General features: G+C 36.3%; 1 protein-coding gene and 1 long non-coding RNA gene across 3 annotated transcripts; both read left to right on the forward strand.

Annotated features, from left to right (window-relative positions):
* The first annotated feature begins 24,100 nt into the window (after nt 1–24,100).
* On the forward strand, nt 24,101–26,751 carry LOC127786469 (uncharacterized). Of its 2 annotated transcripts, XR_008019982.1 has the most exons (4): nt 24,101–24,288; nt 24,384–24,490; nt 24,795–25,339; nt 26,210–26,750. It is a non-coding gene; the product is annotated as an uncharacterized LOC127786469 (long non-coding RNA). The 2 variants fall into 2 exon arrangements; XR_008019977.1 differs by having other exon boundaries at nt 24,795–26,751.
* A 6,120-nt stretch (nt 26,752–32,871) lies between these two features.
* On the forward strand, nt 32,872–60,560 carry LOC127801613 (structural maintenance of chromosomes flexible hinge domain-containing protein GMI1). Its single transcript, XM_052336888.1, has 38 exons — nt 32,872–32,996; nt 33,243–33,623; nt 33,725–33,754; nt 34,092–34,178; nt 34,257–34,312; nt 35,996–36,079; nt 37,340–37,412; nt 38,181–38,236; nt 38,350–38,455; nt 38,546–38,614; nt 39,114–39,200; nt 39,720–39,770; nt 40,014–40,143; nt 40,311–40,372; nt 40,478–40,606; nt 41,711–41,801; nt 41,922–41,956; nt 42,557–42,632; nt 42,745–42,927; nt 43,105–43,263; nt 43,787–43,808; nt 43,900–44,014; nt 44,096–44,215; nt 44,545–44,868; nt 44,989–45,098; nt 50,338–50,515; nt 50,612–50,720; nt 50,844–50,938; nt 52,424–52,528; nt 54,558–54,624; nt 56,539–56,624; nt 56,739–57,020; nt 57,091–57,318; nt 57,719–57,833; nt 58,894–59,074; nt 59,158–59,349; nt 59,583–59,891; nt 60,205–60,560. Exons 2-38 carry the CDS (start codon nt 33,243–33,245, stop codon nt 60,452–60,454), a joined length of 4,833 nt encoding a protein of 1,610 aa, XP_052192848.1. The 5' UTR covers nt 32,872–32,996; the 3' UTR covers nt 60,455–60,560.
* Nucleotides 60,561–72,089: the final 11,529 nt, after the last annotated feature.

Raw genomic sequence — 72,089 nt, forward strand, 5'->3', positions numbered from 1 at the left:
TGGGTAGTTGTAGATAGATTGACCAAGAACGCCCTATTCATACCTGTAAACACCAGTTATATAGTACCTCAGTCCTTGACTTGATGGAAAACACAAGCCATTTCTTGAGAGAAAACTGTAAGAATTTTTTTATATGGGTTTTGGCTAAGGACCCTTTGGAGTTAATATATAGAACCACTACCCCACTTCCCTCCATCATAGAAGTGGGTAGTTTTCAAAGGCAGTGCAGTTAATTAACCCACAAATGAAAATGCACATGTTAAATATGTGGGCCACATATACTATATGGTTACATTCTCCCATTTGGTCCACATATTTAACGATTAACTTTATAGTGGGTACTAAATATGGCCACATACAAAAACTGCCAATAACCAACTTAAATAAAAATTCACAATACTTGAATCATGGCGATCATGCTCTATATCATCAAACACTTCCTTCCATCTATTACAAGTACGATCACTTCTAAAGAGTACAAAACTTTATGAATGAACTTCCTATAAGTCATTCCAGGTCCAAACTATAATAAGCACAATGGATATCCATTAAAAACTTGAGGTGCACTAATAACATTGTTTCATTACAAAAACAACAAACTTAAAAAAAAAAATGTCAAGAGTCGAGCCATGATTAAGCAACCAATCTCATGTCTTCTACGTGCTCTTTATAAACTTTAGTTGGCAAGCCTTTAGTCATGGGATCTGCAATCATAAGATCTGTCTTTATGTGCTTAATGACCATTTCATCTTTCTTTATATGATCTCTGACAACTAGATACTTTATGTCAATATGTTTGCTTCGGCTTCCACTTTTGTTATTTCTTGAAAATAAAATTGCAGCCAAATTATCACAATAAATCTTCAAAGGCCTTTCTATAGAATCGACAACTTTTAAGCCTTTGACAAAATTTCTCAACCATAATGCCTGTGTTGTGGCTTCATATCAACCAATGAATTCTACCTCCATAATAGATGATGCAATTATAGTTTGCTTACTGCTTCTCCAAGATATAACTCCTCCGACAAGAAGAAAGATGTATCCTGAAGTAGACTTCCTTGTGTCTGCACATCCAACAATAAGGGTGTTCAAAAAAATCTGCGCACCGTGGAAACCTACCAAACCGAACCGAACCAGACCGAATCGGTCGATCTTTTTTTTTGGCGATCGGAAACGGTTTGAAGGTTGTCCAAACCGCGTGATTTGCAGTTTGAACAGTGGGCGGTTCGGTTTAAAACTGAATCGCCTAGAAAATAATAAAAAAAGATATTATTATAAAAACCAACCCAACATCCCTCTCCCCCACCCGCGCTGTAATACCCAAGAATTTGGCAAAAGAATCAAGAGTAAATTATATTGGGGCAAGAAATGGAATTTACAGATAAATTGAGCTTATAGGGCAATTTCTTACCATTATGAATGACCGAATCGATTGTAGAGAGTGCCCTAGAGCCGAGATGTCCAAGGAAAATAAGATGGTGTTAACGAGCATTTTGAGGCATGATTTATGGCATCGAAATAAATTGGATTAAAAACAATTTTCAGTACAACTAAAATATAGCTATGATTTGGGCTGAAAAATCAAATTATCATAGGAGACTTTAGGGAAGTCAACGGAACCCCAAGGAGGTTCATATTTAGTATGTAGAACAACCCTTCAGTGGTTTTAGGAAGAAACAAAAAGGTTTACAACCAAAATGAAGATTCGGGCCTAAGTGCAATTTCCCAAAATTGCCAAAAAGGAGGTCGAAAGGACATCATTTCCAAATCTTCAGAGATGAAATGGAAGGTTTAGGACTTGAGGGTCGTAATGGAACTATTGGGAAGCTCAGGGGCTTCAAGAAAAGGACCAAAGTGCAAAATGAGAAAAGAAATGGGTCAAAGTGAAATTTTTCAAAAGTTGGAAATGGAGAAATCTGCCATGGCCGACCAAGCTTCCTCCACCACCTCCCATCACCGAATTCAATGGAGAAAGACTCGAGGAAAGTAGCCTAGGATGCTCTTGGGTCGAGCCCAGGCCGACATTGGCCACGAGTGACCAATTTTGCATGATTTTCTACCATTTCTTGGCCGAAATTTTGATGCGTTGAATCCGTGTTTGGTGACATTTTTGGACTAATTTGGGGTAGGTAGAAGCCTCAGGGAGGTTGGATTGACCAACCATGAGCATTTGAAAGCTCGAAATTGCATATAAATAAAGGTATTTGGAGATGGCCGAATGCAGAAGAAAATTAAACTCTCAGATCCGAGAGTTCGGGGAAAATTTGAGAGCAACGGATAAGGGCTTTTGTTCCCCATGTCTAGAGGATCATTCCTGTGAAATTTGGGCAATTTTTGTTGAGAAATGAGGGAGATATAAAGATTTGACGGAAAATCGAGCTTTGCCGGAAAACGGGTTTGAGCAGTCAGAAAATGGCTCCAATCAACCGATTTGAAGCTATAATCCTATAGGGGATGAAGAGAGGAAGGTGTAAGTTCAAATGAAAGGCAAAACAGAGTGCAAACGAAGGAGATATGGCCACAAAACCAAGCGAAACAAAGCTGTTTGGTGTGCTGAAGAAAGAAGACGACCGGCGCGTGCACTGCACACGCTAGCTGGGCCCCGCGAGTGGGGGCACGTCCGAGCTCAAAAAATTATGAAAAAAATTGTTAAATTCATGAAAAATCGAGATCTAGAAGCCTGTGCAAAAAGTTTTAGTTTTAAGCCTTCCCGGTTTCTCGGTTTCGGCAATGACCAACCTCGTTTTGCTTGCAAACGAAGCTTCAAGGTAAGTTTTGGAATTTTTTTTTTTTTTAAGTTCTTAGAATATTATGAATTATTGTGAAAAAATATTGGAGAAAATAGTTAAGAAGGTATTTATTTGGAATTTTAAAGGGAAAAATGGGAGAAAATGAAGGAAAATATGAAAAATTTGAAGTATTGATATTTTATGTGAATAAATATGATTTATAGGATTGTTGTGCTCGGGGATTAGTGATTGTGCAATTTTTGAGGTTTGGCACGAAAATCGAGGTCGGACACAAAAATTGAGGCAGTGCACGTTTTTGAGGTATTCCGAACTTCATGCTAAACGTGAGTGGTTTTTCCCCAAATGCTTATACATGTTGTATCTTGCCTATGTGGAGCATGATAGTCATGAAAGTGGCTAAGTTTTACGTATTATATGAGCATCCTATCATATTTATACATGTATTATTGCATAGATGGATTATGATTTTTGTATAGCACGATATTATTAGCATATTGATACTCGTGCATGGGATTGGGATGTCGCCCTGATAGTGTAGCCATAATTCCCCAAGGGCGAATTATGGAACAACGTTAAAATTATCCTGAAAGTAAGTCGGGATTCTGCCTAGGGTTCCGTGCCGGGCCGGTGGGTCAGGGAAGTTAGACTAGGGCATGTGATCGTTCATGTTATTGCATCATGTATTCATGTATCATATTATTAAACCCTCACTAGAATATTCATCTTCTAATTGGGTTATGCCCCTGGAACATTCAAACGTTCCAGTTAGGATTTGCAGTTATGGCAAGGGGATGATTGAGATGTGACAGCATGTGGTGACATGGGCGATGGGTTCGACGAGTTGTTTCGGTATATGCACATTCATGAGGATTCAGGATATGTTTTTAGTCATGTTTAGAAGATTATACTATATTGATGATCATGTATAATTGTTACGGTTTAATGTATTTTTGAAGCGTCATTAGATTGTATCTAAGGTGCTCAGTTGTTATCTCTTGATGATAAGTCTCCATGTATTTAAGTATTTGAGGATATGATGGTACAGATTCTTATGTTATGATTAAGTGAATTTAGTTATGTACCATATCAGGTTTCGATTTTAAGCTTCTGCATTTGTGATGATTACATGTCTTAGCTTATTGATTATTATTTTAGTATGCTGAGAAGGTAGAACGGGATTGTCGGGAAATGATTTATATTGAGTTTATGAAAAAAAATATATATATTCCCGAAATTCCTAAGCTATTTAATGCTCGGGAAAAGTGGGGTGTTACACGAGCAACCCTAATCGGCACCCCTGCAATTGCAAATCCGTCGGCACCTCAGCGGCCCAGCCCCTGCAATCGCACTCGACACCCCATCCCAACCCCTTTCGTCGATGCCGCACCTTTCCATCGTCTTTTCTTCTACTTCCAGGTAGGCATGTGTACAATCTCCAATAAGGAATGCCTAGTCCATCTCGAGTTAGAAATTCAGTTTCTGGAATCATTAATAGTAATTATATTAAGACACCCTCAATTCTCAGCTTTGCTGTTAACGTTAGGAGGGGGAAGGTGGGGGAGAACCGCATTATTGAAGCGCATTTGTTAAGGCTTTTGTACAATCGACACTTGCAATGGCGGTTTGTAAATGCTAGGACAGAAGCTGCCTTGTTGGTGCAGAAACATAATGTAGAGGTAAGGGATTTAGGAGTATGTTCTGTTTGTCTAAATATTTTTAATTTGGTTATCAATTCCCAATCTAAGACTCTCTGCTGTAGTTATATTCAATTACATGTACGTATATATATTTGGAAATAATTGTATGTTGCATATTCATTATATGATGACATACACTATTTGATGTTATGTCACTGGTAATCTTTATTTACCATTTTTAAGTAGCATTTTTAGTGGTTTTAAGGCACACTAGATTTTCAAACCGTAGTAAACCACACCAAACCAAACCCAAATGCAGTGCAGTTTGGCCACACCCAAACCAGACCACGGTCTGGTTTGGTCGAAAAACTGCACTAGCGGTTTGGCATGCTGAAAATGGTTCAGACTGGCCAAACCGCACCGCGCACACCCCTATCCAGCAAAATCTGAATCTGTATATCCAACAACTTCAAGATTTTCGGAATGCTTGTATGTGAATCTATAGTCTTTGGTTCCTTAAAGATAACTCATCACCTTTTTGGCAGCTTTCCAATGCTCTATACCGAATTACTTTGATATCTACCTAGTACACTGACAACAAAGGCAATATCAGGTCTAGTGCAGATTTGTGCATACATTAGGCTACTAACAACGAAAGCATAGGGTATAGATGCCATGTGCTCTCTTTCCAATTCATTTAATGGACACTGACTCTGACTAAATTTATCACCTTTAACAATGGGTGCTACACTCGATGCACAATCCTTCATCTTGAACCTTTCCAAAACCTTTTCAATGTAGGCCTTCTAAGACAATCCTAATGACCTTTGAGATCTATCTCTATGAATCTCTATGCCAATGACATAAGAGGCTTCACCCATATCCCTCATTTCAAAGTTTTGACTAAGGAATTATTTTGTGTCATGCAGCAAACCCAAATCATTGCTTGCAAGTAAAATGTCATCTACATATAAGACCAAGAAAATGTATTTGCTCCCAGTGACCTTAAAATATATGCATTGGTCAATGATGTTTTATGTAAAACCAAATGAAGTAACAACATTGTGAAACTTCAAATACCTTTGACGGGAAGCCTGTTTTAGCCCATGTATAGATTTCCTTAATTTGCATATCATGGGATTTCCTTTATCGCTACTAAATCCTTCACGGTGCTTCATGTATACTTCTTCTTCAAAATCCCCATTAAGAAATGTTGTTTTCACATCCATTTGATGTAACTCTAAGTCAAAATAAGTTACTAAAGCCAATATGATTCTGAATGAATCCTTCTTAGAGATAGGAGAAAACGTTTCATGATAATCGACACCTTCCTTTTGAGTGAAACACTTAGCTATAAGTCTAGCCTTATATCATTCTATAGTGCCTAACGCATTTCTTTTGGTCTTATAGACCCATTTACAACCTACAACCTACGGTTATATGTCCATCAGGCATTTCAACGAGATCCCAAACTTCATTTTTAGCCATAGATTCCATCTCTTCCTTCATGGCATCATACCAAAAACTTGAGTTTTTCTCCTTCAATGGCTTGTGAAAATGAGCTAGGATCATTGTCAAATCTAATATTTGTATTAGACTCTTGAAGATATGTAACATAATCACTAGAAATGGTTGGTTTCCTTACTCTTGAGGATCTCCTTATACCTAATACCTCACCTTCATTTTACATGTTTTGAGAAGTAGTAGGTCTTGTATATTCTTCATTGAGTGGTGATTCTCGTTCTGCGTTTTCCTCATGCAATAACGATTGTTCATGAGTTGGTTCATTTCCAGTTATACTTGAGTCCCTCATTTTGAAAGGAAACAATATACCTTGATTGGAAGATGATCCAACATTTTCCTTTATTTCCTGAAAATCAAATTTTCTAGGAAATTCACTGCCACTCACTTCATGATCCTTAATAAATTTGACATTTCTAGCTTTGACAATTCTTGGAGTGTGCGAAGGGCAATAGAATCTATATCCTTTAGAGTTCACTAGATAATGTATGAAGTACCCACTAACTGTCCTTGGGTCCAATTTCTTTATGTGAGGATTGTAAACCCTCACTTCAACTGGACAACCCCAGATATGTATATGTCTCAAACTTGGTTTCCATTCGTTCTAAATTTCGAAAGGTGTTTTAGGAACTACCTTAGATGGAACTCCATTTAAGATATACACAACAGTCTTTAAGGCTTCACTCCATAAGTTTAAAGGAAGATTCAAATTGCTTATCATACTTCTTACCATGTCCATTAATGTTCTGTTTCTTCATTCAGATACACCGTTTTGCTGTGGTGTGCCAGGAATTGTATATTGTGCCGTAATGCCTTGTTCTTCTAGAAACTTAGCAAATGGACCTGACATTTGTCCCTTATCCGTGTAACGCCCATAATATTCTCTACCCTTGTCCGACCTTACAATTTTGATTTTTCTATCCTTTTGTTTCTCTACTTTCGCTTTATAAATCTTAAAGGCATCTAGTGCCTCATCCTTGTGATTTAAAAGATAGAGATACATATATCTTGTATGGTCATCTATGTCACGACCTCGAATTTGGGAGGCCACAAATAAAAATACTTTCCATTTTCCTCACTATTCTTTTATGTTAAAGTATTCGAAAATAATGGATAAACAGCAAGGAGGCTTCAAGATCGCATGATAGATAAGAAGCTATGACCGAGATCAAGATAGAGATAGGTTGTTTCTTATTCTTTTATCTTTATTTCTATTTTTGTGTTTTATCTTCTTATTGTATTTAAATTGGTGTAATCTAGTCCTAAATAGAAGGCAGGTAATCTAGTCCTATAAAGTAGGAATGTAATCTAGTCCTAAAATATAGGAGAATTCTTAGGAATCTTCTTGTATAAATTATATTATTGACATCAATAAAATATAAGGAATAGCGGTTCCTTTTTCCCAACATGGTATCAAAGCTCGCCGATCCAAGCCTTTTCTTCCAGTAACTAGTGCCTTCATTACACAATCCTTGTTTCTTCATGCCTTCATTGCTCGTGCCTTCATAGCACCCGTTTTTTGGGTTCCAACCATTTAAACCATTCATCCTTCTGTTCTTCCTTCATGACCATGTTAGAAACATCAGCAAATCCGTCTTCTTCACCAACTATCATCACTGGAGAAACAGTTCCAGTTGATCAACCTTCTCTTGCCAGCGAATTACCAAGTGTTCACCAATCCTACCGACTAGATGGTAGGAATTTTCTTCAATGGTCGCAGCTGATCAAAACCCTTCTTAAGGGCCGAGGAAAGAGCACTCACCTAACTAGGAATCCTCCACTAGAAACTGACCCAAGCTTCAGTACATGGGATGTGGAAGACTCCCGCATCATGTTGTGACTACGGGGCACAATACAACCAGATACCAACAAGAACTTTATGTTCCTTAGTACTGCCCGAGAAGTTTGGGAGACAATTTATCAAACTTATTCAAAGGCCAAGGATGCATTCGTAATCTTTGATGTCAAAACAAAGATCAATGGTTCAAAACAACACCAATTAACAGTCACAGAGTACTATAATCTGATGTTAGGCCTATGGTTAGAGCTTGATCAATACCAAGCTATAAAGATGGTGTGCCAAGCAAATACTGTTACCCTCAATCTGATCCTTGAAAGAGATCGGATAGTAGAGTTCCTAGCAGGCCTAAATCCTAAGTTTGATCAAATAAGGGTTCAAATTCTCGGTAAGGATAAATTACCTAGCCTAAATGAGGTGTTTGCTATTGTTAGAAGTGAAGAAAATAGGAGAGGAGCCATGCTTGGTGGATCCAATATGGAAGGATCAGCACTCCTTTCCAGCAACAAACCACGGAAGCAGTCAACAAACCAGAACAAGTTCGAACGAGAAGGGCAGTGGTGCACCCTCTGCAATAAACCGAGGCACACTAAGGAGACCTGCTTAAAGCTGCATGGGAAGGAAGCAATCCTCAACCAACTTGGTGGATTCAAGAATATAAGGACTCATGGTCCTCCACAAAACTACCCTCAAAGCTACCTTTCAAACAAAGAACAAGAGGGAGAAGCAGAAAAGGGAGAAAGGCTAGGTGTTGGAATTGGTACTGGTGCTGGAATGGATTTCAACCAACTCAATAAAGAGGAGATTAATAAGCCGAAGGAGTTCCTAAAGACCATTCAAGATGGAGGAGCATCCTACTCTATGGCTCAACAAGGTAAACAAATATGTTTTACTCCTTTTTTAGCCTTCAAAATTGGTAGGAATAACACATGGATCTTGGATTCTGGGGCTACTAACCATATGACACCCAATTTTTAGTTTTTTGATACTTATGAGCCTTTTACATCATCCAAACAAATCACTATTTCCAATGGGACCACAATTCCCATTAAAGAAAAAGGCAAAGTTAGCTTTGGTCCAAATTTGTCAATAAATCCGGTACTTTATGTAGCAGATTTAATCCTCAGCCTTATCTCCATAAAACAACTAACTCAAGACCTCAATTGCAATGTTGTTTTCTCTCCATATGTATGTAAATTTCAGGACATGGACACGGGAAGGACGATTGGTGTGGCTAAAGAGCAACATGGGATGTATATCTTACAAGGCAGGAGCACTAAGCCTAAAGATCAGCTGCAAGCAGCCTACTCAACCCAGAAAACAACCTCTAACCGAGCTGCCATTTGGCTTCATCATCTTCGCCTAGGTCATCCTCCTTTTAGTTTAGTGCGGGAAATGTTTCCTACTTTGTTTAAAACTCTTGATCCTAGTATTTTTCAGTGTGATGTGTATGTTATGGCCAAACATCATAGAACCTCTTATTCAATTAGCAATAAACTATCATCTAGACCTTTTGCTTTGATCCATTCAGATGTTTGGGGTCCTTCAACAATTTCAAATCAGTCGGGGGCCAAGTGGTTCATCTCATTCATAGATGATTGCACTAGAACGTGTTGGGTTTGCTTATTAAATGATAAGGCTGGTATTGGGACTATTCTCCCCTATTTTTGCAAAATGATTCACACACAATTTGGAACTCAAATTCAAAAATTTAGGACAGATAATGCAAAGGATTATTTCAATGCTCACTTACATCTCTTCTTCCAAAACGAAGGAATTGTCCATGAATCGACACTCCACAACAAAATGGAGTGGCCGAGAGGAAGATGAGGCATCTTCTTAATGTCACTCGAACGCTTCTTCGTTATCATAATATTCCTAAATATCTATGGGGGGAGGCAGTCTTGACAGCTACTTATGTCATTAATAGGGTCCCATCCAAGATTCTTAACAATCAATGCCCTTTCCAAAGCAACAAACCATGGAAGCAGTCAACAAACCGGAACAAGTTCGGACAAGAAGGGGAAGTGTGTAGATTGAAGAAGGCATTATATGGACTTAAACAGTCTCCACAAGCATGGTTTGGGCAATTTTCTACAGCAATGCATAATATGGGATACTAGCAAAGCCGAGGGGACCACACCCTCTTCATCAAACACACAAAAGATAAGGTAACTACTCTATTAGTTTATGTTGATGACATTGTGGTAGGTTCCCAATTTAGAAAATTCAAACAAGCAGCAATTTTCAATAGCTATCAGGATTTCTAGCCAAGAACAAGAACACCCAGGGCATTTGAGAGGCCCTCTCTCTCCCAAATTCACTTACAGAAACCAGCATATCCCTCCTCTTTACCCCCTACACCTTACATATTCCTCACTCTACACCTTAACCAAATTCTGTTATGCAATAGCTGGGTTGTTACACCAGCGATTCCCCACTCTACCCTTTACTCACATGGCTGGCTGTTATGCCGGCCAGCTTATTTACACCTTTGCCCCTAATCTCTACCCCTTGGACCTTCTTCGATAAGTCAAGTGAACCAGGAACCTAACATTACTCCCTCCCCCAACTTTCACCTTGTCCTCAAGGTGGAAAAATGGAAATTGCTGTTGAATCACTGAGTAGGGCTCCCAAGTGGCTTCCAATGGTGGAAGCCCCTTCCATTGGATCAACACTTCTGCTTCTTACATATTCTTGCCAGCACCCGAACGCACTCCTAGCATTGCTGAGGGTTCCACCACCATTTCCAGGTCTTCATTAAGTTGTTGGGGCAGCTCTATAGTAGCCTTCACTGCACCCTTAGCCTCCCTTAGTTGGGACACATGAAATGTAGGGTGGATTTGGCAATGTGGTGGCAGTTTCAGTTTGTAAGCTACAGGACCTACCTCATTTTCAATCTCAAACAGGCCATAATAACGGGCAGGTAGCTTCTCATTTGCACGAGCAGCCAAAGACCTTCGTCGATACGGCCTTACTTTCAAATAAACTAAGTCTCCTACCTGGAACTTTACTTCTCTTCTTTCCCTATTTGCTCTCTTCTTCATTTCTACATGTGCCCTCAATAGTTGTGCCTTCAATTCATCTAGGATCACATCCCTTTCAATCATCTGCTGCTCCACCATCGAGAGAGTGGTAGTTCCTTTCTCAAATTGTACTAAGGGAGGCGGTTCCCTCCCATACACCACTTGAAAGGGAGTTAACTTAGCAGTTGTGTGATAGGAGGTATTGTACCATAATTCAGCCCAAGGTAACCAAGTAAACCATGCCTTTGGTTTGGAGGAAGCAAAACACCTTAAGTAGGTCTCCAAAGTCCGATTGAGTACCTCGGTTTGCCCATCCGTTTGTGGATGATAAGCTGTACTCCTTTTGAGTTTGGTGCCCTGTAGCCGAAAAATCTCCTCCCAAAATCTGTTCATAAAAATTTTGTCTCTATCCGACACAATGGACCTAGGAACTCCATGGAGCCTCACCACTTCTCTGATAAAAGCTCCAGCTACATCCCCAGCTATAAATGGATGTTTAAGGCCAATAAAATGCCCATACTTACTAAGTCGATCCACCAAGACGAAGATCGAGTCCACCTTGTTAGATTTTGGGAGTCCTTCAATAAAGTCCATGGCGATGTCGTCCCAAATCTGGTTAGGAATTGGTAGTGGCTGTAACAGTCTCCTGGGTGACAAGGTTATATATTTGTTTTGTTGACAAGTCGTACACTGACTTACATAGCGATGCACATCTTTCTTCATACCCGGCCAATAGACATTCGCCGACACTCTTTTGTAAGTTTTTAAGAACCCCGAATGACCTCCCACACTCCCATCATGCCCTTCCTGGAGTATCAACAGAATTAGTGCGGATCCCTTGGGTAAGTAAAGTCGGCCCTTGAAGACGAGATGCTTGTCCACCAGCTGAAAATTAGGATGGGACGAGGGGTCAGCTCGTAACTCTTGGATTATTTTTTGCATCAGCATCTATCTCACTTGCCACCTGCTCCAATTGGACCACCTTAGGCACTGTCAAAGCCATCAAGGCTGCTATGTGACAGATTCTGGACAGCCCATCAGTCGCCTCATTCTCCATCCCAGCTCGATAATGTATCTCAAATTGGCATCCCATCAACTTTACCATCCATTTCAAATATTCAGGACTTACCTCCCGCTGCTCCATCAAGTACTTGAGGCTTTTTTTATCCGTTCTAATAAAAAAAAAAATTGCCTAACAAGTAGTGCCTCCATTTTTGCACTGCAAACACTATGGCCATGAGCTCCCTTTCATAAACTGATTTCTTTCTCCCCAACTGACTGAACGCTTGGCTGAAATAAGCGATCGGCCTTTGTTCTTACATCAAAACTGCCCCCATTCCATGCCCCGAGGCATCAGCTTCAATGATGAAGGGCTTCTCAAAGTCAGGCAAGGCTAAAAAGGGTAAGGATACCATTTTAGCCTTGAGTTGTTGGAAGGCATGTTCAACAGCCACATCCCAAAAGAAGTTGTTCTTTTTTAATCTATTCATTAGAGGCCAAACCAGCTTACCATAGTCTCTCACAAAGCGTCTATAGTACCCCGTAAGCCCAAGAAACTCCCTCAATTCCTTTACCATTGTTGGAGTAAGCCAATCTATCATCGCTTGCACCTTGTTGCTATCAACTGAAACCCCCAAATAAGAAATAACATGGCCCAGATACTCAATTTCCAGCTACCCAAACACACACTTCTTGTTGTTGGCCACCAGTTGGTTGTCCGCTAACACCTTTAACACACATCGTGTTGTTCATGATGTTCCAAACTGCTGTTGTACACCAAGATATCATCGAAAAACACCAACACAAAATGCCTCAAATAATCTTTGAAAATTTCATTCATCAACGCTTGGAATGTAGCTGGAGCGTTCATCAATCCAAAAGGCATCACTAGGAACTCGTAATGCCCTTCATGAGTCCTGAATGCTGTCTTTGGAACATCCTCGGGCCTAACCCAAATCTGGTGGTAACCAGATTTTAAGTCAAGTTTGGAAAAGACCCTAGCCCCATGCAACTCATCTATCACCAGAATGGGAAATTTGTTTGGAACCATTACCTTGTTCAAGGCCCTATAATCAACACAAAAACGCCACCCTCTATCCTTCTTCTTAACCAATAATACTAGGCTAGAACTAGGTTGAATGATTCCCACGGCCAACATTTCACCCACTAACTTCTCAGTCTCATTCTTTTGTAAATAAGGATAACGATAGGGTCTTACACTCACCGGTGAGGATTCCGAAATTAGGTTTATGGCGTGGTCCCTTTCCCTGTTAGGTGGTAGCCCCTCCACAACAGTAAACACCCTTCCAAATTCAGCCAATGCACCTTTCAACAATTCTAGAACTACTCTCTGATCTTCTTCAAATTCAGCTGCCATTGCCCCTAATTCCAGCAACATCCTTTCCCCCTTCTCCTTGAATACTTTCGCTATAACTTTTAAAGATACCAATGTCTTGCTCAAGCTAGGATCCCCCTGCAAAGTTACAGCCATGCCTCCTACTTGAAACTTCATGGCGAGAGTTTTCCAATCCACATTCATCTTTCCCACCGCTGCTAGCCACTTCATTCCCAGAATAACATCCGAGCTTCCCAACTCCAAGGGCAAGAAATCTTCCACGATCTGCAAATTTTGGAGCTGAAGCTTCACTCCCTTGCAAATTCCAGCCCCTTGAACTGCCACTCCCGCTTTCGGCTAATGCACTGGTGGTCTTCTTCTTCCTCTACCCACTGTTCCTCCTCCTCTACTTCTTCATCATATATCATCATCACCTGCAGCTCTTTATTCTTACACTTGTGGCCTATTGTATACTTCTCGTCACACCTAAAACATAAGCCCTTATTTCATTTGGACTTCCATTCGGCCTCACTAAGCTGTTTCCAAGGCTGATTACTCACCCTCCCACTGTTTTGGGGCCGAAATGGATAGGGGAAGTTCGCTACCAAAGATTTAGAAGCTGGTTGCGCATGGGGCTGAGGACCCCCATGCTGGTAATTTGGAATAGCGAATGAAACGGACTGACCTCTATTCGAAGTCGATCCAGTTGCATTTCCCCGGAGCACAAGGTTCCTCTCTTCTATTCGTTGCGCCAGGTCCATCATTTGCTCCAAACTCCTTCGCCTCAACACCCTCAACTCGGCCTTGATCTCCGGACTGAGACCGTTGATCAAGTGCCCTTCTAGCACAGCTTCTGGCAAATTTTCTAGAGGCGATGCCAACGCCTCAAAACTTTGACGGTAATCCGAGACAGTCCCTCTCTGCCGAAGAGCTAAAAAATGCTCTTCTACCTACCCTTCTTGAGTGGGTTGAAATCGACTTCGCAACATCAGCTTGAAATCCTCCTCAAGTCCTCATTCTCCGCCATTTTTCTTCCCACTAGAACCACGAGAGGGCAAGTCCCTCCAAACATACAGCTGTTATATCCACCTTCTCCATATTCATCAACCCATTTACCCAAAAATACCTCTCGACCCTGAAGATCCAACCATCTAGATCACCCTCATTGAAAAGCGACATCTCCAGCCGGCGACCGCATGGTTCAGGTCGCCAACCTCCCTCGAGGCCCTCTACTTCAGCTCGCCTCACCCCAACCTCTGGTGTCGCTTTAGAATCCTGAGCGAAGTCTCGCAGCTGGCCTCCCAGTTTCTCCTTGTTCTTCCTCTCCCTCTCTTGCTCTTCCCATCTCATTCTCATCCAAGCGAACTATTCCAGCAAGCCCGTTACATTCTTCTCCACCGATTGAACCTCTCCTCTCATAGCATCAACACCCCGTTGCATGCCTTCCATCCTCCCTTCCAATTCACCCACTTGGTCGGTCAAGTTCACCATTAGGATCGGTGATGCTCTGATACCAAATTGATAGGTTCCCAATTTAGAAAATTCAAACAGCAAGCAATTTTCAATAGCTATCAGGATTTCCAGCTAAGAACAAGAACACCCAGGGCATTCGTGTAACACCCTGCCCTATACAGGCGTGTCACTATAAGGAAATTCCCGGGGTTTCTTTTTTTTTTTTTTTTTCTTTTCTCCAAGTCTGTTACTCGCGGCGCCTGTGAGCACAATCTTCACATGCAGATGAAAACACTCGTCGCAAAACTACAACCGGCACCCGCGGTGATCTCAAGAACAATCTCCACATGCAGATATATACCCCGAGAGTTCCAGTCTTACTCGTTTAGTTAACATTAGCATAATCACAACTGAACGAAACATTTCAAATACAGCGGAATACTTAACCATCAAAATAACGTGGCCTGCCACGTGTTACACAAGATGTTCCCTACCAACATACATATAACATCGTTACTAAATGTTTACAACATCGACATACGATTGTTCATACATAGAGCAAATAAGTTCCTATGCTATCAAATGATACAATGACTATCACATAAACACCATTGGCTCTCCGGCCTCGTCCTTGACCTCGCAGTTGTCCCTAACTGGAACGTTGAATGTTCCAGGGGCATAACCCAGGTTAGATGATGAAACATCTAAGTGAATGCATGAAACAGTTTATATAATGCATGAGAGACACATGAGCATGGCATACTAAACGACAACATGCATGACACGTCAAACTTGAGAAATTTCCCTGACATACTTAATCCCCGGGTGCCCTACCGTGTCACTCGGTTACCAGTCCCGGATGCCCTACCGTGTCACCCGATCACCAGTACTGGCCCCGGATGCCCTACCGTGTCACCCGATCACCAGGACTAACCGTGTCCCATTCCCAAGAAGACTCCGTCCCGCCCCATATGAACCCAACGATGTAATGAAACTAGACCCCAAATGATATGAAAATTCATACGCCATGCACTAACATTTTAAAGTAAATCAGTTAATGCAATGTAGCGAATGTCGACACAACGACCATAAGCAAAAACCTTGTAATATAAGCTAAGTCTAGGAGGGTATAATTGCTCACTAGAACTCACCAAATGCACTTAAAAACATTTTCAAGGCAAGGTAAAGCTAGAATCAAACCACTCACCTCAATTCGGAAAAGTCTGGATTTCGCCTCGAAAAACGTGTCACTCCTTGAAAATCGCATAATCCCTCTTCCAACGACCCAATTGACTCCTATTTCACCATTTAAGACCTTTGGAATCAACGTTTCTATTTTTTCACAATTTTTTCTATTTTTATTTATTTTTCAAACATCTATACCTTCGGAAATTCATTAAAAATACCAAACATCAATTTTTACAAAATATTCTTCCACGATAATTCCTAAAATATTTCTACCTAAATTCTAAAATTAAAAACACACAAAAACCCTACCTCACGCGCCACCCAGAGGTCCTGCGAGTGGGAGCCACGCGCCGCCGTCTGGTTGTCTTCTCCGGTCGTCTTCCCCGATTCCGGCGACGTCCAATGCCCTAAATTCTTATAGGGGCTTGTAGAGCTCTTCAAGGCGACCCCAATGGAACCTTTAATCGTCGGAAAAAGTGGCCGGAGGTGGGTTTAAAACCCAGTTGCAGGTCGCGGCATCGGCAAGCCCGATTTTCCGGCCAACTCCAAAATCACCCACTTATCCTACACCATTCGACTCCAAATGCTCCAGAAATGACCCTCTCGACCTAAGGAACAAAAACCCCTTATCCCTCAAGCTCGATTCAAGCAAAAACACAAGAAATTTCGGCCGTTTTTGTTTTTGAAACCCTTGGCCGAGAACCCCCTTTTATACTTGATTTTTGCCCGATTCACCACTCTATCTTGCTCGTCCTTATCCCTTAAGCCCAGATCTAGCCTCTAAACCAATCGAGAAACACCGAATCGAGAGTTAGAACCCTCGAAAGATTCGGCCAAATCGGAAATCTTTTTGGCCATCATTTCCGATCAAATCCAACCATTTTCCGGCCAATGGAAGCTCCCATCGAGCTCATCATCGACTGGAGGCTAGCCTAGAGCCTCCGGGCGACCTGCCCGATGCCCCAGAAGCGACCGTCGGCGGCCACAGGCCGCCGATCGGTTTCACACCAAGAAACTTTGCAAAAATTGCATTTTAGCCCCCAGCCTTCTTTTAATTGAATTTCCTCCCTTTCTTAGATACCCCTAGACTTTCTAATACTTCCACAACGACCCTCAAGTTCTGTGTTTTCCATTTCCCTTTGGAATTTCTGAAAAACTTGCCATCTCGGCCTCCCTCGAGCAGTTTACAAAATCTGCACTTTTGCCCGGACGCTCCTAATTGTGTGCTTTTGACTTCAACTCTTCGGAATCTCTTGATTTTTATCAAATATCGCCCAATTGTGCCATTTCACCTTAATTGGCTCATCCTAACTTAGTCATTCGTCTTTCGTTTAAGTTTTAAATATTGCACTTAGGCCCGAAACTTTGCTAAATATCATTTTGACCCATATCTTCAAAAAAATTCTCTTATTATTTAATACCGGGTATTACAATTCGAGAGGCCCTTTCTCTCCCAAATTCACTTACAGAAACCAGCGTATCCCTCCTCTCTACCCCCCACACCTTACATATTCCTCACTCTACACCTTAACCGTATGCAATAGCTGGGTTGTTACACCAGCGATTCCCCACTCTACCCCTTACGCACATGGTTGGTTGTTATGTCGGCCAGCTTATTTACACCTTTGCCCCTAATCGCTGCCCCTTGGACCTTCTTTCACAAGTCAAGTGAACCGGGGGCTAAACACATTGTTGTGACAAGAAATGATGAAGCTAAGCAAGAAGTCCTAAAACAAAATCTTGCTAAGGAATTTGAGATTAAAGACCTTGAAAGGTTAAAGTATTTCTTAGGCATTGAGGTGGCTTATTCTCAAAACGGAATCTACCTATCTTAGCGTAAGCACACTCTTGACTTATTGACTGAGACTGGACTGCTAGGAGGAAAGGGAGCTTAGGTTCCAGTAGATCCAAACATCAAGCTACGAGAAAATTACTCTGGAGAAGCAATAGATAAAGGGCAGTTCCAAAGGTTGGTAGGAAAACTGATATATCTCTCACATACTAGGCCAGACATAACGTTTGGAGTAAGCTTAGTAAGTCAATTCATGCATAGCCCCAATGAGGAACACAAGCAATCAGTAAGGAAAATTCTGCATTATTTAAAAGCTACACCAGGCAAATGCATTCTTTTTGCATCAGGAGTTATTCTAAAAGTTCAAGGGTATATGGATGCTGATTATGGAGGCTCTTTAGTTATAGATGTTCCACAACTGGGTACTGCATGTTCCTAAGAGGAAATTTGGTATCTTAGAGGAGTAAGAAACAAGGAGTAGTAGCACGGTCAAGTGCTAAGGCTGAATTTAGAGCTATGGCTCTTGTTGTGTGTGAACTCTTGTGGCTGAAAATTATCCTAGAAGATTTGAAGATTCAAATACAATATCCTCTTGACCTTTTATCCGACAATCAATCAACAATCAATATTGCTCATAATCTGGTACAACACGACTGAACCAAGCACATTGAGATTAACAAGCATTTCATTAAAGAAAAACTAGAATCCAGGCTGCTGCAAATCTCCTATGTTTCAACTAATCAACGGGTGGCAGATCTTCTCACTAAAGGATTGCCTATTAGGAAATTTGAGGAACTAGTAAGCAAGCTGGGAATTGAAGACATCCACTCACTAGCTTGAGGGGAGTGTTAAAGTATCCAAGAATAATGGATAAACAACAAGGAGGCTTCAAGATCACTTGATAGATAAGAAGCTATGGCCGAGATCAAGATAGAGATAGGTTGTTTTTTATTCTTTTATCTTATGTATCTATTTTTGTGTTTTGTCTTCTTATTGTATTTAAATTGATGTAATCTAGTCCTAGATAGAAGGTAGGTAATATAATCCTATAAAGTATGAATGTAATCTAGTCCTAAAATATAGGAAATTTCTTAGGAACCTTCTTGTATAAATTATATTATTGACATTAATAAAATATAAGGAATACTGGTTCTTTTTTCCCAATATTTTACATAATAAGAACGCAGCGGTTACAACATGACCTCTTTCATCATCTCAGGGATTTACATGACTCAATCAAACAACCTTAGCGAGAAATAAAAGCACTAAGCCCCTCGCCTCAGCACACCCCAACATCTTTAAGGTTGAGACAACCCTGTATGCAAGCACCTATTCGCCAACTCTTAGCCCTCCTAGGCTCTTCTAACCCTGGTCATACCCATACTTGGAATGATGCAAATAGAGAGGGGGTGAGTCACAAGACTCAGCAAGTATAACAAGAGAAACAACAGACATAATATAAGGAAAGCATGGAAACGATTGCAATGCCATAGGATTCTTAATCGGAGTGCAAAGGCATCATAAACATGAGAATAGACACAAGTAGCAAAGGATGCCAAACATTAATGTAGTGTGACATCTCATGTTTTATAATAGTAGTGATTCACACATATACCATGTCGTTGCACCATGTATTCCATGCCACACTTTTCATAAACAATGATTATTTGTTCACCTTAATTTATTGTGTATGCAATAACACGCATATCATGAGTCAAAGTAAAGGAAAATATTGTTGAAATCCTAAATGATTTGGAGAGGATTTGGAGGAGATTGCGACTGATTATTTGGGTTTACTTTTATGTTTCCATATTTGTTGATACTCTATGTACATGATAAATAGGGACCGAGTATGTAAAGAATAGAGAACTAATTGAATGAAAGTTTGATTCAATTTCCATATCCTCATCGTCTTCATGGTATCAGAGTTCAGGTCACTCTGAAAACTCTAGCAAGCCATGGCCACCAGCCATGAGTCTACCCAGTCGGTAACTCAGGAGGGAGAATCAAATAATCCCCTCCATGGGTTCGACCGGCGGGTTTGAAAATTCCTCAATTTATCTTACCATAAAAAAGATGAATGGTAAGAACTACCAAGAATAGGCCCAATCCATCAAGTTTGTCATCGACGACAAAGGCAAACTGGGCTTTCTTACTGGCGAGATCAAACAACCACCTTCCAAGGAAGTAACGGCCTTCCAGAAATGGCGTTATGAGAATTCCCTCATAACCTCCTACTTGATCAACTCCATGCGACCACATGTTCCTACCAACGGCGAAAGACGTGTGGGAAGCTATTTGCGAAACCTACTCCGACACTAAGAATGCCTCTCAAATCTTCGAGATAAAGACTCTGTTGTGGCAGATGAAGTAGGGAGAAAGAGAGGTGATGGAATACTACACTGAAATGCTAGGTTTATGGCAGGAACTGGACCTCAGCTGTGAAGAATCTTGGGAGTGCACAAGTGATAGTGTGCGATTCAAGAAGAGAATGGAGAACGAGAGAGTGTACGAGTTTCTGGCTAGGCTCAATAGAGAGCTCGACGATGTGAGGAGCAGAGTCTTGGGCCACCGGCCATTACCCTCCATTCGAGAGGTGTTCTCCGAAATATGGCGTGAAGAAAATAGAAGGAAGGTGATGTTGAAGGAGAAAATTGCGTCTGGGCCTGAAGTTTCAACCCTTGTAACCCCTGGGCCTCCCACAGGATCTAGGCTAAGACAAAATAAAATGTGACCATTGCAAAAAATCAGGCCACGGGTTACAAGAATAGAAGAGAGGGAGAGAGAGAGAGAGAGATTATAGTGGGAAGAATAGAAGAGGGGGAAGAAAGGAGTTAGGAGCCCTAGTGGCTTTTTATTGCCACATGGGTCTGGCTCCCACTTGGGCCTTCTAAAAAATAAAGCCCAATTGTTAGGCCTTACAAATGTGTTCCATGTTTTATATCTAATGTTTAAGTAAGTAATCATGCACTCAAGTGATGGTTCTTGAGTTTTGAATTTATATTGTCTTATCATTCATGTTAAGGTTATGCTAATAACCTTACTATATTTTTATTTGTGATGTAGCTTGTTTCTCATTTATCAATATGCTTGAATGTTGATAGCTTGCTCTAGGATTTCATTGGATATCTTAAGTATCCTAATGCATTAGTGTCCTGGATAAATATCATATATCCTCATGATACTTAAAGTAAGTTTAAGATTTGGAAATATCTTAAGTACTCAAAATTATGTGGAAGTATTTTCTCTAATCTAGGAGTAAAGAGCTTTATCTGGTGTATAAGTATCAATCATCCTTACCCTTGAGCAAATGTATTCATGCTTAGGGAAGTGATCCTCTTTTTTAAGCTCAATGTTTGTGATATCTTAAATGTTGTTTTGATGATATTCAAACAATTATATGTTGTATGAATGATAGTCGAGTGAGTGAGAGAGTAATTCGAGTATTCTTAAATATCACTCAAGTAAATGCTCTTAGTAATCAAGTATTTATTGCAAGTTTCGGCTATGTCAAAAGCAATCGAGTAATCAAAGTGATAGCTGAGTGTTATACCTTTGTAATTGAGTAGGATATAAGCATAATTGAGTATAATCTTGTATTAATCGAGTATGATTGCTTGATAAGAGATTATAAGGTTTTTATCCCTTTTTAATCGAGTATTTTTCATGTGCAATCGAGCTTAAATTGATGGATAATCAACTATTAGTGTGTAATAGTCGAGTATTTTATGTATCTCTCGGATGGCAACATGTAGTGCATATATAATCAAGTATCTTCTGAGTGTACTCAAGTGTTGTCAAAGCTTACTCTAGTAGAGGCCAAAGTTAGTCGAGTAAGAGCCAAAATTACTCAAGTAAATGTGAGTTGAAGCTGATTTTTATAGCCGTTAAACTAGCTGTTGCAAGTGTTTTTAATGCACAAATTGGACCGTTAAGGCTTCAAAAATGCTCTAAATTTTTCATAAATCATTTAGCATGATATTTGAATATTCTAACGATTACTTTATGGAAAAAGAAGGTTGTCCTTGCAAATCTTATTCTTTTTTATAGAAATTATAAAAGGAGATGTAGATGAAGATAAAGGTTGTTGGTTCTCTAATTCTTTCTACTACTTTGAGCCAAATAAATTCTTCAAGCTTACTTCTTCAATTAGAAAAAGAGAGAAAGAGTGTTTATTATCTTCATATTCTTTCTATCTCTCTTTTATTTGTGAGAAGCTAAACTTGTAATTTGTACTCTATCTTATAAGAGCTTCTCTAAGTACGTAAATATTTCTTATCTTGTTGAGGTTACACCTAATCCCTAAAAGGTAAGAGGTTACACTTGATCCTTTTGAAAAAGACAGTAGTTACGCCTGATCCTTTAAAAGGTAGTGGTTTCAGTTGAGTCTTAAAAAATCAATTGTATTGGTTACTGCTGAACCTGTGAAAAGCGGAGGTTATAGCTGCACCTGTGAAAAGCTAAGGTTATAGCTATGCCTGCAAAAGCTATAATTGGATTGGGTAAATCTATGGTGAGAAGCCAAGAGAGTGGAGTAGGCTTGTTAGCCGAACCACTATAAAATTTGTGTGTACTGCATTTTTCATTTCTCTCTTTATTTCAGCACTTTCATTTTACAATCAACAAGTGTCATTTTACTTAAAAAATTTGTTATTTATTTTTAATACTCCATTAATAGCTTTCTAAAACCTTAATAGGATAAATTGCATAAGATTTATCTTAACACTTATTGCATTTCAGTTTCTATCAAAGTTATATTTAAAGCTTTAGTGTTATAGTTTGAAAAAGGAAAAACTGTTTTATTCAAAGCATTCTTAAAATCAAGAGAAGTTTTTGTAAACCCAATTCACCCCCCTCTTGAGGGTATATCAGTTATTATAGGGAGGAACAGCTGGTCATATGATTTGATGCTCCTAAATCTATAATCTATATATTTTCAGATTTCCAGTGAGATAACAAGGTGAAGTAAAAATTACCTCGTTGAGCAACTGCAGTACTAGGAACTGTATGTTCATGTTCTTTAGATTCTTTGGATTAAGATAATAGATTTTTCAAAATCTCCATTTGTTTTGCAGTAAATGGACGAGAATTGACAGGTTTCTCCTCTTCCAAAACTGATTCAGTCACATAGTTCACCTCCCTTTGATTCTTTGATTTCCAATTTGTAGGTTTTCCATGCAATTTCCAACAAGTCTCCCTAGTGTGATTAGGTTTGTTGCAGTAATCAAACCATAGATTCTTGTCTTTATTCTTTTGATTTTTCTGATGGAATGGACTATTATGATGAATAGCCAAAGCAGATTTTTGAATACCTATATCCGGAGAAGATGAGTTGTTAAGCATCACCTTCTTACGGCTTTCCTCTCTTCTAATTTCAGCAATGGCCTCATGAACGGAGGGAAAAGGTTTAGAACCTAGGAGTCGGCCACGAACTTCATCCAAGTCCTTGTTGAGTCCATGCAAAAAATCGAACACTCTTTCCTTCTCGAGCATCTTGACATATTTGGCACTATCTTCAAAACAGTGTCAGTTTATGTCATAGAATAGATCCATTTCCTGCCATAATGCTGTTAGAACATTGTAATATTCGGTCAATGACATATTACCTTGTTGAGTAGTCCTGATGGTTGATCGAATCTCAAAGCATTGTGAGGTGTTTTCGAGGTCTAAATAGATTTCTTGCACCGCTGTCCAAATACCCTTTGCAGTTTTGTAGAAAAGGTAAGTCCTTCATATTTTTTGCTCCATGGAATTTATGAGCCAAGCCATTACAATAGAATTCTCAGCATCCCAGGTTGAGTAGTTAGGTGTTGTTTTAGAAGGCATGGGAAGAGATCCATTGAGATAACCTACTTTCCTTTACCTTTCATTACCAACAAGACTGATTGGAACCATTCCAGGAAATTTGTCCCATTCAATCTGTGTTGGGTAATGGAAATCAAGGTTTGAAGGGATGAAAGGCATAGACTGAGATGGAGCATTGGCGATCAAAGAGGTGGCAGAAGGATTATCAGAGGAAGAGGTATTATCCACCATAAGCATAGGGACGGTAAGTTTAGATGAGATAACTGGAAGGAAAGGAATTAGCCAGAAGGATAGCTGGCTCTGATACCATGAGTAGAACTAAAAACAGCTAATTGAAGCAACGTTGGAAGAATACTTGATTAGAGAGGAAGTAAAAAAACTTAATGAAATGGAAAACTGCTTCAATATCTTATTGAGTATACGAATGGGCATATACAATAATTCTTCTACAACATCTCTTAAAAAACAGGAAAATTGAATATCTTTAAAGGATAAAGTTTATCACTAAAGCTGGACTTTTCACTTGAAATCAATTGCCTCCTTTTTCTTAGGAGCTTATCTCTTTATCAGTTTAATTTTTTGAATCTTCCCTTATCTCCAACCAACCTCATCTCTTGGTCTCATTCATATTCAAATTTATCTCAAACCAACCTTATCTCTTGGTCTTATCCGTATTCAAATTTTTTGATTTGATATTCCAACAGATGAATTATTCCTTTTTTTAGTGGTATTCACATCATGTCTTTTGCTTCTTGTTAGGGGAGGCTCACCTGATTTGCAGGTATATTATCTTTTAATTTTGCTTTTGAATAACCAATATTTATGCCAATTTCTTTCTAGTAGTCGTAGTGTTTGGGAACAACCTTCAGGCCACTAGCTGTCCCAATTGGGAATGGTTGTGTCCTCACATTGCATGATGAACATACCAGTATTGATATCCATGATTCCATCTCCTTAGCCATTACTGTGATAGAATCTGGGAAGGTCAGAAATCTAGCATCATTTTCCCTGAAGTGTAGTTTTCCCATTTTAATTTGTTTGTTACATCTTCGTTTACTAATACCAGTGTCTGGACATAGAAGCTGGTGAGTGGGAGCGTCTAGTTGAGAAGCATCAGCAGAAATTGCCATACACAATTGAAATATTGAGCAGAAAGCATTGTCAAGAGCTGGATGTTGCTGAAGGGGTAGGTATATCCTACATTTTGTCAAAAAATATTTATTTGTCTATTGAAAGGGCTAGCCGTTGCAGAAAATATTTTTTTATCAAAATGAGATGGGCTTGTGGAGCTATTAAGACAATAACTTAATTTCCATTGTCCTTTTCTAGAGTTCCAGTTATTAAGATAATTCCATACTCTGATGGAATAGTCGTAATAATTGGAACTCTGAACAGAAAAAGGGGTCTCTTTAGCTGCTAGTCTTTTATAATATATCACATTCTGTTTCAGGAGCTATTAATCATTTGTAAAATATCACATTCTGTTTCAGGCATTACCCAACAATTCTACAGTATGTTCCTCCCAAGGAAATTGTTGCAGTTGTTCATTCTGCCTCCTCTAGTTCTGCTAGTGCTTCTAAGAATTTAAACCAGAAGTGCATTGTGAAAGAAAACTTGGAGATGGGGATGCAAATTAAATTCCGGGATATTTGCAAGAGTGACCAAGATATTATTGATCTATATTCTATAAACTTATCACCTTCATCCCATAAAGGGTTACGTGGTTTATATATATTTTCTGTGGGATGCAAGTTTGCACACATGTTTCAGAAAGCTGGTGTTTATATATTTTCATTTTTTTCTTGCAAGTCATTTGCTAAAATTCTTCGCAAACTTTAAGTTTTAGAATTTATCATGACAAACTCGTGTTTGTAGCCAGATAATTGAATACTTAGGTTTCTGTGATGGAATTTTACTATTTTAGAGGGGTGAATTCTATGACTTGTGAAAGAAGTGTAGACACTAGGGCATCATCTGAGGTTGGCAGATGGGGGCAAATAAATGATGGAGAGAGTCTACCCTACAATATTACCTGGTAAGGCACCTCATACTTTCTAGGCTTCTTGTATATAGAACTCTTTTATGTACATTTGTCAAAGTGTGATCTGCTCACCTATTGGGATTGAGGCTTGATATTTGTTGTTGTGTCAAAATGTGCTATGTCTCACCTAGGTCTGATATCTTACTGATGAAATTACTTTCCCTTTGTTATTTGTTTTGATCCTACATAGATGAAAGAACATGATCCTACAAGTTGGTGAATTCATACGACTGTTAATAGTTAGTTATCATCTCCTGAAGTTGCACACAAGCATGATTATTTCATAATATGACCAAAATTGAGAACCTTTTGTGTTTAAGGATGATAATTTGCCTTCTATGGAATGCAAGGAAGGGAAATTTACACTTGTAAATTGTGTTTTCTTGCTGATACTTAATATTTAAATTGTTGTCTTTTTCCTTGGAAGTTATTTTTCTACTTCTGTTTTTGCATTCTATTTATTGTTGTTATAATTCTTATTTACCATGTTTTAAATGCTACTAGATATATGAAATTTGCTGTTTAAGATACTCAGTATCTGGCTACTACAGGTAATGTTGCTTTACCTAAATGAAATGAAATAGTTTTTATTGAATTGTTAATTACCATCTTATCTAAAAGCTTAACCTGTTAGTTTCTCTTCTATTCTCATTCTTAAAGTAATAAAAATGGAGCTCTGTTTCGGCCAGAGACAGTTATATATACCTATAATAAGGCTCTATTTCTAATTTTGCTTTTGGACTTAAGTTTACAACTTGGGATAACACAATAGTTTCAAGCTTTACAATTGTGCCTTGATTCTTTCAGAGTCATCTTTGATTTTTATTTTCTCTTAATTTTTCTCCCTGACAATTATCATCTCAGTTAGTCTTGGGAAATATTATTCATCAAGTGTTCCCATGATGAGTGACGAGGATCATGCCCGCGAGGAAAGTGAGGAGGAAACAGTACAAAATATATTAAAGCACGAAAAATCCGCAGCTGACATTTTGTGCTTGCTGAAAGCTCGTCATGGCAGTCAGGCATCTCATCTTCTGTTGACCAAGGATGTGCTGGGCATTGTTGCTACCCTTGGACAAGTGGAAGATGACAATCTCAGCAGGTTTGTTAAGGATTTTGCAGTTGATCATGTTTTTTATTGTTTACTCTGGAATATGTAAACTGTTCATTGCTTCTAAGTTCTTAGTTACGATTGATAATTTCAGATCTGTTTGCATGGCTATTATAAAGAACTAATTTTTCAACACCAGTTGTATATAGGGTTTACGTTTATTTCAAGTGTGCTTGGCTGTAATCATTGTAGTTGTTACTTAGATGTATTGTTAGTTCTCATGTTAAGGTGGCTCTCTATGTCTCTGGCTGTAACATTTCATGTACTGTGTCAATTTGTATGCTGATTAACTGGTACTCATGGAATCTCATTGTTAATCTGTAGTATACTCTGGCATCCTTTTATTTTTGTTTTCCAACTCTGGAACCAGACTTCTCTAGGCATACTTGGGGATGGAGACTATGTTTCAAGCTCTGGAAACACGTGAAACAGATGGTTCAATAATTAAAACTTCTGGTCCCTGCGGGCTCAGAGCTTCTCTGGGAGGGACCCAGATCTGTTGTCCACAAATAATGTCCCTTTGGCTGTCCATCAATTAGAAGTTGTCAATCACCAAAATAATATACATCATCAACAGTGATTAACGGCAAAAAAAAAATTAATATTCTTCTTATAAAATTCATTATATAATTTTAAAAAAATTATCTTTTCTAGATGAAGTGATGGGTTTTTTTTAGACAGATATAATATTTTCAGATGAAAAGATTGATTTTATTTTTTTTTTAAATTATAGAATGAATTTTGAAATTAGAATATTAAGATTTTTGTCATTAATTTAGGATAATTACTATTTAATAATGTATATTATCTTGATAATGTGACAACTTCTAATTGTTGGACAACCAAGAAATGGGAACAAGAGATATGGGCTCCCCAGGAAGACTCTTAGATAGCCGTTTAATTGCTATATGTTTTGAGAATTTGTAGTGTGTTGCTTGTTATTTTTTTTTTTTTTGGTAGGTTGAAGTACTTATTTGGGGAAAACGTAAAAAAAAAAAAATTATTCTTATACCATACTTTGGCGAGTTTCTAGATAATGATTCCTAGATGAGGCTTGATCTTCTAAAGCCAAGATTATCAAATGAGGAATCCCCACCTGATTTTCTAGGTTTTGTTATAAATATAATAAATATCAATAATGCCAATTTATCTTGTCTCACTATTGATGGTCACAACCTTGGAGAGACTATTTTATAATTTGTTCTCATGTTTTTGAGTTTATAAAACAAGAACAGATGTGTTACAAACTCATCCCTGATTAAGTCATGGAGTTATATATTTTTGGGGTGTTCAAGATCACTTATATGTTTTCTCTTGGTGATATGTGAGAATCTCAAGTAAATAAAATGTTGTATACTGAAGGTCACACATTGGGACGTCACATCCAGGTGCACAAATAATCAAAATACTTTCACAAAAATTACAAATTTACTTCTTATGTCATTAGTTGCGTTCTTCTTCCCGTAATTGCCTGCTGCAATCATTGATTAATGTCTTTCTCTCGCCATCTTCACCTCGAACTGACGACTGCATCGCCTCACCTTACGTCGACCATTGCAGATCTTCTCTCTCCACAATGGTCGACGTGAGGCGAAGGCAGCAAGTAGCGATTGCAGTGAGTGGTCATGTGCGAAAAAAGGGAAAAAGATGAGATAAGCGACAACCAATCACAAGGGAAGCAAATTTACAAATTTTGTGAGACATTTTGATTATTTGCACACTTAGGTGTAACTCAAAGTGTAGACCTAAGTGTATAATTTTCATGATCTCTTAGTTAATAGGTTATCGCTTGTAACATTCAAAGGATAATAATTGTCAATAACTAAATATATATATATATATTTATAAACTCAAATGTTGTTAACTAAATATATATGAATTGCCTTTTAAAAATTACTGATTATTTAAAAAAACTTACATTTATTTAAAGTTCTAGGTTATATATTTTTTTTAAATGGAGATTTCTGTCTGAAAAAAAATAACTGTGAGTTGAGAAATTTGTAAGCAACATTAATTTATTAAAGACTTATGTATATATTGTATGTTAAAATTGTTAGATTTGGTGATTCAACTGACTTCACATTGAATGTGTGTCAAAAAAAAAGAGTTGTTTTTCTATGCTTAAACTAATGCAATCACACTTGCAATTGATAATCTGATATGCCAGCCTTCAAGGTAATAGACATTCATTTACTTAAGAGTTAATCTAAGAAATGTTTAATAAGGTGAGCATTAAAAGTGACAATTTTGTAATTCATTCGCTTTCTAGTCAACATCTCAATGAGATTGATAAATATTGATTTAGGGGTCAACATCTCAAGGGAATTGGTTTAGTAAGTAGATACTTTAAAGTAATGTCCAACCACTTATTACCATAATTATATATATATATATGTATCCACTTCTGCCCAAAATAAATTTAACTCTGCAATATAATAATGCTTGCTTTTTTTTATTTTTATTTTTGTTTGAAATAATGCTTGCCTTATTGGATAAACAAATTCTTTACTGTTGTCATTAACTAAAATAAAAATATTATTTTAAAAAAAATAAAAAATGAAAGCTTAAAGAAAATGCATAAATAAAAAATTATAATTTTTTTTGTAAATACCCAAAATTATAAAAATATTTTTTAAATATTTTTTAACGTTTTAAAAATGAAAATGCAAAATAATTGCCTCCAAAAAATTTCATGTGTTATAAATCTTAATCAAGAAGAAAACATTAACACTTTATTTGTTTTTCATAAAAAATAGAAAAATAAAATCATAAATCAATCCTTCACAGCCCCCCACTGTCACTGTCAATCAATCAGAATTCAGAAACGATTCGCCCTTCCTGTATTTGTATTGATTTATTTTATGAATTTTTTTGCCATTTCCTTCGCTTCGAAGGATTATTATTCTTTTTATCCACAGCTTTAGCTTTCTCTCTCTTTCTCTTACCCAATCAGGCCTTTTGATTTTTGAACCGTCTGCGTGGATCCGTTGCTTTTATGGTGAAAAAGAAGCAGGAAAGATTAGGAATTAATTAATTCCCATGAGTTGGGTCTTGCTCTTGCATGCACATGAAATACAACTGCTAAACCATCCAATTATTATATTATTATTATTATTAAGAATTGCTCCTTTGCTTTGCATTTGTCTTTTGGTCCTTTTTTTCCCCCCCTTTTTCTCTTCACCCAAAGAGATTGAATTGAAGATAAGTGCAGTGTTAAGTAAAGAACATCCAGCCGTCCATTACAAGCAACCCTTTGTTTAAATGCGGCTGATTTAAGTTTTGTCTTTTAATGTAATGCGCGTGAATCCTGGGGAAAGGGATTCCCCTGTCTCTCCTTTTCGACGCATCAAACCCATATAATATCAGGTCAGTGCCCTTCGTGTCATGTCTTGATCTTTTTAAGTCGTTTTGTTGACTTTATTAAATTTTCCTTTCATTTTTTTTCTCACCTTTATTGTATTATTATTATTAAAATTATAAAAAAAAATTAAATACTCTTAGAATCTATTCGATTGATTATATTTTTCATATAAAATTGGCATTTTTCATTCAAATTATAGTTTTTAAGATATTTGATTAGTCACTTTTTTCATGAAAAATATGTCATCACTCATGATCACGTGATACCATTTTTTTCATTTTTATGGGAATTGATTTTCTCAAAGTAGATATATATATTTTTGTTATGAAAATAAAAAAATTCATTCATCATATAACTGACATTCCCCTTCCATCACCGCTCATAAACGGAGATAAGAAAGATCGGTTATATGCTCATATCTAACAGTTGCAGTGGCAGTTATCGACGACTTATAGAACATATGCAACAATGATGAATGGTGACGATTTCACGTTGTAGTAGATGGCAATGATAAACGATGACTCAACAAACACCAACGGCCAATGATGACAGTAATGGCTAAACAGCAACGATGACTATGGTTATACTTGTTGGGCAACTAGAGATTCACTAACTTATTTTGGTTTTTTTTTTATATATATTTGATTATTGATTTATATATTTAATTATTTATTATTTACATATGTGTATAAATCATACACATAGAGGTAATCATTAATAAGACTTTTTTATTAATGATTATCTAAAAAATAGATTATTCTTTTAAGATATTTAAAAAAATATATTAATAAAAATATTAATTAGTCTATAAAATATATTATTTTTATTTTTAAGATATTAATAAGACTTTTTTGGTTAATAAAATATTATTATTCTTTTTAATAATAAAAAAAAATATTTTTTTACTTTTTTTCTCTAAAAATATTGTTGTAACTTTCAAAAAATGCAGTGTAATAAATAATTAAAACTATTTTTGATGAAAGGAGATAAGGATTTCATCCAAATTTGGAGGGGATCACCATTCTTACACGTTAAACATTCCTTGGTTAATAATTATTTATTTTTCAAAGTTATGATTAAACATAATTTTATTTCATTTCGTGTCTTTTTTTTTTTTTTTTTTAACGCATCATCGCGAGTTGAACATGAAATAAAAAATGCACCGTTACTAATGGAACCAAATGAGCCGTTACTAATGGAAGAGAATGGAATGGTTGAAAACGAGTAAATTAGAGTTATGTGTAAAAGAAAAATGCTTAATAAAAGATGAATTTAAAAGTTTTTCCACTTCTATAAATAAATCTAATTTGATCCAATTTCATTTCATATCTCTTCTTTCACGCAAATACCTTGGCCAACGTCGACTTAACAATATTTACAGACTTGGACGAAAGTTATTTTAGTGATTATTTAATAATATAAATAAAAATATTAATAATTATTTAAATTTTACTTTGGTTTCTTTTTTGAGATATAAAAACATTAATTATATTTTTATATTCAATTTTAAAAAGTAAATAATTTTCAATTGATAATATAGAAAAAAAATGAAAATAAAATAATTGAATAAATAAAAAATGTCCAAACTTCACGACTAGTTCATGCACATTAAAAAGTCATTGATTTATTATTTTTTTTAATGATTAGATCCATGTGAATTTCTTAGAAGAAATTGCATGATAAAAAAATTTATTTTATCAAATTGTCTTATTAAAATAATATCACTTATTGTCTTTTTTTTTTTTGTTGTGTTACTAATTTATACCTCACTATTAATTATTTAATATTAAAAAATGATCAATAGACTTAGAAAGTTAAGATATTATCGTATAAATGACATTTTACTATTCATTATTTAACATTAAAATTAAAAAAATCATTCAAATGGAATCACAAAATAAATGAAGCAAAAATTCAAACAAAAAATAACAAAAAATATAATTAATAATTGTACATCTTAAAATATAAAAAAATAAATTTTAATTAATAAATGATCTTGGACCCTAGGCAAGCGGGGGCTGCTATTGGCCATTCAATTGGGTTAATTTGAACACGTGGACCAACTTTAGTTAGTTAAACATTAGGCCAATCATTAACAAACATTTTAGGCCACTTTTTGTATTACTTTCACGTTAATTTTACTCAACTTGGGGTTATATTTAAAATTAACGAAAAACTTCACTTAAAATCTTTTTAAATCATTTAAGCTCCAAAGAAGAGCCCAATTCATTTCCGATAATCTATTATTTTTTTCTCACTCATTTTAGTCTTCTTAATTCTTAGGCTCATATTTGGGTGGACAAGACTGTCACTCTAATTGCCTTCCAATTATTATTTTTTTTTATTAAATATTAAATAAAAATAATTATATACCAAAATCAAGATTATAATTTTTAACCTCAAATTTAATAGTTGATGATTAGCGACGAGAAATTATTTTTCAGTTAAATATTATTAATATTATTATTGAAATTGATGATGTCAAATTAATTGGATGGATAACTCAAAAATATTATTTTATTTTATGTTTTAGTTTTTTAAAAAAGTAAAATTTTATTTTTTTTGGTGAGTGTAAAATTTTAATTTTGATCTAAATTATTTATACTTGAAAATATTTTATAGTTTTTATTGTCCAGAAAACAAAAGAGCCTGTACATATAATAAAATTTGTATGTCTTGTTAACAATAAATAAAAAAAAAAACAATTGCATGTTATAGACTGCTAATAATCAGATATTAATTAATTTATAATAAAAAAATTATAATATCAGCTTTTTATAATCATTATTTTTGCTCGGACAACGTTTTATATAATTTTGAAAATATTTGAATTTGTCTTTCACGCGCGTGTATATGTGTATATATATGCAAATCCTATGCAAATTACTAGTTTGACCATAAAATTACTACTAGCATGCCCAAAGAGGATGCAAAATGACTAGTTTGACCATAAAACTAAAGAGTTCGAAACAGTTTCTAAGTGGGTCCCACGATGTCGAATTCGATATCAGCGGGAGATTAAACGGCAAGGGGAGCGTCTTGCCCGCCCGGGCACCCGCTATCGGCACGTGGCGCAGTACAATGTACGCACCAAACAGATTGTAGTGTCTCCATATCGATTGCTTCCCAACAGGCACCAGCTATCACCAGTCCAACGTCTCAAAAAGCACCGACTCCCGGTGCTCTCTCTCTCTCTCTCTCTCATGCATACATATCGACGTCTCCGCTTAACGCTTTGCTTTGGCTTCAAAAACCCTCTCTTCTCTCTCCCCCGCTCCCTCCCTCGCTTTCAGTCTCTTTGTCTTCTCTGCAAGTCTCTGCAACCGTAATTCGCCATTTCCACCTGTTCGACATCCTCCCGTTGTTTCTGCATCCATGTGTGTATATATATATATATGTATTTACACTAGTTCTTTGTTTGATAGATGAACAAGAGGCCGAGCAGTGAAGGCAAATCATTCGGATGGCCTTGCAAGAGGCTTTTCACGGACTACGTGGAGAACGGCGACGACGACGCCCCCGGCGTGGGGAAGGTGTATAAGTTTCGAGTTCTGTTGCCGAACGGCACCAGCTTGGGGCTTACAATCCGAGACCCCGAAATGGACTTGGATTTGGAAGAGTTTGTGCACTTAGTGAAGGCAGAGTATTTCAAGACTATTAGGGAATCCGGGTCTCCGAAGCCCAAGAGGAGAGTCGACTGGAGGAGCAGAAACTTGTGTTTTGTGGATGCTTTTGATGATGTGTTGGGAACAAGAATCAGTTTTCGGAAATTTCAGCCCAATAAGTACCACATTCTGAGGCTTCATGTATATATATACTTGATCTTCACTCTCGCTCTGTTTCATCGATCTTTAATAAGAGGTTGTATTGGATGTTTTTTGTTGATATTTTGTTCGTTATGGAACAGGATGGGTCCGGGGAAGCCGAAACTTACGAGGTTGGTAGTGTACTTTGCATTTTACATATCATAAATAGACGAATTGGGCAATAGAAACGGTTCGTAACTGCTGATTCGTAACTTTATTCTGTGGAGGGAAAGGAAAGGGGAAGGAGAAAGAAGATAGGTAGAGAATATTAAGGATTTGTTGGTATATTAATTAATTTATCTTAGTTTAAGGTAAGAAAATGAATAGATGCATGTTGGAAAAGGAATATTGTTTCGTTAGGTTTTTTAAAGGTTTTTTTTCTTCCAGACATCCTAGTTCCAGTTATAGTTGGTGATTATACAAACATTGTCTTTTTTGTTGATTGATTGTGACACTCTGTGGTTGTAGAACATGTGGGATTTGACTCCGGATACTGAAATGCTGAGGGAGCTACCACACGAATACTCCTTTGAGACCGCTCTTGCAGATCTCATTGTGAGTTTCTTCTAAATTGGTTCTGTTGTGGATGTTGCTTTTCTATTGAGTAGTTACTTTATTCTACTTGTTGACCAGGACAATTCGTTGCAAGCTGTATGGTCTAACAGTGTTGACGAGAGAAGATTAATTAGGTAATCAATGCTGTGATATCTATTCCATTCTTTGTTCTATTTGAATCCCCTAGTACATTTTTTGTCTTCGTGAAGTGATTCTTTTATGTTCACACTTGAGTAAAAAAGGGAATAATGGAGCCAAATGAATAGATGCCAACTACCCAAATACATGTAAAGTGTGGAAATGGCACCACTGAAAGGGTGGAATCCTATGTTGCAAGGAAACGGCTCATAAAATATTGAATAAAATATGATTAGTCCTGATTATATGGAGGATTTTCTGTTCATTAAGTTTTAGATAAGTAATTCTCTAAATTGGTGCTTATCTTTCTACAAAATAAAAACGTAGGAACATATATAATGTTAAATGTTAGGTCAATTTTGTTGGCGTGTTCCATAGCTAAAACCCTTTGAGATGATTCTCTCAAACTCAATACACTTTCTGTACTATCTGAGAGTTTGTTCAATATATTGATCTCTTCATGGTTGGTTCACCAACCCTCAGGGTATGAAGACCTTAGTGGAAGTTTAGTTGAGTCGTAATAGATTTTTATTCAAATTGATACTGGGTGACAACAGCAAGAGAACAGCTCCGGCGGATGTAGTGGCCCGTACTTTATGTTTTTCCGGTAGGTACCTGCTGGATAGCCAATGCAATACCCAGCACTTTTTATGGTTTCGAGTGGGTGCTGCTGGGTATTGGATAGATGTTGGCGGGTGCAAAATGGAGCATTCAATCAAAAGCCATCCCTCGGCAAGTGCTGCATTGGTGCTCAAGCAATAAAGAATAGAGGATATACAACACATGAGTTCTTTGATAAGTAAGGAAACCTGTTGTCTTGGATATTGATTCCTTATGAAAAGGATATGACATCCCAGAGTTCAAGAGAGAGTGTTGTGCTGAAAGTTCCCAAGGCCAGGACAACCAGCCATTTCACAACTTCATTATCTTCCTCACCTATAAGAATCACCCAGTCATCAAGTGTAGTTATGAGACATTTAGCGGAGTATTAAGTAGTTGGTTCTTGTAAAGATGTAGGGGAGAGGTATTTTGTGTCTTTGAGCAGGTTAAAGTCAACCTGAGTAGCAGTAAATTCACTTATTCTGGATTTGACAACGTCGACAAATAATAACAGTACTAAGCTCAATCCCACTTGTGGGCCTTGGCTGCAAGGATATAGCTTACAAATCATGTAATAATTGTGGATTCAACAATATTTAAATAAATGCCTGCAGTTCAACTTTGTTTGCAGTTCAAGTACATGGTTCGCCCGCATATTTAACTTAAGGTTTTTACTCTCTTTTGAGTTTTTTCTTCAGATTTTTCTTGTAATTGGACCAATAAGCCAAATAGAACAAAATGCTCTCAAGGAAAATGCATTAATGCAGGATATATGGGAGACATTGAAAAATAATAAAACTTACTACGGAGTCTGTTTTGCTATTATTTTGTATTTCAGATAGCGTATGAAGAGCTTTTCAGTTTCTGATTTAATTTCTGTTTTTTTTTTTTTGAGTCTTCGTAAACTTATTATATTTATTAATTGATAATAGTGTGTGTGTTTCTTTTCCTTTCGAAATGTCAGATCTTTATCTAATCTATACTTGTTCTGAACTTAGTTTTATGGGATCTGTTTTGGCTAATAGTATTAAATGCCATATATCTTTTACTCAAACCAACTAACGATTGATTGTTTGCAGTGTTGATCTCACTGATGATAGAATTTTAATTTTTGATACTGGCCCTGGAATGGATGGTAGCGAAGAGAACTCCATAGCAAAGTGGTATGATGCGGTACTTTCTTAATTGCATTTTTGGACTTGGAAGGTAAAACTTGTTGGATTATTTATTGGATGATGCTCCTCAGTTGGCTTTGCAACGTGAGTCATTGAGTCTCTTTAAAAGATTCCACTCAGATAATAAAATTGACGTGTTCCCAACCTTCCCTTTAAAATTGAAATTTGATCAATTCTTCTGGTTTGTTTTTGATATTTCTTTTCTTGGAATGTTAGTTTCATATGAGTAATAGGGGAAGCTGTGACCATGGTGCCATTATGCTTACTAATGGTGATTTGGTAGAGATATATCCAGGTTATTTGGTGGTGGTTGTAAAGAGTAAAATTGTCCATTGTATAGTTGGGTTGCAAATGGGTTGGATATACTTCCTTTGAATTTCTAGACACCAGAGAACTTTATATATTTATTTATTTGTGGCAGGTTTAGGGATCGGATAGTACTTCATTTCTTTCTATATTTTGCAAGTGGGTAGTGTCCCCTTTAATACTTTTTTTTTGTTGATAAAATTGCTTGTTTCAGGATTTTTTTTTATTGAAAACTGCAGGCATGTATGGTTGGCAGTTGCATGATTTTTTGTAGACATTGTTGCATGCTTTTCTGCATCATATTTACTCTTGAGGGATTTCTTTTGAATTCAATTTACTGTGGTAGCCTTAGTTCTCTGTAGGGTAACTTTTAGTACAAATTTTCTTTGTAAAAGGATTTCTCCTCTGAATGGAAGTGAAATATTTGAATTGAAAATGTAACAAAGAATAGAAGATAGATTTGATAAAAAAAAATTATAAACGCACTTTGTATGTACACTAGAAATACATTTGACACTGCATAAGTAACTGGTTCAATGAATCAATCTGTTCCTCTAATTCTCAATTCCTCAGTTTGGCACATAATGTGTTTCTTATTCCTACCTTGTTTGATACTTTGAGGTGCTAGATAAATGTAGAAGTCAGATGACATGTATCTATAATTTCAGGTGGGGACATGTTAATTCTTTGCCTTATGATGTGTTTCTTATTCCTACCTTGTTTGATACTTTGAGGTGCTAGATAAATGTAGAAGTCAGATGATATGTATCTATAATTTCAGGTGGGGACTTGTTAATTCTTTGCCTTATTATATATTCTTCTCTGGGTTGCAAGAGCTGTTCTTGTTAATGCTTTAATTATGGTGTTATTTTACATTGTAGGGTTTTCTTTGAATTTAATGCTATATTTAGCGTTGAAGTCTTATCTTTATTATATTTACAGGGGAAAGATTGGCGCTTCTTTGCACAGGTCATCAAGGGGCCGTGGTATAGGTGGGAAACCACCATATTTAATGGTATGATTAGTGATGATAACTTTCCCATTTAAATGTATAGTTAGCAAGAAATGTGAAGTTTGTGTGAAGAAAGGCTGATTTTTTGCTCAAGGATTCTTGGGCAGGCATTCTTGGGATGTCTGTGGTGGCTGGATGATTGGTATAGAGGGATTATGTTTCCCGCTATGGTGTCACTACCCTTTCCCTTGTAGTCATATTCAGGTAGCTAGTAATCAAGTTGCTTTAATTTGATGTGGCAGATAAAATCTCCACTCCTTCAGATTTGGAAGACATTTTATTATTTTCTCAAATAGGACTAACATAGAAATGGAAGGTTTTAAATAAATTGATTGAAATTATCTACATCTTTTTCAGCTATATTAGCAAATTCATATTACCAAACAAGCTTGATCTACACAATTACAGAATCATTGGTGCCTTTTCCCAACTCAGTTAATGACCACTATCTACTAGCCTGGTACCCAAGATGGTGCCTAAATTTAGGAACCTTGGAGTCCTTTATCAGGTTTCCCATCAACTATGACATCTTGTTTGAACTTTTAGTGAAGCCATGAAATGTGTAACTTCTAGTAGTCGTGTTCGATCTCTCCAATGTATACATCTCCAGCTATGTTTGTGACTAAAGTTAATGAGATTTTGTCTTTATTCTATGTGCGATGGGACCCATAATTATCATGTTAGATGAGTGCCATTAGTTACTTCTTGAAACCTTTGTAGTTTTTGTGGGTAAAATATTCTTTTATGAAAAGTTTTTTTCCTTAACTACAGCCTTTTTTTGGGATGTTTGGGTATGGAGGACCGATTGCTTCCATGCATCTGGGAAGGTATATTTATTTTATGGCAGAAAATTTTTATTTATTTATTTTTTGTTTAATCATGTTGAAGAATGCATTTTCATGTTTACAACATTTTTATTCGTTTAACTTGGTTGCTTCAGGAATGCTTTGGTGTCTTCTAAGACTAAAGAATCAAAGAAGGTCTACTCTTTGCGTCTAGAGAGAGACACTTTACTAAGCAGTTCTAATTCAGAAAAGAGATGGACGGTATCAAAGCCTACTTGTTTCCCTCTTGTTCTAACAGTCTCTTTTTTATCCTACTCTTTGTTTTGAAATCCTCATGAATTTTCTTTTTAGACTGAGGGTGGCATTAGGCAACTGACAGAAGATGAAATAACGAGATCACCTCAAGGTTCCTTTACCAAGGTAACTGCCTAAGATGGTTTTCTTTTTCACTGTCCAGGAGTGCTACACGTGAAGGACATGTTTAGAGTGAAAATAATAATATAAATTAACAATGAATTACCTCTTTCTATTTCTATATATTATGCTTTCTTGGAAAATTACAAACTGAGACTGTACTCATTGGGTGCCCTTTATTCCTCCATTCTGTGTAAGCTTATTAAAATGTGTGTTAACTTCATACTATAAAGGGCATCCCTGGTGTATGAGTCTTGTTGTTTTGCAAGTGTCAAGGGAGTGTCATTTTTGTATGAAAGTTTACCCTTTATAAGATGTTTATATTGTCTCCTGATTTGGAGTATCAATTAATCTTTTTATAGCCCATTTGCCATGTTGAGATCTTACGAAAGCAAATTGTATTTTTAGTTTCATGTGCGGTAGTTTATTTTGCACACATATTTTTCCTTTTTTTTTAATGGTGTTGTTGAATATCTTGAATTGTATTTTATACAAAATTTGATAGGTTGAGATTTTTGATCCTAAAAGAAAAGGCTTGGACATAGCTCAACTCCAATGCAAATTGAAGGACATCTATTTTCCATATATACAGGTTTGGTTACTTCTAGATCGATGCCTTCATTTTGAAGCTAAATCTGTGAATAATTGTTATATAGTTGCACTCTAATATTACTTGTGTTACTTTAACAAGATAATTCTAGAAACACAAAAGTGAATGTGAGTGTACTCTAGCATATATAGGAAGTTAATATGCTTGAACTTGCATATACACTCATACTAATGTAGCTGTATACCATGCTAATACAGCTATGTGCTAGTGCTCACTCTCAAGCTGGATGAAGTATGATGATATTAAACAGTTTTAATACCATTTTCGAATTTGTTTTTTATGACTTGTTGAAGGACATCACATTTTTATGGGAAGTGTTAGAAAATTCTCTAATTTGTTTAAAACCAGCCTTCCTAGACTGGCACAATGTTATTGCATCTTCATTGATGACTGGTCTTTATATTTTTGGCTAACCAGTATTAATACGATTACTACTATCCCTTTGATATATCCAGCATGCACTATATACCACGTCTTATTTTAGTTTACGTGCATGTGCAGTGTGATGAAATATCGATTACAGGCAGAACAACCATGCCAATTGAATTTCAGGTTTGATATGTTGTCAACACCTATATTTGCTTAATTCTGTTGTTTGGCTTTCTCAATAAATTTGCTTTGTCAAGATCCACATTACACTGGTTAGCTGTGCCCACATTGTGTTCTCTAAACTTGAGTTTTTAGTTCTGTTTTGGGTTCATATTGACTGATGTTATTTACTCTTCAATTACATTTTCATCTCATTTGTCCTAAAACTATTAAGGAATCCCATGAAAATTGTTAATTCTTTTGCAGGTTAATGGGGTTGATTTAGCAGAGATACAGGGCGGTGAGGTTGCTATTACAAACATACATTCCTGCAATGGTCCAGAGTTTGTTCTACAACTCCACATTATCCAAAGTGTCATGGCATCCAGTAGTGCAAGTAAATAGGCTTTATCATGCAAATGAGATGATTTTATAGTTATATTCCATATTCCATACCCCTCCCTGCCTATCCCTCTTGAAGAAGACATCAATAATATATGCTTTTCTTCATCAAATGCAAAGGTTTTTGAATGCTTTTAACATCTAAGATTTCCACTTTCTTAGGAACACGAGTATCTCAAGAAGCAAATGCTCGTCTGAAGTTTGTTTATTTTCCAATAGTGGAGGTATAACAGTTCTTTTCATTTTTTTATCTCTTAGTTGTAAAATTTGGAATTTTTTTCATAGTGTTGTTTGTATATGGGTGGCTGTTTGTGTGCGAGCAATTAAAGGGAAAGGAGAATATTGATCGAATTTTGGAAAAGTTGGAAACGGAAGGATGTGGACTTTCAGAAAGATTTGAAACCTTTAGTCGTGTTTCTGTTCGACGGTTGGGTCGTCTTCTTCCAGATGCTCGCTGGGTGAGTTGAATGCATTACAGTTTTTATTTATCAGTTGATGTTAAATGGTGCACTGCAAATACAAAATGGATCTTCTATTGGTGCTATTTCTGAGAAGTTTGTTGAAATTGGTAGAATTTTTAGTGTTAGTCTAGTTGAGCGTAGAAATGACAATTAACGATAGAAAATGCAGAGAAATCCATGGTTGTCGGGGTCAAGTGGTATCTAATTCAGAATGAAAGGTTTTGCATGAGATGGAAAAAAAATATATGAATGTTAAAGATACAGTACCATTCCAGAAATCCAAGTCTAGTAGTCATAATGTAGTGTAATTTTCCCCTGCTAAACTAGAGCTAGTGTAGAAATGGAAAGGAGCTAATTTCCCTCTTTGACTAATGGGAATTATCTCCAATCTGTGTAATTGATACCCCAAATCACTTCCTTGATTGATAAAGTATATTGTAGGAATATTATGTATATTCTTTCCTATTATGTTGTACTCTTCCTCTATAAGAAAAAAGAGGAATCAGTGTATTTGATATACAGAAAAATAGAGAACTTTATTTCTCGATCTCCTTTAGTTTATAGCTAGGAAGACAAGAGAGGAGAGTCCTGGTCGAAACTTTAAGTTTGCTTCTTGGTTAGTGAAAGCTAACGGATTGAAGTTGTGGGAACAGTCTTTTGCAAAACAAGGGTAAGGCTGTGTGCGCTATATGACCTTCCACCTACACTTGCAAGTGGGGTGCCTTGTGCACTAGTTGACACCCTTTTGAACCACAAGTAGGAAGATGGGCCTAAAGTTTATTTTTAAGTAATAGCTGTTTTAAACATTTCCCAGGAGTGTTGTTATCATTCTGTTGGGGATTGCACAGTAAGCTGGTCTTGGTCTCTTGTTATATGCTTACTAGGAAAAATTTGCTTTGATTTCTTTGAAAAAGTCTTGAAGAAATTATATATGTGAAGTATGATATTTGTATCCATCATTTGGATGTTTTGTTTTCATTTGATGTGAATGTGTATGCCTGTACTTGGTTTCTGCCTGTCTCAGGCATATTTGGAAATTCCCTTTGCTAAGTCTATTGAATGTGCAATTTTCATAGCTAGTGTCATTGTGCTTAATTGCAGAAATTGCTTCCTTTTATGGAACCTAAGCTAAAAGTGGGAGACAAAGCACGAATTTTGAAACAAAGCTTGGCAAGAGTGAAATGCTTTATAGGTAGATATGCTTTATTTTCTGAACACTTAGTAAATTATTTATTAACCCCTCATGCCTGCAAGTATGGTTCTTTTCCAAATTCTGGGTTGGTATCTTCATCAAGAACCTTTTTAATTGCAGAAACTGATGCTGGGTTTAATCCAACACCATCAAAGGTATATATTTTTGACAACTAGGACGCGTGAATGAAGTGTCCTGTTAAGTCCTTTACATTTACAACTGAATTGTTGAACATAACACATATATAAAATTGGCATGTGAACAATCAAGCATGCACATGTTTTATGAGCTTCTATCTTAAGCATTTTGACTGGATTCTCCTGGTACCTTGATTGTCAACTTAAATAAATTACCTTCTCCTTTTGAATTCCTTGGATTTGTGGTGTCGCAATCTTTATATTTTTGTGACATTTTTGTTGACAAGTAGTATTTCCCATACTATTCTTGATCTTCCCTTTTTTCTACTTGCAGTGTTCGTGATATGAGCCTCTTAAAGTTTATTCATGTTGCATACTTTCCTATAACATGTTAATATCTTCATAGTAAATGAAAGTTTTCTTTTTCTTTTTTTTTTTTTGGTTCTTAGAGGTAGACCTATTTACTCTGTTGCATACTGGTTGAGGGTACTAGAAGTTCTTGTTGTTTCACCCAATAAACATTGGTCTTGGTGCTGCATCTTTAAATTCTTACTTTTCTGAAGAGTTGTAGCACATGGGTGTAGTGTTTCTGATTGATCTGGCTCTTGAGTATATTAGACTGATTTAGCACAACACCATCCTTATACTACTGCTCTGAAGAACTTCGGTGGCATGCCCTTGGAGATAGAACAAGGTGATGTTTCGCAACCATTCATGTTAGGCTATGATTTTCCATGTGAATTATGTAATGTTGAAAATTGTATTTAAAGTTTGAAATTAAGAACCTAATAGAAAATCATTTGTAGAGATAAATCTCAAAATTTATAAGGATGGGAAGCAACAGACACTTTTGCAAGTAGAGAAGATGTATCAGGAATGGATTTGTCAGATGCATGATCGTTATGATGAGGAAGTTGAATGTGGTGATGATGAACCTGTTCTTGTAGTCAACCCCTCAAACAAGAAGAGACTCGGCATTTCTTCTAATAGTAAGTTTGCAAGGAGCGTAATGGGACATGGCATATTATTTACATTATGTTTACTTTTTTTATACATGGATCCCAATCATTGAAAAAAATCCTTCTTTGTTATTTTTAATCAATTATTACTCTAAATGATTTTGCTCTAATTTATTTATTTGTTACATTAATGGTTTGATCTTGTAGTTTTGAGGGTTCACAAAGTGATTCGAAGAAAGGGAGCTTCCTGGGTGTCGGGGCAGAAACTGAAAATTCTGAAAGGAGCATGTGCTGGATGCCACAAGAACAATGTGTATGCGACCTTAGAGTACATTCTGATTGAAGGATTCCAAGGCGATGCAGGTGGTATGTCATCTATTAATAATGCTGATTGATTTTTCTGCTGTCTTAAGTTTGGTTGTTAATTGTGCCAGAAGTTTGAGTTGAGAAAATTTGGGGAACCGAGGCATAGAACAAATGTAATGGCGGAACAAACATAAAATTATGAAACTTACCCAAGACCCCATAGAATTAGAATGTCATTGGTACCAAAATCATAAGCCATGAGGAAATGGTTTCATGGATATCAAGTTATTTCTAGCTAGTGAGAATAAGCCTCAAATCTGACTTGCGTTTATCTTTATTTCTAGCTTGGGAGTGTAACCTAGGTATTTGCTGATTATGTAATTATTTAATTAGTTTTGTTGAAGAAATGCAATTTTCAAATTCGAGTAGAACATACAAAGAATTGCAGCACGAATCCACTGATTTTTTTATTTTTTTTGTATTCATACCCTGGCTTTATATTGTTAAAGCTGAATGCCTCTAATAGATAGATGAATTATTCCTTTTTAATAGTACTCACATCTTGTCTCTTGCTTCTTTTTAGGGGAGGCTCGCCTGATTTGCAGGTATATAATCTTTTAATTTTGCTTGTCAATAACCATTATTTAAGCCAATTTCTTTCTAGTAGTCATAGTATTTGGCAATTATTACCTTCAGGCCACTAGCTGTCCCAATTGAGAATGGTTGTGCCCTCACATTGCATGATGAACATACCAGTATTGATATCCGTGATTCCATCTCCTTACCCATTTCTGTGATAGAATCTGGGAAGGTCAGAAATCTAGCATGATTTTCCCCTAAAGTGTAGTTTTCCATTTTAATTTGTTTTCTCATCTTGAGTTACAAATACCAGTGTCTGACCATGGAAGCTGGTGAGTGGGAGCGTGTAGTTGAGAAGAATCGGCAGAAATTGCCATATACAATTGAAATATTGAGCGGAAAGCATTGTCAAGAGCTGGGTGTTGCTGAAGGGGTAGGTATATCCTCCTTTTTGTCAAAAAATATTTATTTGTCAATTGAAGGGCCTAGCCATTGCAGAAAATTTTTATTTATCAAAATGAGATGGACTTGAGGAGGTCTGTATATGTCACATCTTGTGTCCAAAACTGGGATGCACTAACTTAATTTCCCTCTCCCTTTCCCTTTCCCTGAGTTCCAGTTATTAAGACAATTCCATACTCTGATTGAATAGTCGTAATAATTGGAACTCTGAACAGAATTTTAGCTACTAGTCTTTTATAGTATATCACATTCTGTTTCAGGAGCTAATAATCATTTGTAAAATATCGCATTCTGTTTCAGGCATTACCCAACAATTCTACAGTGTATGCTGGACATGTTCCTCCCAAGGAAATTGTTGCAGTTGTTCATTCTGCCTCCTCTAGTCCTGCCAGTTCTTCTAAGAATTTAAACCAGAAGTGCATTGTGAAAGAAAACTTAGAGATGGGGATGCAAATTAAATTCAGGGATATTTTCAAGAGTGACCAAGATTTTATTGATCTATATTCTGTATACGTATCACCTTCATCCCGTAAAGGGTTATATGGTTTATATATATTTTCTGTGGGATGCAAGTTTGCACACATATTTCAGAAAGCTGGTGTTTATATATTTTCATTTTTTCTTGTAAGTCATTTACTAAAATTCTTCGCAAACTTTAGGTTTTGGAATTTATCATGACAAAATCCTGTTTGTACCCGTATCACCGAATTCTTATGTTTATGTGATGGAATTTTACTATTTTAGAGAGGGGTGAATTCTATGACTTGCGAAAGAAGAGTAGACGTTAAGGCATCGTCTGAGGTTGGCAGATGGGGGCAAATAAATGATGGAGAGAGTCTACCCTACATTACATGGTAAGGCACCTCATACTTTCTAGGCTTGTGGTATGTAGAACTCTTTTATGTACATTTGTCAAAGTGTGATCTGCTCACCTATTGGGATTGAGGCTTGATATGATGTTGTGTCAAAATGTGCTGAGTCTCACCTAGGTCTGATATCTTTCCGATGAAATTACTTTCCCTTTGTTATTTGTTTTGATCCTACATATATGAATGAGCATGATCCTACAAGTTGGTGGATTCATACTACTGTTAATAGTTAGTTATCATCTTTTGAAGTTGCACACAAGTATGATTCTTGCATAATATGACCAAAATTGAGAATCTTTTGTGTTTTAAGGATGATAATTTACCTTCTATGGAATGCAAGGAAGAGAAATATACACTTGTAAATTGTGTTTTCTTGCTGATACTTAATATTTAAATTGTTGTCTTTTTCCTTGGAAGTTATTTTTCTACTTCTGTTCTTGCTTTCTTTTTATGTTATAATTTTTATTTGCCATGTTTTGAATGCTGCTAGATATATGAAATTTTCTGTTTAAGATACTTAGTATCAAGCAACTACAGGTGATGTTACTTTACCTAGATGAAATGAAATAGTTTTTGTTAAATTGTTAACCACCATTTTATCTAAAAGCTTAACCTGTTAGTTTCTCTTCTATTCTCATTCTTAAAGTAATAAAACTAATAAGTATTATAATGAATAATAATATTTATCACTAGCATCACACATATTATAATATAGGTAAATACTAGAGGAGTGGCTCATGCTACCCACATACAAGAAGTAAAAAACGTAGAATATTTTAAGGGTGATACATGGTAGTTGTAGTTTAATTTTATTTTTTAAGGCAATCCTTAAATGTAGACGCGTCTGGGTGCAATGGTAAAGTTGTTCACAAGTTTATTGGTGATTTGGCGGTCATAACTAAAAGGCTAGAAACAATTTTTTTTTTTTTATTTATTGTTTTGTTCTTTTAAGAAAGAGTATTTAAGGTAATCACTTGATTGACATAGTTTCAAACATCAAAATAAGATCTTTTCTTATATAATAAAATAGATATAATATATATTTAAAGGATATAATTATAATTACATTTTGATGTGAATATAATATAAATATAATAAATCATAATACTATAAAAGGTGGAATGGTTGTAATATTTTCAAGTAGGTTAACCCCCATCAGGTCCATATTGATGTGTTCTAATATTTTCTGATTGGATCAGTGAGTATTGGCTGGAAATTTGTCCACTTGGGATATAGGTTATTGTATAATTCTAAGTAATTTGGGAACTCAAGCAATTACCTAAAAAATTTGTAGGAAAGCATTACTTTTAAGAAAAACTCCAATTATGGCAATGTATGATTCCAAAAATATTTTTGGTGCTATGACAAAAAGGATTTAATGTATCAATCAAAATAAAGAGATTTTATGAAATGTCTTAACAATTATGCAATAACTTTATTGGCGTGATTATGCATAGGGTAAATTTCTTAGACCACTAGTGAGGTTTGCCCAAATTGCACGCGTTGCCCTTGTGTTTTAAAAAAAAAGCTCTAAACTCCCTCGAGGTTATTATACATGTACCCCCTTGTCGTCAAATGTCAATTACTTTTTTAAATTCCAAAAATACCTTCACCCCTTTCTTTATTCAAAAATTTAAAACTAAAAATAAATAAATTTGATCGCAAACCCAAGTAACTAGATTTGGAGCTCATGATGTTTGGGTTCCATGGAGGATTTAGGAAGGAGAGAGAGAGAGAGAGAGTCGACATTGGTGACCTTGCTGACTGGATGAATCAAATATGTGTTTGCGTGTGTATAGAGAGAGATGTGCGATAAGGTTTCTTCCCAATCACTAATGGTATGGGGTCCCTTCCCCATCCCCAATGGTCGGCAATGGGGAAGACTGATCGTCAACAACTGGCAATGGGTAACCCTTACTGGCCACCTACGAAGGGAAAATAGAGAGAAGGGAAGGGAAGAGATGTGAGAGAAACAAACAAATAATATCTTAAATTCAGTGTCATTTGATTTTTTTTGTTAACCTCAAGGCTTGGTGCCATTTTTTAAAACATAGGAGTGGATAAGGTTGTGGCAAAAGAGGTGGAGGAAGTGCAAAGAAAACCTTGTGGAAAACCCTATAAATGGATTTATAGAGGATATGGCTATTGATAAAATGAATGGAGGTCTGGAATTCTTGTAGCCAACCCCACCTAGTTAGATTGAAGCCTATAATTGTTTTTGTTGTTAATAGTAGATAATGTGAGCTTCTAGTTATTGACTTCGGGAGTAACAAATTTTATCAATAAAATAAAAAGATTTTCATTGAAATATGGATATTGAATGTGGTTCAACGTAGCCAAACAATAGAACAGCAATAATCCCAAGCTTCAATCACACTAGGTGGGCTTATTGCATGAATACTAGCAATCCAGTCATATCTATTCATGCTGCTATTTGTTGCATTGCCTTGTTACACCATACCTTGTTTCTCCACCAATTTTTTTTTTTTTTTTTTTTGTGTGGGGGGTTTGGGTTTAATCTTCCCCTACCTTCTTTGCTACAAACTTCTTTTATTCCATTAGTTGACCCTACACATGCAACTATACATTTTTTTTTTCTTTTGGTTCTTTCTCTACCTCTGTTGCCACAAATTTCTTTATTTGATTGGTTGACCATACATGTTTAAGGGCACCTCTCGCATATTTTATCATCAAAGCACTACAATCTTATTAAGTATTATTTCATGTCTAAGTCTATCTTTCTGTGCGTGGCCACACATCAATCATAATGTCCTTTAGTCATGCTCATATTTTGCACATGTTAACATCCTTTAGTCAAGTTAGTCATGCTCGTATTTTACAATTGCATAATGCTAGACACACTTCATCATTTTAACCATCTAGTCTTGATTCTGGGTAATATCCTTAATTGTTTTATCTTTTTTTAATAAAAAAAATTGATTCAAGATATCAATATGATCTGCAAATAACATACCCCATAGCACCTCTTATTGGATGTGCATTGTTACTTTATCTATATTAGTAGCAAAAAAGTAGTTTAGTGTAGATCCTTAATGTAATCCAATTGTAATTAGACGAGTCTTTCTATTTCTTCTACAAGTCCTAACACATGTTTTTTCTCAAAGTCTACATGCAAATCCTACTATTTATCTGCTAGACCTTTCCGTTAGATGTCTCAGTAATTAGACAGTTTTCATTTTTAACCTACAACAACAACATACCAAACCTTCTTCCCACTATTTGCGGTCCATTGTTAACCTACCAGGTAAAAAATCAATTGTTTTTCTGAGATTTTTGTCTCTCACAACCTCTACTGAACCAGCCTTCCCAATGTTCCACTTCATGGATCATTAGCTTGATCCATCTATCACTTCTCACAACTTTGAACTTCTCTATATTTTTGTAAAAATGTGCTACAGTGCTCTTTATTCACTCGTTAATCATCTTTGATTTAAGGAGCATGTTAAATAATTTTGACCATAAGATGCCCTAATCTGACATGTATTTCCATGTTTGTATCAATATATTATCTAGCACAAATTAGAGGATTCAATTACAAATTACAAAGTCCTTGTCATTCGTATTCAACCCCTGAAGTGGTGTTAGTTTCACTTTCTTTCACATTGGTTTCCAGGTAATTTTTTTCTTGTTGAATTCTTAGCTTAAAGTATAACGGCATTGTGTGACTTAATTTGTAAGTCACTAAGACAGAAATGGCCAAGTGGCATAACTGTATTATTTCAGAATCTTAGGGTAACAAGCCAAGCATCTAATGCCTTTCTCCCTCTCCTAGCTGATGGCCTGGAGGCCGCGGCTATTTCCTTTCTTAGTGCAGCGGCCATATAGCCGCTGCTTTCCTTAGTGGCCACGGCTTTTCATTTTCTTTAAGGCAGCGGCCATTTGGCCGCTGCCATCCTTGATGTCGTGGCCACTGGCCACGGCTTTGATTTTCTTAATGATTCAACATGAAAACCGCTCTGATATCACTTGTAGAATTATTATCCAAATTCCAAGAACATTCATGTCAAATCACTAAGAATAAAATAAACAATAAACGGAAGGGTACTTGTATCCATTGTTATGATTAATCAAAACGGATTTTTTGATCTTCCAATTGATTCATAGTTCTTAGAATTTCTCTGTTGATGGGGATGCAGAGATATGAAAACATAACTATCAATTGGGGACCATAACTCCTTTATATAACTGCTAAAAGCAGTTAACAACTTTTAATATTTCCAAATTGGCCCCTCATCAATTTAGAAATATAACTTATGTCTCTACACATTAATTCCATGATAGCTTAATACCCAATAGCCCAAAAAATAAACTTTATAGATCACTTTTAAATGGCTAAACTTTAAGATAGCATTACTTATTTAAAAATACATTTGTGGCCCTATATATTGAATTATTTATTTTCAGCAATAAGAAAAAAGAACTACAGCCCAATAATGTTAAAAAAAAATGTTATGATGATTTCAAGTTCCAGCACAATTGGAATTGATCAATTGGATTTTGGATCTTCAATTAAATTGTAGAATACACAATTAAATAGTGGATTTAATCAAGATCTTAATCTTTGTTCTGGATATTATTTATTTTCTCAAAATAATAATTTCCAAAGTCAAAAAGAAAGCAATCTGGCTACCTGTCTAGATTTGTAACCTGTCCCATAAACATGCTACTTAGCATAATATTGATCATATTAATTTTCCTTTGCATCTGTTGTGGATGTTGCACCCAAGTGATGTTTTGTAGCAGATTTATTGCCTCTATTCTTTGTTTTGACACTAGTTGTCTTCTTGTTCATTAAGTGCGTGTTGGATGTTTTGAGGATGCTGAATGCAGGTATGACCATACAAGAACTAGAAATGAGGTTATTCATAATAAGGTCGGAGTGGCTCTTATTAAACATAAGAGATATGTGGGACTTGATTAAGATGGTTTGGTCAAGTGAGAAAAAGACCAATCATGGCTCCTATAAGGAGAGTAGATGAAATGGAACTAGTATTTAGCAAAAGAGGTAAAGGAATGTGAAGAAAATCATGGTGGGAAACCCTTATATATTATATGAGTTATAAGGGGGCTTTATAAAAGATAAGACTATGGATAGAAATGACTAGCGAGCTAGAATTCATGTAGCCATGTAGTGGTCCTAGATAGTGTGATAAAGGCTCGGTATGTTGTATAATTGTAACTGAAAAATAAATTTTTTGGACAGGGTTGGTATGTCTTCCCCACCAATTTCAATTGCATGCTATGATATGTACAACAATCGGATGCCCTTTGCATGTGTTCCGAAAGTAGTAATCAAGATTATCTCGGGAAGGATGGTTCTTTGTAAAGTGCATAATATGAAATTGGATCTGTCACCCGATCGATTGACGTTGACAATCAAGGTATAGTTTATGAGCATGCTGGTCATAATGGCCCTCTCATTGTCGCATTCAAACGTTCTTGATGGGTGCCACTATTTGAATCTTATAACTCTGCAGGATGCATTGGTAGTAAGTACACAGCTGGATAAGATACGGCCACATTATGAAGCCACTTTGGTTATCTCTCAATCAGATGAGTTATTCCCCATGTCCATCCCATGTGAAGGTATTCCAAATTGTTTTTAATTCACAATTTATAGCCTTTCCAAAAGGAAGTACATGGTGCATAAGAAATCAGTTGCCTTCTTTTCATTGAGGTTTTTAGTTCCTTGTTTGATCTTTTTATCAGTTCTTCCTGGATACTTACAAAGCGTTACAATCCAACCAAAAGATTTGGATAAGCAACTACTTCCAGGACAAGCTATCAAGGAGCTTATATTTGAGGTACTTGAAGGCAGTGATACCATTTTAGAGGCCATAATTTCTACCTGTTCCCGTGACAATGCAATTGAATGCACATTAGTCAGTTGGCTGTCTTGTTATTTTTATATTTTATGAATAATAACTCTCAATCAAATCAAACATGCAAGAAAAAGAAAACAAGTTACAGCAACTGATGACCATATATTTCAGTATTTTGAGAATAAGGGAATACAATTGAAATTCAAAGTATTTCCATCGCTTTATCATGCACACTCCATTAACATGCATTGCGTGCTGTTGAGAGTAAAAATAATTATATAAAAAATGATAAAATTTTTGAATGAGATGATGGTTAACATGCAAGAAAAGATATTGGGTTCAAACCTCACCACTAACTGAATGTTTAAATAGTTGTATGTGTTTGGACCAGTTAAACATTGAGGCCTGGCCATTCGTGAGAGGGTGTTTTGGTCTTGTTCCAATTTTAATTTGCTTTGGATGTTACATTTATTCTTCTCATCTAACATTTTGCAATATATAGCTTTTCTTTTCTTTAAGGGGTAGGATAATCTTCTAGTATCCTTTCTTGTATTATATTAATAAAAGCAATGGCAATATAATTTTTTTTTTTATGTAATGCAACTTTTTTTTTATAAGCAATAAAGCTCCTTTTTTAGTGCAACTTTGCTGCGCTATTATTCATTTTATAGTGCTCCGTTTTCGGCAGTAAAGCTCTTTTCTTTTATTTATTCTTTTAGTGCAACTTTGTTTACTTTAAAAGGAAAGAAAATACTTATATAAGAAATTGGATTAAACAATTGCCATGTATTTTGTTGGGGGGCCCAAATAAAAACCCTCATCTTATTTTCAACAAGTTCCACTTCCACTTTATTCTAGATGATCTTATTTCTAAATCTCTTTCTTTTTCCTTATATGATGGCACATCCACTGTAATGTCCTCATAGTTTGCACATGTTGGTACTTAACTACCCAAAAATCAACGCTATACAACAAAAATTGTGTTAAAGTGGTCTGATATAACTTACTTTTTAGCTCTAAAAGGAATTTTTGAATAAATAAAATTTTGGATGCTCTTCTCTGCTTTATCCATCATGTCTTAATTCTTTGGCTAAGAAGCATAATAATCTCTTTCTTTTGAAAAATCAATCTTCTTTGGGAATAACTTGATCTTCAAGTCTCACTATGAATCATCCACATTTCTGTTTTTATTAAACATGCATTCCACATATTTTGTTGACATATTTTATATATAACTTTGAGAGTAGCCAATCGTCATCATATCGGGCAGGTCTTGATTTAATATTTATGTTTAGACACTCTTTACCCTACTGATAGGTCATTGTATGGTTAAAGTTGGATATTTACATTATGTATTTTCTTTGGTGCTGTTTTTGTGCTTCTCTCAATTATGCCTTAATGAGTTAGATCCTTAAATGCATGTATAGAAAGATTTTTACTCTTAGTAGCACTAACATATGTTGCCAGATGTTTGATCCATATGGTAACCATGTTGAGGAGGGCTTGCAAGTTCAGTTCAATGTGGATGGACTTTGTTTCCGAGATCATGCTGGTTCTACTTCTACCCATAAGGTGAGTGCTATTTAGCATCTTATAGCATCATTATAAGTCACTTCCTATTAAATTAAGAATATTCTTCATATATAAAGTTTCATGAGAATTCTCACTGGTGCTGCAAACAGGATATGTGCTTGTGGGTTGAATTAACCTTAGGTGAACAAGTTGTTGCTAGTTGTTAGAACCAATGTTTTACAAATAGGCTAGAACTATTAAGCAATGGTTTCAAAATGTCTTGATTTCTGAACTCTAATTTAGTGTTTGGATTTTTGGCTACTAAGATAATGGTTATAACTGTTGTTATAATGGGTTCAGCACCTATTAGGGCAATTTACAACCGTTACACTGACTCCAACAAGGCCTTCAATGCAGGAATTTGCAAAATCATTAGAGGGACTGCGGGGAAGTGAGCAACACACGCACACACAAAGAGAGAATTATATTTTCTTTTGGCTAAACTGCTTGGTAGAGTTTCTCCATCAATGGCAAGAAACTACTTGTTTCAAAAAATCTCAAAGCCACACCCCACTACAAGCCATACAGGGTATTTTGCATACTGAAGGCTTGAAATAGGCAACAGACTGAATAGAATGCTTGCATAAGTCTTTCTGGATGTGTTTTTCTTTATTTATCTTCTTTCTCTAATGTTTAGAGGTCTCAGAGTTGCATCATGGTTTGAACAGTACTCTGTGTGCACGCGTGCGCACGTATCTCATGTGGTGTTATGAGATGGATGAAGAATGGGGGTGCCCAGAGTGTGGAAAAGGAGGCAAGCTAACCCAAGATATTGACAGCTGGATGGGTGTGATGAGTTTGGATCTTGGGATGACGACCAATTGAGTTCTCTTATTTGTTTTCTTAAAAGGACAATGATTCAAAAATAATATTGAACTGATAATATATAATTTTTTAATCATATAAAGAAAATTACTTTCTCCAAAATATAGTTTAAAACCAAACATACATGTTTATGGTAAAACTGTGCCTTCATTTACTGCTGCTGCATTTGTTTGATCTCAAAACTGTGCCACTGCCACAGCTCCTATTATGGCAGGCAGGCATTACTGTTAATCATAGATGGTGACTTTGTAGCTCACATTGACACGGTAATGCCGGTGCCTATGGAATGTAATAGGGGTTAGCATAATCATGTAGTATTTACCAAAAATCACGGATATGCCTTCATTTACAAGATCAGGTCTAGAATAGTACATTAAATAGCAATAACAATGCAGTTATCATTAACAAATTGAGGTGATAGTTTATGTTTCTTATCCATTTGTTTATTTACTTCTGCAGAAGTGTGCCAGAAATTGAGAATGCCTAGATGAAAAGCTGTGGTTCCTTGGAAACAAAAGAAATAAAAAATTAATCCACAAGGAAGGGTTAGAAGTAGCATCAGTTGAAGATAAAATAGGGAAAAACTTCTGAGATCATGTTCTATCTACATCATAGGCCAAAAAACATTCTTAGTGATAAAAGAAAATGAGAAAGGTCTTGGATAATATGGGTTTAGGCAATAAGAACAGACACGAGAACTGTATCATCACGGGTCCACATATAAAGTGCTTACTGAGGGTGACTTATGGGTTCATGGAAGCAACTAATATACCCCTAGGCCTCACCAGTAAAGTACCAATATTTGTTTGTGTCATAGCATCATTGCCAGAATATAAATCCTTGTCAATCAAACCCACACCAGTCTCAGAACCCTTTCCTAGCTTGCAACCACATGTACTGGTCTTGTGTTGGCTCTAATAGGACTTGTAACACCACAAGTCCTCACTGAGAAGTTCTAGTTGAAGGTGACTTATGGGGTCATAGGACCAAGTAATATATCCAAGGCCTCCCGAGCTAAAGGTGTCATTTGGGTTCCCTACATTAGCTAGGGAGGCTTTGAATGTAATTGGCATGTCAGACAATTACTCTCCCCTTTTTTTCACGTTATATTTTAAGCACTTAAAAAAGGTTTGATTTATGTTTTTCTATCTCGAGTGCAATTATAAATTCTGCAACTTTCCTCAATGTCATCTTTCTAATGCAGGTCGATGAGTGTGGGTGCATTAACCTGAGTGGCCTCTTGGAAGTTACAGAGGGCTATGGAAAAAAAGGTAGGAACCGCACACATGATACTTGATGCACTCCTTTCATTGTCTCCCCTTGTAAATTGTTCATGTAGTTACCTCTTTCTATCTTGAATTAGAATTTAACTAATCTTGATTAATGATATAGAAAATGTGTGAAATTTATCATCAGATGTCATGACCTTAAAATATAATGCCTGTAGGAATTCTTTGGTATGTAAACTAGTATAGTCTATACTTATGCTTTTTGCTGTATTTTGGTTCAATATAAAGTAATTTCCTCCGAAATATTCACTATAAAATCTTTTACATGTAAACAGAATTGCATACCTACTTTTTTGTGCATGCGCATGTGCATGTTGTGTGTTTGGGTGGGATTTCAAACAAAGATTGTCTAAATAATTTAATAATGGGTTTAGACAATAAGGCAAAAAAGACCAAAACAATATGCAATCATTGCTTGAGAGGGAGGCAATCTCAAGCTTGCTTTCAAGAATGCGATTTTATGAGGTTGATAACTTAGAGGTGCTTAAATTAATAACATAACATTATTTTGCTTTTTATTCTATAACTTTGATTTTATACAATAATGGAAGCGATTAGTAGAATGCTAATAAAGACATATGGAGAGCAGAAAGGTGCCAATATGGTTTTTATATATCCTTGGATAAATGTTTCTTATGTGTATCTCTGTTTTAACTCTTCATTTTTGCATCAGATATGGATAAATTGCTTAGATGTGAACAAGATGAGGTATTACTTAGCATGTTATTTGTCTACAATACTATTTTCTAGTGAATGAAATGAAAGGAGAGTAAATGACAAGTTTAAATATAAAGTTTTGGTGAACAACTTATGTACTGAATCTCACATAGACTATTAGGGTGGAAAGATTGGTGCTGGTATGATTTATAGAACTAACAGAAAGAGGTGACTAATGATTAGTGTTCTGCGTTACCAACTTATACATGTAAGATGGAGAGATTGCGGTTGACATAACTCATAGAAAATGAAAATGGGCTAGGTTAAGGAATCCTCTAATTGTTTTATGTTACTGACCAATTCTATGTGATTGAAAGGATTTTCTCAAAACTATTAATAATAAACAAAGAACATGAAAACTAAGAACTACTGCAGCTTGTTAAGAAATTGGGAGAAAGATGATAAAGAAAGCGAATGAAAACAAACAGTGCAAAAAATGTGAAACGCAGAAGGAACCTTAAGGGTAGAGATTGAATGTAAGGGTATGAATTGAATGTGCCCTGCCTTCATATGTTCTATTATACCTCTCCCACCAAATGTGTTTACAGCACAAGAAATGGAGTAAGAAGCCAACAATGTCTCTACTTCCGAGGTGAAGAACCCGAACCCGAACCCGAGCAAACAAAATGTCCCTCACTGAGGCCAGCATAACCCACTAAATGCTAAAAACATGGAATAAAAAACCTGAACACTTTCTAACACCGTGACTACAGAAAAGCAAGTGATCCTTCGATTCTCCACTCTACTTATGCATGAAGTGCCATTGCGTCAAAAGCTGACCTCTTGTTTTTAGTTTGACAGTTTTCAGAATAGTACTGTAAGGTGTAGACTAGACAAAAAGGCAATCTCGGGAGGAGCCCTCCTCTTGGATGGAAGTATATCCTTCAATTATTGGTGCAAAGAGTAGAATTTAGTACCACTTGGTATGGAAATGCAGTTTGAAATTGGTTCAGTTTCTAGAGTGATTGGGCCTCGATTTTTTTATGGAGAGAAGTAAATGATTCTGCATTTTTTTCAACTAATCATGCTTCTTGCACTATATTCTCAACTAAGACTAGGCCTTCCGTTGCCAGCAGCATTTTATATTCTTTATTTACTGCATATCTCCTACACCCCCCCCCCCCCCAAAAAAAAAAATTTCTCTAGTAGGCTCATTGTTTTAACCTGTGTTTTCTACAGTATCTATCTCTGTTTTATTTAATGAGAAAATAATCTTCAAGAAAGAGTTCCAAACAGAGAAGAGAGTGCTGAAAACTGCATTCATGGTTTGTATTTCTTTACGTCAATTTTCATCTTTTTATATCCTTCAATCACCTTTTTTTATCTGAATTTGACCACCAAGCTCTATTTCTTTTCTTTTTTTTTTCCCTAATGATTAGGTACCTAAGTGTTGCATAGCTGGATCTGTTCTGGAAAACATAGTCTTTGAAATTGTAAACTCTGAAGATGAAGTGGATGAAACCATCCATGATGAAGAGTCAAGTGGCCAATCTCATACACTTATAATAAAATCGGGGTCCTTGGATGCCAATGATTCAGCAACATATAGTTTCTGCTATGGGCGCTGCCTAGTTCGTTCTATTTCCCTTCCCCAAGAGGAAGGGATGGTCAATCTTATAGCTTCTCACTCGCGTTACCCAGAGCTCCATGTGACCATCAAGGTATAAAAATCTTGGAGCAAGTTTTCATTTTTTTAAGGAGTTTGGTCTTTATAATTTTGCTTATACATAGGTTCATGTCGTCCTGGAAGCTTCACAAGTGGAGCCTGACAACATCCAATCACTGAACTTGGACGGAAGGGGCCCTCCCCTTCACGACTTATCTGTTCTTAAAGTTCCAAAACTTGAACAAGACGGTGTACATCAGCAGTGTTCTGTTGGCAGGCTCTCTTTTCTCTGTGACTCATCAACTGATAAGGATGTAGAAAACTTGGTGGTTTCAATCTTGAAAGATCTGAAGGTACAGAAATAGTAGTTACCTGGGTATTAGTTATTTGGAGGAAATACAGTTATAACATTTATATGAACTATATCAGTTCATTAAGTTGCCTGCATCATAAATTCCATGAATTGATTACCAAAAATTCCTTTTGAGCTAATAAATGTCCATACTTGATATGATAGCTAGCTATCTATGGTGAAAAGTTAGAAGAAACAAGAAAAAAGAACCTTCTAAACTTTGTTGGTTGGGCTAGTTAGACCATATAGTATGCCCAGTTTGAGTTCTCTGTTGTAGTTTAAAATGCTATCTTCAGCTACCTTAAGCTAAGTACCTTGTGACTGACGGGAAACATGAATTTATATCAGAACCTTTTTTCTTGTCTTCTTTTTGTTTACATAGGTGTGCTTCCTTCCTGCAGGAACTTGAGATGGATGTTCATAAATACGGCCTGGAAGTTGGATGTCACGAGGAGGCATTAAAGATGCTCAATGTCAAAAAAGTTGAAGTTGAGGAAGAAGTTTCTAGGTTGCAAGGTCTTCATCTTCAGATTATTTTTCTCCTTTTCTGTGAACACAACCTTTTTTATTTTTCAGCTACTCTGGTTCTTGGATTTGAATGTGTTTGCATGTGTAGAAGTATTATGTTAAAAGGCATCTGACATTCGGTCCTTTGTACGTGTGTTGAGTATTACTTGGCTTGTGATTTCTATGCTCTCAACTTCTTGTAGTTGCAGCACTTATGTTATGTGGACAATTTATTGAGCCATGAACACTCTTTAACGTCTGTTAAATATGCTTCTGATATGTGTGTTAATATTGTAAAACCAAACATCCTTCAAGTTGAGGACACATGTCTATCACTTGAATAACAGAAGAGCAAATTATGTAGTAATTACTGTAGAAATCAGCAACCATGAATCATAGATAGAATGAGCGGAGGGCTAGATTTCAAGTAGTTGACCCCAAATAGTGGGATGAAGGCTTGATATGTTGTTGTAGTATAAAGGAGAGTTGTGTTACATAACTAACAATCAGTGTAAAACTTGTTGGATCATACCCCATTCTAGACAAATGAGAGGATATGACCATATAGGCAAAAGATGGATGGAGGTCTATAATTCATGTAGCAAACCCCTATCTTGTGGGATTGAGGCTTGGGATTATTGTTGTAGTGTAAAAATAACAACATATTATGTTGTATAAGAATTGAAAAAAGAAGTTATTATTGTAATATACAGATATATTTATTTTTGTTAGTCTCTGTACATATATATGTTGTAACTTTGTCCCATGTATTTTAGATGTGCTTCTTAGGTTGCCTGGGTATTTAAAGTTTTAATTTCAGCTTGCATAAAAAAAATTGATTATGACCCTAAAAGTGGAAGATCCTAAATTTTTATCTTGTTATACCTCTTGAATAAAACTTTTTTTTGAAGAAACGTAGTTATATATGCACCTAGTAATTAAAAAGCAACTCAGGAATCATAGTTCTGCTATTTTAGGTATCTGTAATCAAAGCAGTTGCTCAGAGCATTGCTGCTGTTAGTTTATTACTTAATGCCTTCCTTGGATCTTAATATGTTCAATCAATCAGGCAGCTTGACGTGGAGAGAATCAACAATGGAACTGATTGAAAGCAAGGCAGACTCTGCGGCTGCTGTTATCTGCAGATTGTTTAGAGAATTTCATTTGCAGAATAGACAACATTCCTTCTTAAAGAATGTACTTGGTGTTGTAGCATTTCTTGGAACAGTTAAAAGCAATGAGCTTAGCAGGTTGTCTGATACTTAACTCTGTATTCGACTTTGGTGCGCACCTAACAATGACCTAGGTGTTGATCAGATGCTTTCTCATGCAGAATATTGGCAGCTTACTTGGGGGAGGATCAGATGCTTGCAATTGTGTGCAATTCCTATGCAGCTGCAGATTATCTGGAGAAATATGAACAAGATGGAAATGTGGATCCCGCACATGATCTTTATGCAATTGCCACAGCACTGGGCAGGCCTGTATGTGGTCGGTATCTTGTAATCTGCCTTGAAGATACAAGGTACTGTGAAAAGCACATTAATTATATTCTGAAACATCATTTTTAATTGGTAAAATTTTATTCTTTGACATGACAAACGTTTTTAGAAAAATGCTAATATTTTTGTTTGGCAATGTTTTAAAATTGAGTTCTCTGTGAAATAAAAAGCTATAGGCATGTGTAGGAAGTGAATTGGCTAATATTTGGGAAGAAAGTAAATTGTGTTTTAACTTCAGACTGAAATTTTTCTGCAGACCATATACAGGAGAAGTTGGAACCCAAGGTTTATCATTGCCATTACCTACCTTACCAGGTGGAAATACTCCTCCAGGTTTTCTAGGATATGCAGTTAACATGATAAATCTTGGGTTCCATCATATGTACACAAGGACAGAAGCTGGTCATGGTCTTCGGGAGACTTTATTCTACTGTCTTTTCGGTGAGCTTCAAGTTTATGAAACTAGGGAAAACATGAAAATTGCTAGGTCCTGCATAAAACATGGTGCAGTCTCCCTGGATGGTGGGATCATGAGAGCAAATGGAGTTCTTGCTGTTGGGCAGTGGTATGTGCCGTGCATAACTTGCATTCAATGGCAATTCTGTCCATGCATCTTGCACAATTTATATTTCAGTAGAAATTCTTGTCTACGCATCTCATGATCATTTTGATTCAACAATTGTACAGCAAAATTAAATCTCAACAACTGTCTACAACAAGGTTTAGTATTTCAAAAATTAGAGTAGAAGATTTTAGCCTTTTTTTCTATTTACAATTGTTCATGAAATTTTGCACAATCTTGTATTCTCTAAAGCCTGCAGTTCAATTTCCACTGACCTCTTTCCCCTAAACTTGTTTGGTTGGTTTGGTTGCTTTAGGGAACCGGAGATTCAGTTTCCAGTTGTTAATAAACCAACAAGCAAATTGCATCGCTCTCTGCATGCCATGGATAATCTGAAGGAGGTTGAAGAAAAGAAGTTGAATTTAAGACAAATATTTAATGAGATAGAGGAAGAGACTAAAGCTCATGAGAAAACCTTGCAAAAGTTTGAGAATATAAGAGACAGATATAAGGAGTTCTTGGAAGAGAAGGGACCCTTGCTGCTGCATCTTGGGGTACGTATATAGTATGGCCAATCCTAGTGGCTCTTATTCCTGATTCAATGACATCTTTGTTGGTCTCTGAATATTGATTGGAAAGTCTTAAAAAAAGAAAAAAGAATTCGTCTTTTCATTTGCTCATTGCTTTTTTTTTTTTATTATTAGTAAATGAATGTATTGATCAAAAATGAACTATACAAATATACTGAGCATTCCCAAGCAAACAAAAAGGGCAAATTAAATACCCGCTTCTAGTAAATTAGAAATAATCAAAACATGGGGATACAAAGAAAAAAGAATTTTGTATACATGTATTTTGATCTTTTTAATGATATCATCAACAAGAGGATGTTTAACCAAAAAAATGAGACTATTCCTAGCATTTCAAATGAAATAAACAGTGCATGTAAAAGCTAATTTTTTTCGCTTTGTTGCGCCATGAAGTCTTCCGAGCTTCTTTCTTGAGCCACTTAAGAACGCTATGAACAGTGGACACTGCTCTTCGGATGCCAAACCACGACTTAATAATTTGATCCTAAATCGAAGAAGAGAACTAGCAATTAAAAAATAGATGTTCGTTAGTTTCTCCCACAGCATTACAAAGGACACATGCATGATCAATGTCCAGAAACACAAGCTTGTCTTTGGTCAAAAGTTTACATTTAGCAGCAAGTCACACGATAAAGGAATGTTTAGGGGTGATACTTGATGCCCACACATCCTTAGCCCATGCCCTTTTAGTCTCTTTGTTGCGAGACTAATCATAGGCCAACGAAGTATCAATTGATCATGGCCCTTCACCCAGTTGGATAAAGGAGAAGTGCCTTAGGCAACATTGAATCCTTGCAAGATTAATGTTCGAAACATAAGAGATGCATTGCAATAGAACTGGCATAGATTGCCACCAGAATTACCACTATACATTGTGTGACAACTGCACATTTGTGTACAGGAAAAATTGTGTAATTGTTTGACATTTAAGCATACACTTGCTGATGTTTAGATTCTTCCAAATGCTGTCAGAAAATGTGGTAATACATAGAGATGATGAGCTAAAACTTGTGTGGTTCTCCCTCCTTGGTATTGGTGTTATATATTCAGATTTTTTGTTTATTTGAAATAGAAGATATTATTCTCTGTCTCTCAAATATCTGTATTAATTACAGAAGTATTTATATGTATTTTCTAGGAGCATAAATATATTTTAACTACAAAAATTATGTTATTCGTTTTAAAAATATATAAATATAAAGATTTAAACAAATATATAAACTAAATATATATTTATATATTTCTGCAAAAATATATTTTTAATTTAAGAGTTATTTTTCTCTCATTAAATAAAGGTTATTATATAATATTAAATACGAAGTGATATTTAACATTAGATGTATACGTAACATTTAATAAAGTATATTATATAATATTTATTATTAATATATATATATTAAATGTGAAGTACTAAATTGGACAAATTTATAATATAAAGACTAACTGGAAAGTTTTTCCTAAAGTAAATGTTAAGAGAATAAATGATGATTGCTTCCTTTTTTTTTTTTTTTTTGAGTTAGAATTCCATTTCCATTCATTTAAAAAATAAATACTCTTGTATGTAGTACAAATTGATCTAAAATTAGCATATAATATATTACAATCTAATATTGATGACATGTGATAATGGTAGAATTGTTATTATATATGTTATTATTATTTAACTAAAAAATATATGTTGTACAAAATAAATTGTTTAAAGAGAACATATTTAGCTATTTTCTTGATATATTATTTCTTATAAATTTAAACTAACGTTTGGTATTTATTTTTTAATTAATTAATATAATGTTTATACTATCTAAATAACCAAATTCATAAAAACAATTTAATTTGACTTAAAATAGAAAAATAGCAAATTAGGTTTTCTATTTTTTTGTTTTAAAATCTTTAGATTGAATCACTTGTTCGAAAATGAAATCACAAATGATGGAAATCATTTTTAACTCACAACCTAAATGTCTAACTTCACATAAATTGCTTTTTGAGAGTGTTTCTTTTCCATCTACACAAGGAATCACATAGCACAATTCTCTTTACAGCCTTCTCAATTGCATGTATTTGTTATATATATTGACATGCTCACAAATATACATATTTGATTCATCTGCCCACTTGCTCCACAGTTGGAGGAAGTGAGTTCAAGTGCAAAGTTGCAGTTGTTCCCTGATACAACTACATATAACAGTTGCGGATTTGGATCTAGATCTAAGGCATTTATAGGTGGACTATAACTCGGATATATTACATCTTCCACTTGAATATAATAGAATCAACATATTCATGTACTTTTATTTTTTTATAAATTTTATACAGGCGGATAAATTGTGCAACAACATACTTATTTTCTTTTAAAGCTCATTACTATATAATTGTTAGATATATATAATAGCTTCATTATTTAAGTAGAGTCGGTATGCTATACCATAGATCTCTTAAGTCACTTTTAAGCACATTTAGATCTCAATTCAATTAATTATTTGTTCAATATACTTTGCATTCACAATTATAATCTAACAAATGATTATAATTTGTTCGATCTATAAATACAACCAAATGTGACACTCAAAAAAGATCTTCCTTTTCTCCTAAAATCTTTTCATCATAATTCAACTATTTTTCCAAATATGTTTCATCCAAACAACATTCCAAGATAACATCATCGAATTATAACTTCAAGAAATAACTAAATGTTAAAGAGTATTTTTATGAGATTTTTGTGACCTTAAGGGTCTCACGCAACTAAAGTAAGGGATCCATATCTTTTGTTATCTTATTTTGGTCAAACTTTGCACACATACATATGTCTTTTATTATATAAATATCATACAGGTAATAGTTCATATACACTCAGTATTTAACTTGAGTTCATAACTCTACTTTTCAAATATTTGTTAAACAAAATTTTAACCTAAGATAGATCAATATCAATATATATCTCAAGACATGTATTTTTTTCTTAATAACAGAGTGAATAATCCATTATACCCCTCGAGTACCTCACTATACTTTTCACAACTTTTTTAATGAGACTAGTTTGGATTTGACTAATATCTATTTATTTGCCAACTACATAGTATATATTTTGTCTTGTGCACGTCATTGCATACATAAGACTACCCATGATATAAGAAACTTTAGCCATTTGTGCCTTTTTTTGTGTGGAATTTTAAGACATATTCTTCTAGTTAAGCATTTATATTTAGCAATTGGAATATCTAGACTTGTAGTATTATATATAAAATCGTTCAATTTTTTTTTGAATATATAGTCCTTAAGAATGAGTTAACAATTTCATTGAATAATCTCTTTTGATTTTAACACTAAATATATATGTTGCTTCGACTAAGTTTTCTTTATTTTGAAATTGAAAAACAACATGTAATATCCTGATATTTTAAAAATAAACTAAGTAATAAAAAAGTTAAGTGGGTAATAGTATTAGTTGGTTGAAAATTAAGTGGGCATGAAAGAAGTTAATGAGTGTAATAATTAACTAAAATAAGACTAGTGAGGATTAGATTAGAGAGAATGAGGGAGACAAATTGGAAAGATGGTGCCCTCACTCTCTCTTTCAAATTATTTTTCTGCGTGTATTATTTTTATATATAATATATTAATTATATAAAAAGAAAGCGTATCTTGAGAAGATTTAGAAATTAATAAAAATAATTTAATATTAAAAGAATTGACAATTTCAATTGAAAATGAAATGAGAAAGTCATGTGAGGGGATGGGCTGGTGTGTATTGTTTTTTTTATATATAATATAATATATATAATAATATATATTATTAGAAATAAGAAATTAAATATATGTGTAATATATATTATAAGTGTTGTCGCAAAAAATATAACAATTAAAATTTGTGATGTGGGGTCTACTCGAGTTTGGTGTTTGGTGAAGTTAGGTTGCCGTAAGAAAAGTTGCCTCAAGGGAGTTCGCTGCAAGAATTTTGCCACAATTTCTTTCGCCACAAAACTTCGCCACTAGACCTTTTGCCACAAAGTTTCGCCACCAAGCTTCGCCACAAATATTCACTGTAAGGTTTTGCCTTCGCCACAAGGTCTCACCGCAAGATTTTGTCTTCGCTGCTAAGTCTCGCCACAAGGTTTTGCCTTCGTTGCTAGGTCTCGCCGCAAAGTTTTGCCTTCACCATTAGATTTGGCCGCAAGGATTTAGTTTCGCTGTAAGGATTTGGTCTCGTCGTAAGGATTTGGTCTCGCAGCTTGGCCTTGTTGATGCTCAGAAAATGGGTTAGAAGGCTCGCGGGAATCTTCCCCTGCGAAGACCCTCCGATGCCAAAGTCAGTATCAGATCCCAATGATTATTCACGAAAACAGTAAAGATGCAGTCAAAATGTCTAAATTTTATTGAAATTGAAAGTCCCTTTCAATGTCCTGCAGCTGGGTATTTATAGGGCACAATTCTCAAAGATGTTTGGTGCTAACACGTGGCGATTGCTGAGTGGGGCTTAAGCTTCATCAAGAGAGGGGCGCTTGCCGTGAAGCTGCCACGAGGCGGCTCGCAGCAAGCTACAGTGAGGCAGCTCATGGTAGGCTGCCGCGAGTCTTCGTCACTAGCTCTTTCGCCACCAAGTTTTTGTCACAAGGCTTTGCCACTAACTCTTTCGCCACAAGGCTTTGTCACTAGCTCTTTTATCACAAGATTTCACCATTAGCTCTTTCACCGCAAGGTTTTACCATAAGGTTTTGCCATTGCTATAAGGCTTGGTCGCAAGATTTTGCCTTTGCCACGAGGTTTCACCGCAAGGTTTTGTCTTTGCCGTTAGGTTTCGCCGTAAGGTTTTACCTTCGCCGCTAGGTCTCACCGCAAGATTTTGTCTTCACTGCTAGGTCTCGCTGCAAACATTTAGCCCTGTTAATGCTCAGAAAATGGGTTAGAAGGCTCGCGGGAATCTTCCCCAGCGAAGACCCTTTGATAACAAAGTTAGTCTCGGATCCCAATGACTATTCATGAAAATAGTAAATATGTATTCAAAGTGTCTAAATTTTATCGAAATTGGAAGTCTCGTTCATTGTCATGTAATTGGGTATTTATAGGGCACGACTCTCAAGGTTGAATAGTGCTGACACGTGTCGATTATTGAATGGAGTCAAATTTAATAAAAGAAAAAAAAAAGGGGAGGTTGCCACGAAGCCGCACCAAGGCAACTCACGATAAGGATGCAGCGAGGCCACTTGCGGCAGGGTTCCGTGAGGCGCCACAAATGAGTGCCTACCAGCTAACCCCTCATGGTAAGGCCCTACCGCGAGGCAGCCTAGTGACTGACCCTCGCAGCAAGGCTGTCGCGAGGCAGCTAGGCCTCGTTACCAGCGCTTGCCATGAGGCTAGCCCTTGCGGCTATCATCCAGCCTCCTCGCGGCTAGCTGCTCGCTACGAAGCGACTTCACGATAAGCCAAAATTTTTTCATTTCTCATTTTCTTCCTCTAATTTTTCCTGGCATAACAATTAGCCCCCACTTTTTTGTTTTGTCTTTAAACAAAATTGAAGAGTAAAATATCAGTCAAGGATTTGGGTCTAGCACCTAAACTCAATCAAGGGTTCCAGAATACCCGAAGATCTTACGTCAATCGGGATCTCAGGTACCTGATTATCTCTGGGTAATCAGGCCCTCGAGGATAGGTTTCGCTACAGGATTCTTGTCGAGTGTCCAAGTTTGCCGGGAGGCCTAGGCACCGGATTAGCCAAGGAGTCTAGTCTAGCTTGGGAACATGGCACCGGACTCAATCAAGGGGATCCCGGTGAGCCTACGAGCATAGACTTCGATGCATCCGGTAGTCTCAGGACAGATCATAGCGTACTGGCTATTGTGTCCTCCACGTCCGTCTTTCGGGGTTAGTCTACCTTAGGGAATATGGGTTTGGCCAGTGGTTCGGTGCGAGATTCCTAACAGATATTCGAGTTTGCTGGGAGACCTAGGCACCAGATCAACCAAGAAGTTGGTTCTAGCCAAAAATGCATAACACCCAACTCAAACGAGAGATCTGGGTGAGTTTGCAGGCATAGGCATCGAATATTCTGGTGATCTCAGGCTAACTCGTGGTCATCGGCACCAAATTACAACTGGGTGACTCAACTCCGATAAGCAGGATCGTGGCAAGATTGTCATAGGGTTGTTATCTCTTCATGTCTTCATTGGGTCAGTTAACCTCAGGGGATCTGGGTTTGACCAGTGGTCCGGTATGAGATTCCTACCAGACATCCGAGTTTGTCTGGAGAGCTAGGCGCCAGATCAACCAAGGAATTGGGTCTAGCCAAAAAGGCATAGCACCGAACTCAAGCGAGAGATCTGGGTGAGTCTGCGGGCATAGGCATCAGATGTTCTGGTGATCCCAGGCTAGCTCGTGGTCATCAGCACCAAATTGCCACTAAGCTACTTGACATTCGAGAGCGAGCTCACGGTAGAGCTATCATGTGGTCGCTTCACATCTTTTCCGCCTTCCTAGAGCCAGTCTACTTCAGGGGATATGGGTTTGGTCAATGGTCTGGTGCGAGATTCCTACCAGACATCCAAGTTTGCAGGGAGATCAAGGCATCTAATCAACCAAGGAGTTGGGTCTAGGCAGAAAGGTATAGCACCGAACTCAAACGAGGGATCTGGGTGAGTCTGCGGGCATAGGCATCAGATGTTCTGGTGATCCCGGGTCAACTCGTGGTCATTGGCACTAGATTGCCACTAGGCGACTTGACCTTCGGGAGCAAGTTGTGCTTGAACCGTCGTACCTGCATCACATTCTATGACACATACAAATAATCTAGGTCCATGGAGAATTTACATGGTCCGGCTTATAGCTTTGCCTACTCCACGGGAATACAATGGGTATATTCTTTTATTTATTAAGAGATTTTATCATAATGAAAAATTAAAGGCAATCCTAGCCCCTAGCCGGATCGAGTAACGCTTCTGGTGACAGGCTCGGCTTTGCATCTCGTGCTTTGTCCTCTTCCCTGGGGTTAATGATTGGTGAAGCAGGGAAGTACCTCTTGAGCTGCACAGTGTTCCAAGCTTTTCCTATCACCTCGCCTTGTAATGTCTGTAGTATACACGTGTTGGGGCTTAATATCTACTGAATTTTGTAGGGTCCTTCGCAATTCCGGCTGGGTTTTCCTTCCTCTTCTATTATCTTCCCCTGCGTCCAAAATTTCCATTTGAACGATAAACGGTTCTACTCGGTTGAATAGTTCAGTCACATAATTTGGCTCGGAGAAGGCTAAGGATATTTTAAGCGGGGCGTATATGGTTCCGTTTAGCAGGGTTGACACCGCCAATCTGACTAGGAGATCCCTTACTTCCTGCATCGTGGCTTTGAATCGCTCGATATATTGCTTCAGGGATTCATTCGGCTTCTGCTACAAGCTCATTATATATATAGCACTCTTCTTCTTCGGGAGATAGACGAAGAATGCGTTTAGGAATTCTTTCTTCTATTATTCAAATGATCGTATATGTCCTGGTGGTAATTTAATGAACCACTATTGAGCTTGTCCTGCCAGGGAGAGCGGGAAAGCCTTGCATCTAGTGACCTCATTCCATCCATGTAACACGGTCACTGCGACAAAGTGTTGTAAGTGCTTCTCAGGGTCTTTCCTTCCTGAGTTCACTAGTTTCACTGGTTGCCTTTAGAGTTCCTTAAATAGAGGAAACCCTTTCGGGGGAGTCACCTTTGGCACCATCATTACCTGATTTGCTCTAGCACCTCTTATATGAGGAGTTTGATGTCAGATGCTCTGAGTATTTCCTGTTCCACTTTATTTTGGCAAAGAGATGGGTCATAAGGAACTCTTCAGTAGGTGTTTTCTGCTGTCTCTTTATACATGGGAGCTTTCCTTGCCCTCCTGTCATGTTTCTTTCTCAAGTTTGTTATTTCTGGGACTTGGCTATTCAACCCCGGAGTTCTAATTCTTATCCCATACCAAGTGATCCTGTGAGGGTTGTCTTGGGATCTTCGGTGTTCTCCCCTTATATCGGTTTGTCCAATGTGGGAAATGTGAATGTCCGGCATCAATTCGCGTAACAAAGTAGTGACTCCCTGTAGTCTTCTCATATTCTCCTCATTGTTCATCATGAGTTCATTATTCTGCTGTTTCATCTCCTTAATTTTTTTTTTTGCAATAGTTCATAATCTGAGAGTAAGACTGTGGGTGAAGTTATCTCTGAAGTCACCACAAGGTTTCCATTTGGAATTGCAGACTGCCGAAAGGAATGTTGTTATTGACTAGCGGGCGCTGTATGTGGGACCTGTTTCTCTTGCCCTGTCGTATGTCTTCCCAATCCAACTACGTGTACTTCTCCCTGTTCTGAACGCTCCATGCCCCCCAGTCTGGCGGTCTAATCGCCTTCGAGCATAGGAAAGTTCCCTGAACGCACTTCATTGTCAGGGTGATCTTCTGAAAATCATGGTATTATAGGGTGCACTTAATTGGGGCTTCTTGTGGCTCCCGTCCTAGGATAAGCGCTTATTCGGGTGTGGTAGGCGGATTCGCCAAATCGGCTGATCGTGTCCCTCTCGGCATATTCTGTTAAGATTGGCTTTTTGTTGCATTTCCCACAAACGACGCCAAATTGTTATTGCCAAAAATAAAACAATTAAAATTTATGATATGGGGTCCACTCGAGTTTGGTGTCGGGTGAAGTTAGGTTGTTGTAAGAGAAGCTGCCTCAAAGGAGTTCGCCTCTAGGGTGCTCGCCACAAGGATTTCGCCACTAGCTCTTTTGCCACAAGGCTTTGCAACTAGCTCTTTTGTCACAAGGTTTTTGCCATAAGGCTTCACCACTAGTTCTTTCGTCACAAGGCTCTGCCATTAGCTCTTTTGCTAAAAGATTTTTGCCACAAGGTTTTGTCACTAGCTCTTTCGCCACAAGGTTTCGCCGCAAGGTTTTGCTTTCGCTGCAAGGTTTTGCTTTCGCCACTAAGTCTCGCCACAAGTTTTACCTTTGTTATAAGGCTTCGTACCAAGGTTTTGCCTTTGTCACAAGGCTTCGTCGCAAGGTTTTGCTTTTGCCACGAGACTTCGCCGCAAGGTTTTGCTTTCGCCCCAAGGTTTTACCTTCACCGCTAGGTCTCGTCGCAAGGTTTTGTCTTCGCCACAAGGATTTGCCTTCACCGCTATATTTCGCCACAAGGATTTGGCTCTGTTGATGCTCAAAAAATGAGTTAGAAGGCTCGTTGGAATCTTTCCCCGCAAAGACCTTCCGATGGCAAAATCAGTCTCGGATCCCAATAACTATTCATGAAAACAGTAAATATGCATTCAAAGCCAATCTCGGCCTCGTGGCCAGTGCTTGCCGCGAGTCTGGTCCTCACGACAAGGCTGTCGCGAGGCTAGCCCTTGCGGCTATCATCCAACTGCTTAGTGATTAGTGGTTAATTTTGTAAAAATTTTGTTATAATTATACCCTTCTTTTGATCTTAAAAATGGTTTAAATTAGATATTAATATATATTTTATGGTTATATGCAAGTTTAAATTGAAAAATGAATGAAATGAAATTTTAAAGTAAAATTTAATAATAATAATAATAATATATAAAATTATATATAATACATATACATCATTATATGCATGCATGTAATATATATATATATAATATAATCTAATATATATATGTGCCATGTGTAATACATATATATAATATATAATTTATTAATAACATTAAATTATTTTTATTTTATTTTTTAGGCATGAAGAATTCAAACCCATGAAGATTTAAAGTCCATGAAGAATTCAAGTCCATGAAGAAATCAAACCTATGAAGAAATCAAGCCCATGAAAAATTAAAGTCCATGAAGAATTCAAGCCCATGAAGAATTAAGGCCCAATTTGAGCAACCCATGGAAAATATTATTTGGAGAAGGCCCAAGGATTATTTTTAATCCTAATAAAGATTAAAAACCAATTTATAGAAATCTATTTTTATTTTTTATGTGAGAGCTTTATTATGTGTGTTTTTTAGCTAAAATCCATTTAACTATTAGGTGGATATTATAGCTAAAATCCATTTAACTTTATGAGTGCTTTATTAGGTATGTATTTTAGCAAAAATCCATTTAATATTAGGTGTGTATTATAGCTAAAATCCATTTAACTTTAAGTGTGTGAGTGCCCATTAGATATAATTATGTCTAGTTGAATAATTGAAATTGTGTGGTTTGTATTGCATCTTGTGGCCTATAAATAGATCACTTGATTGCATTTGTAAGTGTGATTATTATTCTTGAATAAAAGTTTAGTTGTTTCCTTATAATTCTCTCTTTGAGAATTGTTCTTGTTCTTTCTCATTTTCTTTAGTACTTTCTCTTATAATCTTACTTTTTTTTTTTCTTCTTTTAAATTCTTATGTCATTTATTATTACTTTATTATTCACCGCCTAAATGGCCGGTTAATTTGTGCCTTTAAATTTCTGCAATTTTAATTCTTGTCATTTAATTATTCACCGCCTAAATGGTCGGTTAGTTTATGCCTTTAAATTTCTGTAATTTTAATTCTTGTCATTTAATTATTCACCGCCTAAATGGCCGGTTAGTTTATGCCTTTAAATTTCTTGTCATTTAAATTCTGTTATTTAAATTACGTCATTTAAATTTATGTCAATTAACTTTCAAATAAAAATGAGTAGTTAAATCTAATCTTGGGTTAAGGCAAGGACAGTGTCCAACGCCAATGATTCCCAAAGAAAGCTGCGCTTTAAATAAGTAACATTAATTTAAATTTCAGTATGAGTGTGTATTAATTATTAAAAAATCACTAGGTTTGGATTGGAGCGTAAGCCTAACTTAGAGCTTTAATGCCATGTATGAGAGTTACTAGAACTGGAAACGCTATCATACCTAAACCCAGATGATTAATTTAGTTGTTTTGTGTATTAATTGCAATTGGATTTATGGTGGTTGCTTAAATTAGAATCTCGTATATCATGTATGGGGATTGCTTAACCTAGAACTATCATCATCTCTAATTGCATTTAATAACAAACCCTCATATCTGAAATTAAATTAATGTTGCTAATTTTTTATGCTAAAATTTGGGAATCAACGGGTTGGTACTGAAATTGTTTTAACTCAAGCACTATCCAAATTCATATTTTTACGTTTAATGTTTATTTCAATTTCTACCTTACTTTATTTTCTAGTATCTGTTGTCTAAAAAAAAAACTCATAAAAAAACCTTGTTGCCAATTTGTCCAAATGCGTGTGCGTGTGTGTGACATTCTTTTTCTTTTGCCATAAATAAATCTCTCAGTGGACGACCTGGATTCATCCAGAAAATATAAATTTAAATTTGGACTACAACTGCACTCGTACACTGGCGAGTATAAACCTCTCACTAAAATAAAAAATATATAAAAGTTTTATTATGATTTGTTCTTATTATGTTTTAATTGCAGGGTGAGAGTGCAGTCACTTAGCGGCTAGCTGCTCACGGGGAAATGACTTCACGACGAGCCAAAAAAATTTCATTTCTCATTTTCTTCCTCTGATTTTTCCTGCCACAACACTAGGTTTAGAGTGTGTTTGATTGCTTTACCTATAATTTTATTCTAGATAATATTTGCCTATAAAACAAAAACTACCCTACCCCTTTGAA

This window comes from Diospyros lotus, chromosome 1, assembly GCF_014633365.1.
Source record: "Diospyros lotus cultivar Yz01 chromosome 1, ASM1463336v1, whole genome shotgun sequence".
NCBI lineage: Eukaryota > Viridiplantae > Streptophyta > Magnoliopsida > Ericales > Ebenaceae > Diospyros > Diospyros lotus.

What these genes read in the sequence shown, in the direction of transcription:
- LOC127801613 (XM_052336888.1), top strand. Translation starts at nt 33,243, where the DNA reads ATGAACAAGAGGCCGAGCAGTGAAGGCAAATCATTCGGATGGCCTTGC. An exon ending in GGAAACCACCATATTTAATG is followed by an intron (nt 37,413 to 38,180) that starts GTATGATTAGTG and finishes CCTTAACTACAG; the next exon opens with CCTTTTTTTGGGATGTTTGG. An exon ending in AGAGGGCTATGGAAAAAAAG is followed by an intron (nt 54,625 to 56,538) that starts GTAGGAACCGCA and finishes TGTTTTCTACAG; the next exon opens with TATCTATCTCTGTTTTATTT.